General features: G+C 38.5%; 1 protein-coding gene across 2 annotated transcripts; it reads right to left on the reverse strand.

Annotated features, from left to right (window-relative positions):
• Nucleotides 1–3,278: 3,278 nt before the first annotated feature.
• Nucleotides 3,279–41,612, reverse strand: LOC127428099 (egl nine homolog 1-like). 2 transcript variants are annotated; one of them, XM_051676184.1, is made up of 5 exons: nt 40,452–41,606; nt 11,813–11,932; nt 6,710–6,846; nt 6,515–6,582; nt 3,279–4,010 (listed from the first exon to the last, which is right to left on the reverse strand). In XM_051676184.1, exons 1-5 carry the CDS (start codon nt 41,175–41,177, stop codon nt 3,955–3,957), a joined length of 1,107 nt encoding a protein of 368 aa, XP_051532144.1. In that variant the 5' UTR covers nt 41,178–41,606; the 3' UTR covers nt 3,279–3,954. The 2 variants fall into 2 exon arrangements, with proteins under 2 accessions (XP_051532144.1, XP_051532145.1); XM_051676185.1 differs by lacking the exon at nt 11,813–11,932 and having other exon boundaries at nt 40,452–41,612.
• Between the last annotated feature and the right edge of the window lie 30,477 nt (nt 41,613–72,089).

A 72,089-nucleotide genomic window follows, 5' to 3' on the forward strand; every position in this document is an offset into this window, starting at 1 on the left:
TTGGTCACCATTTACTTTCTGTGAATTAGATTTTTTTCTCTATATTTTGAAAGTGAGTGGTGACCGAGACTGTCAGTCCCTAACATTCTGTCTAACATCTTTTGTGTTCCACAGAATACAGAAGGTCACACGGGTTTGGAACAACATGACGGTAGGGAAATGATGACAGAATATAAAATTATTGCTGAGCTATCACATTAAAGGGACAGTTCACCCAAAAATGAAAATTCTCTCATCATTTGCTCACCCTCATGCCATCCCAGATGTGTATGACTTCCTTTCTTCTGCAGAACACAAATTATGATTTTTAGAAGAATATTTCAGCTCTGTAGGTCAGTACAATACATGTGAATGGGTGCCAACATTTTGAAGCTCAAAAAAGCACAAAAAGGCAGCATAAAAGTAATCCAGAAGACTCCAGTAGTTAAATCCGTATCTTCAGAAGTGATATGATAGGTGTGAGTGAGAAACAGATCAGTATTTAAAGAGCACCTATTATGGTTTTTCAAATATTACCTTTCATGTAGTGTGTTATATAGCTGTTTGTGAATGTAAAAAAGTCTGCAAAGTTTCAAAAATCAAAGTGCACGACAAATGGAGTTATTGACTCCCAAAAGAAAGAACCGATTCTGAACACCTGAAACAAGTCGTTAGTAATTCCAGACTTACTTCCTGTGCTAACCTACGTAATTTGGTTACAAAAAACCCGCCTCTGGTCTTCATTGGCTGCTCGCGAACAGCTTTGACCCGCCCTCAAACACTACACTAAGCAATAGACCAATCACAACAGACTGGGACATCTGACCAATCAGAGCAGAGTAAGCTCTCTGAAAGGAGGAGTTTAGAATGAATCCTTTAGAACGGATCATTGAACGAGTCATTTTTCCCACTACTTACTAGGTTCTCGTGGTGGCGCGGTTACTCACCTCAATCCGGGTGGCGGAGGACAAGTCTCAGTAGCGTCCACTTTTGAGACCATCAATCCACGCATCTTATCACGTGACTCGTTGTGCATGACACCGCGGAGACTCACAGCATGTGGAGGCTCATGCTACTCTCCACGATCCATGCATAACTTACCACACGCCCCATTGAGAGTGAGAACCCCTAATCACGACCACGAGGAGGTTACCCCATGTGACTCTACCCTCCCTAGCAACCGGGCCAATTTGGTTGCTAAGGAGACCTGGCTGGGTTCACTCAGCACAGCCTGGATTCAAACTCATGACTCCAGGGGTGGTAGTCAGCAAACAACAAAGACAATATTAATCTTTATTTAATGAACCAAATAGCTTTCAACTGTGTTTGATATAATGGCAAGTGATTTTCTAGTAACAAATTAGCAATTTAGCATGATTAAGATGTAGATTCAGATGTAAACACACTTCAAATCCCCAGCACACATACTGTACATCATCCACATGTCTAGGGTATTTGATGTGCATGTTTACATATTTTTTTTTAAACACGTTTTTAAGACGTTTTCTCTCAGATGTCAATAAGACATTCAGCAGATGTCTTTGAGACATTCAAATTTTAGAATGTTTCCAAATCTGATCTTTTTTAGATGTTCAACAGATGTTAATTAGACATTTTCCAGATGAAACACTCTTAAACAGACATCTTGGAGATGTACGTGTGCTATCAGAGGGTTATTTCAAAGGCCAGCAAATGAAAGGGCTTATGGTAATTGTTGTTAACACAATCCCTGCTCCCCCTCAGTCGAATTAAAGTCCTCAATCAACAGAGTTGCGTCAGAGTGTCTGGCTGACCTTTAGGCCTTTCTCTTTATGTTTGGATGTCTCTCAACAGAGTCTGGTGCAAAGCTGTCGTTTGTGGAGAAAATAATGCAAATCATATGTACGTTTTTACCCTTGCACTTCGCCCTAAAAAGATTGCACAAACAAGAAGAATCTCTTGTTTTCAAATTGTCATCCTCTAAAAAGCATCTTGAAAATTATCAAAAGGAAGTTATGCACTGACTGGGGTACAAAACTTTTTTTTATGATAACATTTGAAGTAACTGAAATCTCAGTATTATCTATAAATCTCAGACTGTCCACCCAGCATGTGTGAGGCAGAGTAATTAATGCCCTAATTTTCACTTTAGGTGCTTTTCATCAATTTCTATATATATATATATATATATATGTATCAGGAGAAATATTGATAACATGAACATTCCAGGTTCAATGCATTTGAGCTCAATCGACAGCATTTGTAGCATAATGCTGATTACCACAAAAATAAATTTGGACTTTTTCCTCTTTGTTACAAAAATTTGTGTTAAAGTGAGACACTTACAATGGACGTCAATGGGGCCAGTCCGTAAACGTTTCAACAGTATAGCCACAAGACGTAAATAATGCGTGTTAACATGATTTTAGTGTGATAAAATCACTTACTAACCGCATCTATGTAAAGTTATATCCAAGTTTACAACCATAATGATTTAACGCTATAAAAAACGACAATTTAAACAACTTTACAGCTCAAATAATACATGAGTTTTAACAGAATTAATGTAAGTGCTTTTATACAATTATAAGCTTCACATTTCTGCCTTTAAACCCTCCAAAAATTGGCCCCATTCACTTCCATTGTAAGTGCCTCACTGGAACACAGATTTGTGCTTCTTTTTTTCTTTTCTTTTTTTTTTTAAGAAAAGGAGATAAGAAGGGGCCTGGGTAGCTCAGTGAGTAAAGACGCTGACTACCAGACCTAGAGTCGCGAGTTCGAATCCACGGCGTGCTGAGTGACTCCAGCCAGGTCTCCTAAGCAACCAAATTGGCCCGGTTGCTAGGGAGGGTAGAGTCACATGGGGTAACCTCCTCATGGTCACTATAATGTGGTTCTCGCTCTCGGTGGGGCGTTTGTGCGTATATGCCACAGAGAATAGCGTGAAGCCACCACACGCACTATGTCTCCGTGTTAACGCGCTCAACAAGCCACGTGATAAGATGCGCGGACTGACGGTTTCAGACGCGGAGGCAACCAAGGTTCGTCCTCCGCCACCCGGATTGAGGCGAGTCACTACGCCACCACAAGGACTTAGTGTGCATTGGGAATTGGGTGTTCCAAATTGGGAAGAAAAGGGGAGAAAAATCCAAAAAAAAAAAGAAAAAGAGATAAGAGTTGAAATTATTTTTGTGGTAGGCCCAATCAACTTTATGCCACAAATACTGTTGACTGAGCTTAACTTGAATTGAACCCTGAATATTCCTGTAACAGCCATAAGATGGCGTTAATAACACACTGCTAAACAAGCTGCATTGGAGAAAAAAATTTTTTTATTTAAAACTCAGAGCTGTTAGACAGACATGAGACAACAGAGACATAACGTCTGCAACAACAGACATATTTGCTGATTACTGGCAAACACAATCCAGCAACACACCTGGTTACTAAGCAACAGGTGCAAGCCATGATAAAGACGCATGTTCCATGTAGCTCCAATTAGGAGAGCCTGGGAAACTGCATTACGAACCATACAAAAACACAAATCCAATATTTAACAGTGACTCTTTGGCAGAATAGTACATACAGTACATTCCAGAGTGTTTTTTGTATGTAGCTTGTGGCACTGCCAGTCAAAACTGTACCTTTACTATTAAATGTGCAAAGACGAAGCTGATGGGAACGTGGTGGAAAAACTGTAAGGTTTGGGGTCAATGCTTAAAATAACCACACACCCTTAATCTTAGTATTCTGTCCATCCTATGCTCATATAAGCCAGCATGTTCCATAAAGTAAACACAAAGCATGTTAAGGTATGTCTGTCTTCACAGCACATCTCTATAACATTCAGAGTCCCTTACAGATGATGGCCGGAGAGGTGAATAAGAAAGTCGATTAATGACTCTCTTTCCCCCTCTCCTCGTCCCTTTCTCAGCAGCTGGCAGCAGCCCTCTGGAGGTCCACCATGTCCACTTCTTTTCATTAATCCCTCGTTCACTAGCTGGGCTCAGACGGCTTGTTTAGCTCCACTTTCACGCCCCGTTCACCTGCACCTAAGAGAGAGAAATGTCAGAGATTTTAGGCCTCCTTTTTGCTCTTTCTGTTAATAATCATTACTACACAGCTCTCTGGAATACTCGATTTTGATTGGGCAATTGCACCATCCATCGGTCTGGTATTTCTAGATAATGGCCGCACAGGGACAGTGATAAAGAGATAAATAAGCAGTCCACAAAATCAAAGTCATGTGGTGTAACCAACATGTCGGTAGCCTTTTTGATGTCGACCCCTTCAGACCCTCAAAACTTGAGTCAATATTTTAACCTTTTTATGAAAAGGCACATTTTGTTCACGCCATGTGGTGTAACCATGAGAGAACTTATTTATATTCTAGATTAAAAAAAATCTAAATATTTGTAAAACTTTTTTCTTTCTCTGAAAACAACACTTAATATCTTAATAAAGTCATTTTGCTTTTCAAGAAATTTTTTGCAGTGTAGACATGCACAAAGCAGAAAAATGCTAAAGCACAGATTGGCCATCTATAAATAGAGATTAGTGATGCACCGATACGGTACCTGGATCAGTATCGGCTCCAATACTGCCATTTTTAGACGGAACGCGTATCGGTCCGACGAGCCCGATCCAAATCCGATACTGTTAGTCAGTGTCGTTACTGTCAAGCTCAAAAACGGACATATAAAAAAACAAAAAAAACATAAATGCACCATTTAAGTAGTCCATATGACTCATGCATTTTATTCAAAGCCACTTGAAGTAATTCGATAGCTTTGCGTATCATAAAAGGAAATATACATTATGCGCAGCGCGTTAGTGAATGACGCGGCTCTGTTGACACACATACATTGCACGCGCAGGCTTATGGTGCGCTCGAGCTTTCAGAGTGACGTGCAATATGTGAGCGCCACACATGAACAAAATCTTAGATGTAGAAGCTCAATAGTTCGGTTCGCTTATAACATGCAATTAGAATAGCATGGAAGGAGCATTTCACCAGATTTAGAATAAGATGCAAATTAAACTACTGTGAATTAGCACAACAACAGACACTTACAGGACATCCTGAGGTGCTCCGACCATCAAAATAAAAGCCAGAGGGTTTTAAAGTTAAAGGTGCTAAAGGTGCATGACTGAAATATACTGTATATATTGCTCTTGTATTATAAAATTCTAAAAGTCAATAATAATAATAATTGAAGCTGCAAGCAGCAGTGTGGAGTCCTCCTCAAAACTGCAAACTATGTAAAAATTGACATGGTAGATGTCACATGTACGCAACATTTCATTAATTTGTTAGTAAACATTTCAAGAGTCTTCATATGAACCGGTGATTGAATCAAAGTATCGCTTTTATGACTAGCGGATTTGTAAAGCATTATTTTAGCGTTAGCGATAAATAATAGTAAACTGTAATTCTGTCATCTTATGACATATCAAGGTGAAATTTTGCACAGTACTTCAGAGTGATGTCATCTTGAAGCCTGTTGGGTTGGATAAAACATTAGTCAAAATGGCGTTAGATTTTTTGGACATATGGATATTGAGACAATGTGGACATTTACATAAATGCGCACCTTTCAGCCATTTAGTACTGTATTCATTTTTGCTAAATATCAAATTGAAAGACATGTATCCTACACATACATACTGAGTTTCAAGTCAATTGGAGCTATGGTTCAGGAGGAGTAGATTTTTGTAGTTTTGGACAAATTTGTATTGTACAGGAAAATCCATCATGGTGGACTTTATGGGTTCTAGAGGCTTTTTTGTTCCTCATGAGAAATGAGGCATATATACCAGGTTTCTGAAATATTGGGATTATGGGGTGGAAATGGCATCACTTTGAAAATGGACAAATTGGGGTGTGGCCTGTAGCGCCACCTATAGGCTCACATGGGCCATTTTTGGTGTGGTAGTTACTCGTGGCCTGTAGTATCAATGTGCCACATTTCAAAACTTTTTACCAAGGAGATCTTGAGTTATTGGGCAATTTAGAGCTACAGGAATAATAATAATAATAAGAAGAAGAATACTAACAAAAACAATAGGTTTCCTCCTACCGGAGGAATCCTAATAAATGTATTATTATAATCATTGTTTACAAATTACAACAATATTTAAGTTAACTGAGTTCCAAAAAAACTGTGAATGAAAAGTGGGCTGATATCTTAATAGGCTGTACAATTATATCGAAATAATGTGAAGTTAGAGGTTTGTGTTTCTTTAAATATAAAAGAGTAATCCCAATAAGTTCCACACAATGAGGCAAAGATATTCTAAACTGATTATGAAAACAACACCACTGGTATCGGATCGGGATCGGTATCGGCCGATACTGAAATTTCAGGTATCGGAATCGAAACGGAAGAGAAAAAGTGATATTGGTGCATCCCTAATGGAGAACATAAATATATAGACGTTACACCAAAATGAATAGATAACGCACATTTACAGCTGCCAGTTAAGAAGAAACATCGGTTCAGGATCAGCATAAGAGCTGGTCGAGTTTAGCGGATCATTGACCGCTTCATCTCACCTGTTAGATATTTCTCCTTAGCTCGGGCTCGCTCATCAGCGTCAAAATACCACACTGTTATGGCATACCTGCAAACAAATCAGGTTTATTTAACTCATATGTTCTTTTGTATACAAACACAAGCAGCTTACAGAATCATGTACGATCTCCGAGTCAATAGACCTGTGTAATGACAGTATGATGACCATTACAGACCTGGTAGCATAAGCTGGTTGGACCTCATGTGGGTTCCTTCTATCTGACCAAAACAACAGAAGCCTGTCAAACTTGGGCTCAATGTCTGCAAACTGAGCTGTTCCCTCTGGAAAGATCCGCAAAAGCCCACCATGTTCCTATGGAATGAGCAAACGAGGGGTCAACACTTTCATAATCCTTCATTAGGGTTCCCACTCTTTTCAATGCACAATTTTCCAGGACACCTTATGTGCCCAACAAGTGTAAAATGTAAGCAAAAAAAAAAAAAAAGAAAAAAAAAGAAGTGCGTCCATTTAAATCGAGCGTTTATTTTGACGTGTCAAAATGTGTGTTTTTAGTTTCTCATTTCCAAATAAGCAGTACGCTACATGGCCCACTGTGATTATTAACCCCTGTGAAGCTGTGATTTAATTAAATAGATACTTTGTCATCTCACAAACACAAGAGCGCACATGATGATCATGATGAGGTGTTTTCAGTATACTGTATGAGTGGCCGGCTTCACACGCTCAATTGTAAGCACACATCACTTTTATCATACAGTGTATTTACTCAGTTAAATCACATTTGCAGTTTAGTTATCACACTAGGACATATCGCAATTTTTATTTGATTAATTGTGTATTTAAACATTCATTTCTTTGGGTCAATAATATAACCAGAGTGCACATACATAGACTGCACACAAGGGGGAGCACAACGCACATTTTTGGAGTGATGGAATAAGGTGGCAAAGTGAGGTGAAATGGAGAGGTTTTTCGGACACTTTGATAATTAGAAGTCCACCTTGGGAACCATGGTTCCATATGCTATAACAATGGATTGCCTTGTCAAATCAACACATTTTTTTTTCCTGGTATAGTTGACATGTTGGAGAACAACACCAAAGTAGGATGTTTTAAAAAGAGTATAATGTCAAACTGAATAATAACTTAAAAGTTCATTTTTTTAGCGCTTTAGCTTTGGGTGTTTTGTCCGCAGTGTTGTCACATAAGACTCTCGGAGCTTGAAAGGTTTTCTAAAAATGTATACCATGCAACTGAGGTTCCTTGCAGTTTATTTTAAGCGCTCTATGCTCTTACGTTTGGGTATGCGACTTTAGCCGAAATCTTCAAAATGCCTTTAGGGTGTAAGGGGTTAACAAAACAGCAACATTGGAACCAAAAAAATCGTATTTTGTGCTATATCAATACTTAAACGATTTCATTGGAGCAGAGAATGTTTGTGACGGATTTGTTTATGACAGATAACCGTTGACGTTGTTTCACAATGTGAAGCCACTGGCATTGACCAAACGATTTGAATGTGTGCATATGACTCATATGACGAGTGCTGATCATTGCCATGTTTTTGCACATGTAACAAAAACCTTGTTAGCAACACAGTCAAACAGTTCTTTTATACTATAATATTTTCCAGGACATTTAGGTATTTTTCTAATTTTCCATGGCTTTTCCATGACTGGAAAACTGCATTGCAAAATCCCATTTTTATTATTTTTCAGGTTTTCCAGGATGCATGGGAACCCTGATTACAAAACGTTTTTTGGTTTGTTGGTGGTTAAAATTAGGATTGAGTTTCAGCTTCTAAACAATTCATGCTGTGTGAAAACAGCTATGTCTGAGACTGCAGGCAGACTGTAAGAACCTGAGAACCTGAATTCCAGCCTTGCTGAAGCACCCTCAGATCATCACCGATCTTCCACCTGGTCATCTAATGGTTAGACGGAGACCTGGAGAAGCCTACAAGCCACAGTGTCTCGCACCCACTGTGAAATTTGGTGGAGGATCGGTGATGATCTGGGTCTTTGTGAAGGATGCATGAATCAAGCCACGTATAAGGTTATCCTGGAAGAAAACTTGCTTCCTTCTGCTCTGACAATGTTCCCCAATTCTGAGGATTGTTTTTGTTTCCAGCAGCACAATGCTCCATGCCACACAGCCAGGTCAATCAAGGTGTGGATAGAGGAGCACCGGATCAAGAAAACTTGCTTCCTTCTGCTTGGGATGGTATTGCACAGGTGATGAGCGGTGTCCGGTTTCCTCTAGACATGATGCTTGGAATCGAGGCCAAACAGTTCAATCTTCGTTTCATCAGACCAGAGAATCTTGTTTCTCACAGTCTGAGAGTCCTTTAGGTGCTTATACACACACACACACACACACACACACACATATACATATATATATATTTATATATATATATATATATATGATGAAATCATAAAGGAGGGAAACCAGGGCAACTTCTATATTTTAATATAATACAGTTTGATATAATGCAATGTTTAATTTTGGCCCACGACCCTCCCTTAGCCCTTCGTAGGAAAAAGTTTGGGTACCTCTGATCTATAGCCAAACAACATCTTTCTTTCTCTGCTGCTAACATTCCTATACTGTATCCTTCCTGTGCGTTTGGCCAACTTTTTTCCCCATTTACTTCATGTAAGAGAGATGGGTGAACATCTGATCATCACGCTGGCTAGTTTCCACAGCCGGTCGGAATGTTCTAGAGCAGGAGAGACACCGCTGTGAACCGTCTCTCTGACACAGAGCTGATCTTATATCTGGCAAGTGAGAGCAGCAGTGGTGGAAAGTGTCAGTCTCTTGGCACGTCAAACAAAAGAAAATACAAAACTATTTGGATACTTATGCCAGACTTAAAGTATTCATTACATTGCATTAGAAACAAAATATTAAGAGCCGTCTTTATTTTTTTCTGACCATTTGTCTGAGGTCACACAGGTGTTTCAACATCAACATATTCCACTAACAGTTGACAACCACATAGTGTCCAGATACTGTCTTCACTTCACAAATTACTTTTTAAGAAATACATTTTATGCTTGGAAAGTGTGCTTGTGCTATCTTTAAAATAAATGCAGCTTGGTTTGATATTGTGTTACATTTTTAAGTGTGGCACACTTTTGTTGCCACTGTACAACATTGTCGAATGTTCAACATCGTTCAACAACAGAGCCAATCCATTCCTTACTGCAAATACACACGTCAAAATAAAAGCTAGATGCATGAAATTAAAGAAATTGCAAGAGAAATATATTACAACTGTACAGTAAAATGTAATATTCACTGTAGTATTATTAATAATAATAATAATAAAAATTAAGCAACATATCACAAGCAAGAGTCCTGTTGTAATGAATAAAAGTTTGTTAAAAATGCAGTAGTATGTTGAAAAGTAATTGTTCTATTTTCACTTGTTGAAAGTTAAAAAAATATATATATATTTTTTTTTCACTTTTTAAAAGAATTCATTTGATTAGACACTATTTTGATAATGAATTTTTATTAAACTTTAAAACATGGAATTCTGAAAAAAAAAATAATAATTGGAAAACAGGGTTTGGGCAAAAATAAAAACAGATTTCAAAAACACTTTTGAGGATATTCCGGGTTCAATATAAACTCAATCGACAGCATCTGTGGCATAATGCTGATTACCACAAAAAAAAAATTTCTTCTTTTAAAAAAGCAAAAATCGAGGTTATAGTGAGACACTTACAATAGAAGTCAATGGGGCCAATTTTTGAACATTAAAATACTCACTGTTTCAAAAGTACAGCCATAAGACGTAAACAATTAACATGATTTTACTGTGATAAAATCACTTACTAACCACATCTGTGTAAAGTTATAGCCAATTTTACAACTTCGTTGCCATGACGATGTAATATCAGCAAACCCTAAAACCTTAAAATTACTATAAAACGACAAATTAAACAATTTTACAGCTCAAATAATACATGAGTTTTAACAGAAGAATTAATGTAAGTGCTTTTATACAATTATAAGCTTCACATTTCTGCTTTTAAACCCTCCAAATATTGGCCCCATTGACTTCCATTGTAAGTGCCTCACTGGAACCTCAATTCGTGCTTTTTATTCAAGAAAAGGAGGGGCGAGTCGAAATGAATTTTTATGGTAATCAACATTATGCCACGAATGCTGTCAAATGAGGTTAACTTGTACTGAACCCGGAATATTCCTTTAAAATTCCTTTGGAATTCCTTAAACTTAATTGAGAAACACTTGAAGGAAACATGCATTTCTTTTCATTTATTATTCACAGTGAAATGTAATTTTAAATCGGCTAAAGGAGCGTGTTCAATAGTACATTACCATATTAGTATATTTTTGCTGTTGTAATGAAATTGGTATTGAGAACCATGAAATTTCTCTGGGATCGGTACCGACTACTAATGAGTTACATTTTTCTGGAACGTTTCTATTGTATTCTAATGGTAGGGAGAGGCTGCACTACAAATAATAATGATATTATAATCATTACATTATCTTTATCCATCAATTAAAGATGTTTAAAATGAAAGTGATATGCTAGTTCTAGTTCATGCCTCTTAAATGCTTTTCTTTCATCACTATATGTGCCTTCATATTTCATGCACCTTTTTCACAAAGATATTAAACAAGTGAATTTATTTTACATTTAAACTACGCTGGCAACATCACGTGCGGTGCACTTTGTTTTGTTTGTGTGCATGTTTCTTGCACACCAATGTTTTCCGAAATAAACAGAACTTGGAATTCTTTAACCAGATTGTCTTGCTTTCTAGTAAAGAAAATGTTATTTGAATCATGTTGCAGTTACCTTTTCAGTTTCACATGAATCGTCCTTAAGCTTGAGAAAAAATAAATAAAAAATAGCTATATTTATTTAATGTCACCTAGCCCTAATGATAATTTAGCAAGTGTGCGTGCACAATGAGTTGCATTAAAAATAAAACATGAAATATTTATTTCCAAACTTGCATTTATTTTTTAATTATTTGCAAACCCAAATTTATGCATGAAAAACGGACCCTTTGGGCTCAAAAGGACCTCTGCAGACCTCTGATAGCAGCACACGAACCGTCTCCCGTGTGGTCTATTGATTAAACATCCCAACAGCAAACTGTGAGCACCAAGCTGATTTTGAATTTCTATTGTATTGAATGTAAGTTCAGATGCAAGTTTGAACGGTCTACATCAGATAAGAAAAGCAAACAAACAGTGAAGAGCTTAAACAAATCTCACACAGCTTTACACACTGCACAACTTATTTCCAACTATTGGAAAAGATTCCCACCTTGGCATCCCAGTCTTTATTCAGGTAATATATGCATGTGACACATCTCCCATCTCCATTAGGGTTATCCACATGCCGTACATATCCTGTCCCGTTGCCAGGGTAACATGCCACCATTGCCTGGAAGGAAAAGCAGTAGGGGTTGTGATGACAAGAAGAAACGGTCCTAAAATCTCCACTTTTACTTTTAATAACATTTTCATACTTATGCTTTTACATGCTGTCATAAAATTGTGTCATCTCACAAATTCTGTCAAGACAAAGTCCAGGTCATACTTCACAGCCTGTCTTTAGGCCTTTACAGTATGCTGATTTTAATAAATGAATAAAAAACTGTCTCCGGACAGCATGATTTTCAGAACTATGTTACAGTAATGTGAATCACCATTAATAGCAGTGAGAATTGTCAACAAACTCAAAAGTTAAACATCCAGATGCATTACAGTAATAAGCAATGAGAGGGAGAATTGTCATGTAATTGTCATTAAAATAATGTCACAATGCAATTACTCACAATAAAACAGCCTTAATTTTCTTCATGCAAAAATCTTTCTTATTTGTACTGCATTTGGTTATCCGACGTGATCTCATGAGAATTCATATGTATTGGTTTGGTTCGAGCAAATTAACATTTTCACGCATTTGCATAGACATCAAAACGTACAATTTTGATGAATTGGTAGCATCTATAAAGTAATCATTTTACGTTTTAACACCTTTAAGTAATGTACAAATGTTTATGTATAATAACTGAATCGATTAATATTGATTTCAATGAATTAATCAGCTAATTTCATTGCTTTTATCTCATTCATTATTAGTTAAATGTTAAATGCCATCACATTTATTTAACGCAGTTAATGCATGTACCTAATTTGACATTAGAATGGTTTCATTCGGTTCGGTGTGATTTCTGCTGCCCTGTTTAACGTTTTTAAGGCTTATATCACTTTAAGCAAGACTAAACTTTCTAGGGCTTTACTGGTTGTTTAGATCAGTGTTACTATCAGAAATAATTAATAATTATTTCTGTAGTTATTAATTAATATTTAAATTAATCAATTGAATCTAACTCATTAAAACCTCATATGGGACTCCAGTAAATGTAGTGTGCTACGTTTAGGAGCAAGTTTGATTATTAGCAATAATTAATAATTATCAAAGATAGTTATTAATTATTAAAATCAATAGAACATTGATGAGAATCAATGTTAGCTTTTTTTAATCCTTTAAAATCAACACTTATCAAAGATAATCGTTAATTGTTAACATCGATGAAACATTAAAATTAACACTAGCTTATTGATCATTCAAATTCAATCAAAGATAATTATCAATTATCAAAAATCAATAGAATGTTAATAAGGATTAACATTGACGGGGCACCACCCTGGAATCAGGGACTAATAACTGAATATTAAAACAGTCTCAATATTAGATTGTTTTCTTAGGAAAATCGACATCCGAAGAATATCCCATTTTCGGGAAAAAAAACAATGAATGAAGGTTTGAATCCGAGCACTGACATCCCATCAGCATGACACAGGCATATGCAAAACAAACCAAAACACTTCTCTTTGTAATATAAACAAAGTTTATTTATGCAGTAATATCAATTAATAATTAATACAATGCAGTCAATAAACTTCCGACTTACAACTATAAACTAAACAGTGATATGATTAGATATGGAAATAAAATAATCCTAGAACACATAAGGTGTGTGTGTGACAGTGTGTGTGTGTGTGTGTGTGTCAGTGTGGTTAGTGAGAGAGAGAGAGAGAGAGAGAGAGAGAGAGAGAGAGAGAGAGAGAGAGATGATTAAGTGACAGCTTGAAAGCTGATTTCGCGATAGCTGGAGATAAAGCAGCCGTGTTCATCACTCAGAGACGCGGTTTTACGAGCGGGGCTCGTAAAAGTCCCGCGTTATTTGACTCTTTAATGGATAACTCAGTTTGCCGGTCTCACCCGCGATGGCGAAAATGCACAACAGTCCAATTTGGTTGGACCACAATACAGCAAAACAAATTTGTGATAATTAATACCCTGAGTATTAATAATGAGCGGACATGGCGGTCCGTAAACTGTACAAGCAAAAACCTTGAAACACAAGAATAACACACTATAATATTCTATCTCTGCCCAGACGTAACCTCTTACTTGAATCGCATGAGGACACAGGTAGAATGTGTTTTCCTCCGTCCTTTAACTTTGACCCGGTTCCTTGAGGCTCGGGTGATGACGGGAGGCCGTTTCCTCGCGCTGTCGGCGGGCGGTACGGCTGTTGATTGTCGGCGGGCGGTACGGCTGTTGATTCTCGGTGGGCTGGCGGAGAACTCAGAAATGTCGACTTGATTGAAGATGGAAGAGAAATCTTTAATCTCTTCACTTCTGTAGGCCAACGGATGAAGATGCGAATTGCTCGGCAGTCTCCTTCGGATCCGTTAGAGTGTTTGGTTGAACACAGAGTAATCTCAGCTCGTCCAGCGAGATGGAGATTGTATAGCTACAGTTTCAAGTCGGACATTACTTCCTTATGCCATGAGGTTGCACCGGAGAGCAGCAAAAAGCTACGTCCATATTCGGTGAACAAAGTCGCTGGAAGCAACTTTGGAAGCATTTCAGAATTATTTGAAGTCCTGATGATGTCATGTTTGAGGGACGTTCTGTTGTGTGCCTCATCCAATAGGAGTTGAGCGCTCGATCCTTTAGTGAGCAAGGCTTCATGGATCTGTAGTCTGTTTTGGACTCCCTTTGTTTGATTTTGGCGTGATTTTTATCAGTACAACATCTGACTTAGAAGGAGGGGGCTTGAGGAATGTTTTTATGACTGTTAGGCCTGCCTTTGTCTTCTATCTGAATACATGAGGCCCAACAACTTTAAAATGTTAAATGTTTGTTTGAATTAAAAATGACAGCGCTATTACGGAGTGCATCAGGACATGATTATCAGCGATTAATAACTTCAAATCCACTTTTAGTGGGGCCTGGGTGTCTACGCGAGTATTGACGCTGACTACCACCCCTGGACTCACGAGTTCGAAACCAGGGTGACTCCAGCCAGGTCTCCTAAGCAAACAAATTGGCCGGATGCTAGGGAGGGTAGAGTCACATGGGGTAACCTCCTCATGGTCGCGATTAGGGGTTCTCGCTCTCAATGGGGCGCGTGGTGAGTTGTGCGTGGATCGCGGAGAGTAGCATGAGCCTCCACATGCTGTGAGTCTCCACCAGGGGCGGACTGGCCATCGGGAAAACCGGGACTTTTCCCGTTATGCAGAACGTGCCACAAAACGGCATCACGATATGCCGAAGGGGGCAGCGATATGCAGAAAAGGACAGCGACACCCCCCCCCCAAACAACTTTTGTGCAAGATTCCCCCCCAGCAACATTTGAGCCAGTTTCTGTTTTCGGGCTGATTTCTCTTCCCAGTCCGCCCCTGGTCTCCGCGGTGTCATGCACAGCAAGCCACGTGATAAGATGTGCGGATTGACGGTCTCAGAAGCGGAGGCAACTGAGACTTGTCCTCCGCCACCCGGATTGAGGTGCGTAACCGCACCACCACGAGGACCTACTAAGTAGTGAGAATTGGGCATTCCAAATTGGGAGAAAAGGGGACTACTTTGGACTACTTTTGTACTGAACTTTGCCATTTTTCTAAATAAATTGTTGATTTTAAATTCTTCCGCAGGTTACGTTTTTTATATGCATAAGAAACGGTTAGGGTTAGGTTTAGGGGTAGGGTGGGTTTAGCGGCAGTAAAACATACATAAATTAATATACTGAAAAATGATTTGTCACTGTACATTCATCTGCCTATTACATCTTTTTATATAGTTGAAAAGTGGTTATGTTTAGGCATAGTGTTAAGGGATCTAAAATATATCTAAAACAGTAAAAATGTACAAATATATTTATTTAGCAATATTATTTATACTAATATATTTATAATGGATTCATGTATTCAAGTATAAAAATGTTCATGTTTTAGATGCTTTCAAAATGTCCATATTGTACTTTTTAGCGTATTTCCAAATGTATAAAAATGTACGTTTAAATGTTACAAATATTAACGTATAAATAGATATGTCAGGCTGGGTTAACACAAGCAGGCCATTGAATTCCACTCAGATACTGTACCACACCACAGAACACAACAACATGCATCAAAGTGAAAAATAAGGTGATAACTGTGATATTCTCATGTAGCCCTGTGGTGATTATATCTTTTAGTCTTGTTGAATCTGTGTGAACAATGAAACCATTGCTGAGGTTTTTCCTTTGCAGATTTCTTCCCTTTCCTGCTCTTCCTCTGCCCGTCTTATTTTGGCCTCTGCGTTAACATGGAAAGTGTTAATTAATCAAAAAGGAAAAAATAGCAGTGTAATGTATTTTTACACATGGAGACATGCTTTCAAGCTATCAGGCGAGTGTTACAAAGGACAAAATGACTCAAAAGCTCATAAAAATAGCTAGGAGCAATGCAGCAGTCAGGACATGTGACCTGTGTATGACTTGGTTACACTACATTTTGAGCAAACAATATGTACTTCCTCTTAATTGGAAGTTTAAAAATAACCAAAAGAATGGAAATCATATTTCTCTAGGTCCGAACGCATGTCAAACTTGAAACAAGACCGCAGCCAAGCCAAGCTTCACCTTTAATCATTAACAAAGCATTTTAAATAAGCATCACTACCCAACAAAACACTTATATAAATAACAGAAACCTTTGTGCCAGTACTATGAGTTGTGTTTCTGTGAAATGAAAAGAGCACACAGTCAGAATGACCCTCTGATATCGATTCCCTCCGGGAACTTGCATTATACCATCTTTCCTCACTCACTTCTGCACGTAGGCTTCTAAATCTGATCACTTCAGTAACGGTACGTCCCAACACTATTTTTGTGCACTAGTAACACAGTAGGGGATTTTTAGGCTTTAATCCTCTAACCCTACAGCATAATGTCACAGGGACAGAGTCATCATCTACAGGGACACGACATTAGCATGTTTTCCATTTATTCTGTGTGTGTGTGTGTGTGTGTGTGTTTGACTTGTCTGGAGGAGGGAGGTATTTTTAAAGAAAGAAAAACAAGCTCTCAAGCTGAAGAACACCATCCCAACCGTGAAGCATGGGGGTGGCAGCATCATGTTGTAGGGGTGCTTTGCTGTAGGAGGGACTGGTGCACTTCACAAAATAGATGGCATCATGAGGAAGGAAAATTATGCGGATATATTGAAGCAACATCTCAAGACATCAGCCATGTATTTAAAGCTTGGTCGCAAATGGGTCTTCCAAATGGACAATGACCACAAGCACACCTGCAAATTTGTGGCAAAATGGCTTAAGGACAACAAAGTCAAGGTATTGGAGTGGCCATCACAAAGCCCTGACCTCAATCCCATAGAAAGACCAAATTTTGCTCTATGCGACTAAAAATGTTTGTGATGAGGCACTCATGGATTGTAGTACATTAGTGAAGAGCTTCAGCATTCTTTCATCACGTGTTGAGAGTAAAAGTTTGGTTTTACTAGTTCTGTGTAATGCGTGTTCAAAGATGAGATCCACACAATCCATTTGTCATTTATTCATCTCGTTTAATACCCTTTCTGGTCTTTACAGTCAGTTGTTGAGCAAAAACAACAAAAAAAAGAAACATTTAATTCTAATCACGAATGGCATGGATGAGGTAAAGCCGTTCGAGTCTCTCTCGTTAAAATGCGCTCATTTACAGACGCTCATTACAGAACTGTTTTCTTAAGATTTCATTACAAATTAATGTCAGTTAGAAATAAAAATAAAAATACATTTTTCGTAATTACAAGTTCCTTGTATAATTAACAGCATTAGATGGGAGATATTTTTTATCATATTTTTTGCAGAATGGACATTATAACGGAAATATACCGTACCCATATGAATCAACATCGAATAGTAATCAGATCGAGACCTTGTGAATTGGAATCAAATCTGTAAATGTGTATCAACAGCCAGCCCTAATATTCATCTTGCTCATCATCATCATTCAAATCGCTCCCATTTGAGGGACACAGTGCCATGTGCCAAAATAAGTTTTTCAAACTGCACCCTTAAAAACCACCCTTACTAACATGTATCAGCTTTGGCAGTTGTATTTTAAAAGTCAAGTTTTTAAATGTGTTTTGTCTATTATTATTTTTCAAATAAACATATAAACAGTTTATTTTTTACTATTTTAAGACTAAATATCAAACCATGGTAATGAGGAGCCTTCCATGGTCTTACCTGTGATTATGGCATTACAATGTAATTGCAAATAAAATTGGTTTTGTTTATCTGAGAAGTACACGACTTAGTGACTTTTCCTCCAATTGCCATCTGAACAAAAAACAATTTTTTTTGACTTGATTCAAAGTCTTTTTTCTATAAAAACAAAAAAACACTTCTTTGCTGTTCGCGGTCAAAATTGACCGACCATAGGAAATGAATCATAAAGATGAAAAAAATAGAGCAGTTTTTTTTTTAATTTGTCAAATACAATATATAAATCGACCACAATGCAGAAAAAACACACATAAATGAGGGCGTAAGGCCATAACACAACCACAATGCAGCACACACACACACACACACACACACACACAGAAGTAAATGGGTGAGACTAACACAGCCAGAAGACAGAACGCAGAACTCACACACGCACACACTTATACACTCTCAAACACTCATGCACGCACACTCACTCACTGTTTTATAAACTAATTGAATTTTTACAGTCCACTGATGTACATTTCTGTTTCTTTCTTGACACGATTATTAAATTACTTTAAAGGGATAATTCACCCAAAAATGAAAATTCTCTCATCATTTACTCACCCTCATGCTATCCCAGATGTGTAACACAAATGCTGAACACAAATGAAGATTTCTAGAGGAATTTCTCAGCTGTTTTGGTCCATTCAATGCAAGTGAATGGGTGCCATATTTTTTTGAAGCACCAAAAATCACATAAGTCAGCATACAAGTAATCCAGAAGACTCTAGTGGTTAAACCAATATCTTCTGAAGCGATGTGACAGGTGTGGGTGAGAAACAGATCAATATTTAAGTCTTTTTCTACAATAAATTCTCCTCCCTGCTCAGTCAATCTCCACTTTAACTTTCACTTCCACATTCTTCTTCTTGTGTTTTTGGTGATTTACATTCTTCATGCATATCGCCCCCTACTAGGCAGGGAGAAGAATTTCAAGCATAAAAGGACTTAAAAATGTGTCTGTTTCTCACCCACACCAATCATATCACTTCTTAAGATATCAATTAAAACACTGGCGTCGTATTGATTACTTTAATGCTGACTTTATGAGCTTTCTGGAGCGTCAAAATTTTGGAACCCATTCACTTGCATTTTATGGACCTACAGAGCTGAAATGTTTGAATGTTTGTTCTGCAGAAGAAAGTCATACACATCTGGGATGGCATGAGGGTGAGTAAATGACAGAATTTTCATTTTTGGGTGAACTATCCCTTTAAGTTATTAAATGTTGATTTTTGAAATGATTAATAACAAAATTATTATATTATGTCTTCTGTTTGTAACACCATGGTCAGGTATGACTGTAAGCACAATGTGACATTATTGCAAAAACTGACACTTCAAAACAGTAAAAACCCAAATATATATATATATATATATATATATATGCATCATTTGTGATTAAATGTAGAATTACTAAACATAGTATAGAACATTGCATAGAACACTGTAGCCATCTACTGGCTATTATTGTCATAACATGATTTTCAAGTCATGTTATTTCTCTCTTTTTTTTACCAGATGGCAGCAATCTGCCTCCAATACATAACACATTCTCATATTTTCTTCATGTTTCAAATTATATATTTACTGTATTTTACTGTAGTGATGTTACATACATTTTCTAATTTGTATATGCAAATTAACTTTCAAATTGAGAAATGTATGTGTGATTATAAAAAATCCCAAAAGAAGTGCATAATTTTGTTTTTACTTCAAGAAAGAAGAAATGTTATCATTTCTTTGAAAAAAGAAAAAGAAACTTACACTGTATACTGTATTGTGTCCGGTCAAAAATGGCCGTGAACAGCAAAGTAAGCAGCCCTCCTTATCAGAATAGGAGGGTTAAACAATGGAAGAACTATACTGGTGGCATAGTGGGCTAAAGCACAGAACTTGTAAGCAGAAGGTTGCTGGTTCAATCCCCACAGCCACCACCATTGTGTCCTTGAGAAAGGCACTTAACTCCAGGTTGCTCCAGGGGGATTGTCCCTGTAATAAGTGCACTGTAAGTCGCTTTGGATAAAAGCATCAGCCAAATGCATAAATGTAAAATGTAAATGTAAACGTAAGGGCAAGTACAATATAGAATAGAAGTCTGGACCTCCGAAAGTATAGATGCATTAATGTGAAATGTATATTTCCTATTCTAATGATGTTTTATATGAAGAAACACGCTGGCCTGGTTTGCCATTCCTAGAACCAAAATGATTCTTCATTAAGAGCCTGATGAAAGAAAAACAATATCTGTTATGGAACAGGAAACAAACATTTTTACTAGTAATCCCAATTCACGTAAGAAGTTTATTTGTAAGTACAGTCAGATAATAAGGTGTTAAGTTAGTTTCATTTCCCACAGCACCTTAAAGTACAAAGAAAATCTGTTTAATTCAGAAGTTTCCAGATGCTAAAAATAATTCCTATTTAATACAAATATAAAATGCAACTACAGCATTGTTTAATATTAATTATTTGCAATTATGTAAATTTGCATATGATGATGACCATGTTCGTGAGCCACTGCTAAAGACAATTTTTGTCCCTTTACAAACCCTGATTATATCAAAATATTCCAATAACATTTGACAAAAACAAAGTGTCACAAATCTTTTCTCGTAATTTTATCATTCGAAACCAAATTATTTGTGTGAAATGTTTTGCTTCAAAAGTGGGCTTTTGCTATCTTTCTGTAAGATTAACTGAAAACCACTTGGTTTAAAATGTTGCTATATAATGCAGAGTCATTTTAAAGAGCTGCATAGTTATCAAAATATGTTTTGGGGTCACTGTCCATACACACCAATCACTCACCAATGCATAAACACACACTCACATCTGTTAACTCCAGGATGTCCCCTAAGCATCTCTCCTCCTCTCCAGCTAATTTCCTGAAGCCTATCATTTGATATTAGATTTCCTGAGAAACGAAAAGACAACAGCTGAGAGTAACCTGTGCTGGGAACTAATCTAATAGTGACTGTACTTGAGAATTTTTCCACACAACATAAATGTAAGAGGGGCCGGGGTATGATCAAATGTAAATCAATCCGTTAAAGTGGAAGTCGAGGAAAGCGGGGATCACCGAAAGGCCAAGCCAGGGGGAGTTTTGGAGATGATGACTATTGTTATCTTTTTCTGTTTAGCTCATCAGGAATATGCTGTTTTCAAATGCCCCTCTGCACCTTGACTTATTTAAAAGGCCACTTTATGTTGCACATGTTTCCAGCCAGGTCCTGCAGTCTGCAATGGCACGCAATGCACGACGGCTCACAATACATGTGACGACATTTCAACTGAACTGTGTTTTCCTGGCAGCAGGTGCAAAAGCGACGGACAACGTAAACAAAGACCAAGGGAGAGAGAGTGTTTGCTTCAACCAGAGGGAGACATAGATATAGGGAGAGAGAAAGAGACACAAGCCAGAACAAAAAAAGGGAGCTATGGGCATTGACGCAATCTGTGAGCCCCCGACGTGAATGGGTGAGCACAGATAAGGGTGAAATCGCTCAACGGTGCTTCAATCATTCAGGTAGGGGTGAGCGTGAGAGCCAACTGCGTCACAGAGAAAGCAGAGTGCAGGGCATGCTAGGTTGAGAAAACAACCGGGCGAGAAGGGGTGGTGGTGACAACATGCAACGGGTTTTGCGTCAGGATGCCATGTAGCCACACTCTCATCATCGCTTTCAAAGATCCATGACCGGAGAGGAGGGAGAAGGAGATGGAAGGGATGCCACAGTCCCACAGAACAAAGAGCATTTCAATTAGAGCCTCAGTGTGTGTGTGTGTGTGTGTGTGTGTGTGTGTGTGTGTGTGTGTGTATACTCTGAATTCAATGTCTCGTATACACCTGGGCATGACGCTGTGTGCGCCAACAGCTGCACCAACTATCCACCTGTACTCCCAGACACTGAATTTTCCCGATATTAGTTAACTGACAGTAGTTGAAGTGTGTTGTTTTTGCAGAAAATTTGCACTAAAGGACTATTCCTGTCATGAAATGCAGAGGCTCAGAACCCAAACGCAGAGTGAAAAAAGGAATTTATTTATATAAAAAATAAATAAAAAAACAAACTAAAACTCCAACAAGGGGGAAAACAAACATAAACAACCCCGTAGGGGAAAACGAACAATCCAGGGCTGTGGCGGAGGGAAACGGGGAACCAGGACCAACCAGACCGGACAGGGATGGGATGAAAAACAAACAAGACCGACCGACTTGATCACAACAGACACACAAGACCGACTGGGAAACAAGACGAACTGGCACTGGACAGCATACACGAGGAGACTAAAATAGGGAGAGAAATCAACAGGATAACAAGAAAGGGCAGGTGTGACTAATAAACTAATAATGGGCAAACAAGGAGGCGGGGTATGATGTAAGACAGAGAGACACACGGTGATACAGAAACAAAACAATGCCACGTGCTCTAACAAGACAACAAAACACCCGAATGAGCACACATCGCCAAGACAATAAGGCAATATACGCCCATGCCAACCGACAAACAAGATGAGAGAATGCGTAGCAACGCCAAACAAAGCGATGCCACACATTCTCACACTAAACTAAACCTAAGCGTACATAATGAGGCAAACGGCACGCAATGCACTCAACAGGCGACAAAAACAAGACAGGACACCTGTGCAAGAGTTTGGCCACACACAAACCCGAAATCTCAGACTGAAGTGATTGAACCTCAGCACAACATGAAGACAGCTCGAGACCTGGGCATGCAACGTGAGCATGACGCGCACCCGTGTTCGCGAGAGACAGATATAAACTACTGACGCAAGAGCATGCTACCAAGATGCCATAAGCGCGATGCACCCATGTCAATAACAGACAGACCTGGAGCATGAGTGTCCGGACTCCGACACAGACCAAAACCGAACCAGACAGGGAAGTCAGGATCCAGACACCATACTCCAGACACGAAACAAGACCGACCAAAGAGTGCACGGCAGGGAATACAACTGAAACCGTGCACTCACACAAAGACAGACAACGAAACACAAGACAGACATGGGACGATCATGCCATGGCCCAGTCAGACAAAAACCCAGACTGACAGAGTGACAGGACCGTGACAATTCCAGGTTCAATACAAGTTCAGCTCAATCGACAGCATTTGTGGCATAATGTTGATTACCACAAAAAATAATTACGACTTGTCTGTCCTTTTCTTTAAAATTGAGGTTATAGTGAGGCACTTACAATGGAAGTGAATGGGACCAATTTTTGGAGGGTTTAAAGGCAGAAATGTGAAGCTTATAATTTAATAAAAGCACTTATATTAATTCTTCCGTTAAAACTCATGTATTATTTGAGCTGTAAAGTTGTTTAAATCGTTGTTTTTACGGTCATTTTACGGTTCACAACGGTTTACAGTTATGTCGTCATGGCAACAAAGCTGTACAACTGGATTTAACTTCATACAGATGCAGTTAGTAAGTGATTTTATCAAGCTAAAATCATGTTAACACACATATTGTTTACATCTTGTGTCTACACTTTTAAAACAGTGAGTACTTTAACGATTACAAATTGGCCCCATTCACTTCCATTGTAAATGCCTCACTGTAACTCAGATTATTGCTTTTTTAAAGAAAAGGAGGGACGAGTCAAATTGTATTTTTTTGGTAATCAACATTACACCACAAATGCTGTCAATTGAGCTTAACTTGTATTGAACCCGGAATATTCCTTTAATGCCTGAGTCGCAGATGCAGAACTTACATAAATACATAAAATTGAGCGTTAGCTACAGAGCATAACACATGGCTAAAAGACCTTTACAACAAACACTGATAGTAGTTCACCCAAAAATTAAAATTCTATCATTTATGCATCATGTTGTCAAACCCATATGACAAAACTAGATGTTTAGCAGAATTCTCCAATGCAAGATTTTTTCTTAAACATTATGTCGAGAAGACACAAGCAAAAAGCCTCAGAACTCAGAACTGAACTGTCTTTAAAAATGAGTTAAAATATTTTAAGTCCACATTTTAAAGCCTCCAAGGCCGAATGATAATTGCATATTACTCTACTAAAACAAAATAACGAAATGCAAAGTTTCTTTTACAAGCAACAGCACATGCTGAACCTGAGCTAATACTTTTTTACGATTGTTTCACCCAAATTGAAAAATGCTGTCATCATTTACTCACCCTTGTGTTGTTTAAAACCTGTATGACTTTCTTTCTTCTGTGTTACCGCTGCTCTTTTACCCATACAATGAAAGTGAATGGTGACTGAAGCTGTCAGCCACTAACATTCTGCCAAACCTCTCGTTTTGTGATCCACGGAAGACTGTTTGGAACAACATAAGGGTGAGTAAATTAAGACAACAATTTTTGGCAACAATCCCTTCAACTTTATTCAAACAGACCAAATGGTTCTGGTTTGCATTGTGCGAGTAACTACAATAATTATTAGAGAGACCAGAAGCACAAAAACGGCAGCAGCAGCCATTGGTTGTTCAAGAAACTTGTGAATAAGACAGAGCCTCAACGAAAGAAAAACACTCCTTTAATATTTTGTTACCACCTGGGCTCATCATTTCATCTAACATCTCCATATCAGTGGTTTGTTTTCATGAAAGTGGCTCTCTTGGGTTTTCAACATGTCCTTCTCCTTTTGTGTGAGCTGCATTAGGTCTGACATACTGCCATCCCTTCCACTGAGCAATGCTGATCTGATATAAAATTTAGCAGCTGGACTTTAGCCAGACAGACTGTGTTCTGATAGTGCAGCTACGTGCAGAGTGTGAAGCTGTATCGCTGCTCCAGCACTGACACCCTGCCAGCCTCATATCACACTGTACCATTAATAAACACACTCTGGAGAAAGCTGGCACCAGCATCCTGGTCCAAGAGATGAGGTGGGCATAAGCGCATTTCTTTAGAGTGAAGGGGTTTGATGTTGAAAAAGTAACATAAATGTGTCCCTTTTGCTTTAAAGGAATGTTCCAGGTTCAATACAAGTTCCAGGTTCATAATGCTCATTACCACAAAACATTATTTTGACTCGTCGTCCTTTGTTTATTAAAAAAAAAAAAAGCACAAATCTTGGGTTACAGTGAGGCACTTACAATGTAAATGAACAGCCTGGTCTAATGAACATTACATAACCGTGGCAACACGTTTGCAAAACAAAATGACATGCCTTATTACACGTTTAGCTGCAGCTCCACAGTGAAATGACCAGCGGGGGGCGCCAAAAGCGAGTGAAATGGTGTCGTAATCAGACGAGGTTATGAAGGTGAATATTAGATGAAAGTTTTAATGAGTAAAATGTACCTCCCTAACCTCAAACTTTAACCTAAACCTAACCAATAGTGTCCTAAAAGCAAAAGAGGTAAACAAAACAGACATCCTTGCCCTAAACCAACTCCTAAACTTAAGCGATAGCAGAGAAAATTTAGCGGAGACGGGCCACTTCTATTACAGTGAATGGGAGAAATTAGAACGGCCAACGCATGTAGAAAAGAAAGTCCTGGCTTTCAGGTAAAAGAGCCAATCACGTTTTAGATACTGACATAGCCTGTCAATCAACTTGAAAACGTGCATGCGCATTAGCTATAGAAGCCAGGAATATTTGTTTTTTTAGCGTAATATGAGGTAAAGAAGCACAATATTTGATGCCAGCATTGTCAGATTGCACTGCTGATTTGAAACATGTTTTGGATATTTTCCCCATTTTCAAGTAGATAGGACCTGCACTTGTGTGCCGCTTGATTATAAAGAAAAATATCTGCCCAGGCTGCCCAAGAACGTTCCAAAGAAGGCTGCTGAGTGGACTGACTTGCTAAAAAGACTTTGCTGATAGTGTAAAAAAAAAGAGAAAGAAATGAAGCAACCACGTCATCTCATGTCGCTTCTATGACACTATTATCTCACGTGTCAGCTTGCCTGTTTGTCTGGGCTTGAACTACGGTCTTCCTAGTCCAAACACTCTATCAGGTGACCGCTGAAGCTAATCACATTGGAATAAGTGTGTAAATGTAGGCAAGTCTGTTAAAATATATCATTTTTTTCAAATGATGTGTTAGAGTAAAAGTGTTACGGTTCATAACATAGCAGTGTGTCAGTGAGCGAAATAAGTGTATATAAAGTCAAAATCAGCTGTTGTACTCGTAATTTGTGTAAAAGTGAATAAAACGTACCAGTTGTTGTAGCACATCTAGTGTTCATTTCTCCAGGAAACTCCGGAAACATAGACCACAGCATGAATAAGTCAGTTTGCAAAGATGTTTTATAGTAACGTTTCAATCTAAGAGACTAAGGTGGAAATGAATGGGTCCAGTAAAATAACAGTATAATACACACGGTTTAGCCAGCAGACTAAATATTGTATGTGTTAAGATGATTTTAGTGTGATTAAATTGCTTACTAAACTTATTAGGGTGTGATGATGTAACACCAGTAAACCCTATAAGCAATTTTATCGCACTAAAATAATGTAGAACAGAGATTTTATTAGGGATGTGCTGAACGACTAATTCCACTGACGTTTAAATGGAAATTTTGGAGTTGACTAGTCTAAAAAGATAAAAATTGTGTTTATGCGACACTTAATCTATTCCAGATCCGAAGTTAATTCTGCTAAAAACGCCTTGAATTATGATCATTGTACATTAAATATAGAACATGACACGAGGGCTGCAACTAACGATTATTTGATAATCGATTAATCTTCGATTATTTCTACGATTAATCGATTAATCGGATAAAAACTGACATTTTATTTCCTGTATTTTATTACAATATGATTTTTCAAAAAACTGATATGATAAAGGGTGTAAGGATTTGGTTCGATTTACAGTACTGAATTCATGATTCTATACTTTCACAAAACTTTGAACAAAGCCTGAATCATGAAAAGTTACATTTGGGTTTATTATTATTATTATTATTATTAGACACAGTTCCTTTACTTGTAAAACTTAACAAAATGTGCTCATCATTAAAGAGTAAAATGATCCATAGGGCGTGGGGTGGGACAAAAAAATCAGGCCAGCAGAGGGCAATGGGGACACGAGAACAGAAATATTAATAATTTGTAATATTAACAGAACTATGTTAGATACATATCCTTGTACAGTGTCACTGATTACATACATTTAAGTATTTTAATATTATAGTTTTTAAAATAGTATTTTCACTGATTACATGTTTCTAAACCAGGGGTCGGCAATCTTTCTGACATGGAGTGACATTTTTTATTTTCCTAGTTAACGGCTGTGCCGACGTCCACCTCAACCCCCCGCCAAAACAATATGGGTGAATTCAAATAGAAAGTGATCATCCCTATGCCCTACTCACTACAAAGGACAGAGCTCTTGATGTGGGCTCTCTAAAGAAAGCATGGCATTACAATTTGATTGCAGCCATCACAAAACATTTTTGTAAAAGGGCCTTTTGTGAAAAAAGAAACTTTCTTACTTTTGTTTGTGACGACTCTTCGAGTGACGTCCCTTTCCCGAAGTGCCCTTCAAGGGCGCATAAATGTCATTTGGAAAACGCTCCATATATACAGCTCTGGAAAAAATTAAGAGACCACTCCAAATGTTCAGTTTCTCTGGATTTACTATTTATAGGTATGTGTTTGATTAAAATGAACATTTTTGTTTTTTTCTATAAAGTACTGACAACATTTCTCCCAAATTCCAAATAAAAATATTTTCATTGAGAGCATTTATTTGCAGAAAATGACAGCTGGTCAAAATAACAAAAAAGATGCAGTGTTTTCAGACCTCGAATAATGCAAACAAGTTCATATTCATTTATAAACAACACAATATTAATGTTTTAACTTAGGAAGAGTTCAGAAATCAGTATTTGGTGGAATAACCCTGATTTTCAATCACAGCTTTCATGCGTCTTGGCATGCTCTCTACCAGTCTTTCACATTGCTGTTGGGCGACTTTATGCCACTCCTGGTGCAAAAATTCAAGCAGGAATTCAACAGACACTGGAATGGATTATCGCGTGCCGTTTTGCGGCCCTCTTCAGCCTGTCATGACCTGTTCAGCTTATCACGGCCTGTTCGCCCCGTTTCTCGGCCGGCCCACCGGGAAAAGTTCCAGTTCTCCCTATGAACAGTCCGCCCCTGTGTAGAGATACTGATTTAAGAAGCATTTGGAGTGGTCTCTTAATTTTTTCCAGAGCTGTGTATATATATATATATATGTGCATGTATGTGATTTTCAAAAGTTTGAGTCCACTTGTCAAAATGTTTCCATTTTGCATTTTTCTAAATTAATTGTCTATTTTACTTTTTTATGTAATCCTCCCTCATGATCACGGAGCGTGTTTTCATCAGCTGAATGGGAGGCTAAACACTATTAAAGTGTGACGAGACTCACGCTGCATGCAAGCCATTTGCACATCACAAGCAGATCAAACTATTTAGCCCTTTTCGGTGAATCACACCTACAAAATCCTAAAAATGTATTTCCAGGTTTCATTAATATTTTGATTCGACTCAGATTTTTATGTTTTCTCTTTTAATCGTTTAATGTAATCTTGAGTGTGATAATGGTTTAAGGAGGGTGTACCTGTATGCTGGGTTGGAAATCTCAAGGATTAATAGTGCCGTTTTCCTTATTACATCACGTGTTGTTCTGAAAGCATTAAGAAACAAAAGAAACACGGAATGTAGGCTGTCATCCGCGCAGACTCACTGGAGCAAATCGGGCGCTTTTACTCACGTGAATAACCGAACGTGAAGCACTGCCGGCTCATGATGCGCGAATGGCTTGCACGCGCTGCACGAGTCTGTTGGGTATACGTGCCAATGCTGGCAGGCGTGCCACAGGTTGCTGACCACTGTTCTAAACTACTCTTTAAAAAAAAAAAATTGTATGACTTATCCAGTAAAATCATGTTTGCCATTGTATAAATTTACTAGTGAAATCAGACATTGTCACGTTGCATTATCAGGAGGACTTTCAAATATCAGGACCCTTAGCATTATTATACATTATAATCAGCATTACATACAGTTTAATACAGTACAATCATCTGTAAACGCAGTGCAGATTCACTCTCGCGCTGAAAAGACTCATCCCGGTGCTCACTGTATTACATGCGTTTACATGAGCAGGAGAAAACACTTTAAAAACCAGCACACCTTGACCTCTGAGACTTCAGTGTGATATCCATGAAAGCTGCACGATTGATTACATTGAAACTGAACTCGAGGTATGATGTTGCACGAGTTTAATCAAAATGATTGCGCTCCCTTTCTCCATTGTGATCGGTTTGATTGACGCAGATGCACGCGCTTGCTTGCTCATTAAAGTTTAACGGAGACTCGCTTGTGGTAAGAACAAACAGTTTTGCAAAATACGTGGCTGATTTTGAATTCATAACATGTATACACTATAAAACATAGAAAATAGCAGTAAAATGTAAGTGAAGCGCTGGAAAGAAACATCTCTCGTGCATTAAACAGCACAAGCACTCTTTCAACGCATCTGATGCTGTAACCGCTCCACATGAAACTGTATTCTTATTATGATCTTCTTTAAGGTGTTTATAAAGTGCTTTCGTGCGCTGGACAACTTGGGTCATGTTTTTTCCGCTTCAACTTGTCTCCGCTGTTTTTCAAACGAGTTTTATCATGTAACACATTTTTCACTGGGCTGTGAAGTGACGCCACTGACGGACCTTCTCCGTGCTCGCGGCATATATCCAACTAATCGATAATTACATTCGTTGTCGATGATTTCCATTATCGATTAGTTGTTGCAGCCCTACATGACATGCATTCACTGAATCAACGTTAGCGAATATTTAACAAGCATATTTAATGTGGCCTGGGTAGCTCAGCGAGTATTGACGCTGAATACCACCCCTGGAGGCGCGAGTTTGAATCCAGGGCGTGCTGAGTGACTCTTGACAGGTCTCCTAAGCAACCAAATTGGCCCAGTTGCTAGGGAGGGTCACATGGGGTAATCTCTTCGTGGTCGCTATAATGTGGTTCTCACTCTCGGTGGGGCACGTGGTGAGTCGTGCATGGATGCTGCGGAGAATAGCGTGAAGCCTCCACGCATGCTACGTCTCCGCGGTAATGCCCTCAACAAGCCACGTGATAAGATGCACGGGTTGACGGTCTCATTGATTCGTCCTCCGCCACCCGGATTGAGGTGAGTCACTACACCACCACGAGGACTTAGAGCGCATTGGGAATTGGGCATTCCAAATTGGGGAGAAAAAAAAACAGCATATTTATTGAAAACAATTGAATGAATGGGGCAGGACCAATACGTGACCCACAAGACCTCTGTTGGTAGCACGCAAGGCTTCCTGACATAAGGGGAAAAAATAAAACTATACGTCAATGTAGACGCAAAGAAATATTATGGAGAAAGCCCCATGTGGTGGAGCTTTCCAAAAACAGCTCGTAGAGTCGATTCTGATCCAGTGTATCTCCGGTCGCATAATACTGCAGCACATTCTTCAACCTGATACCCAAACGGTAGTCATATGGGAGGCTGTGGACCCTCTGGACCAATTATAGACAATAGTAAACTTCACACAAAAACAACTAAAGAAAAATGCATCATAAGAATATAAGAAAACTGTTTCGTCCCTCTGTTCTCATCTCTTTCAACTCGTCCTTCCTTCATTCTCCCAGTCCACATTGATGTCCAGCCTACTGATACAGGACTTAAAACACCCTTCCAACATTTAACAACCACAAAGGACATTTATAGTTCTAGATCAATACAAAACATAAACATATTATCCGTTCATTGTGTCTTATATAACAGACTCTTCCCTCCAGCTGATTCTATGTTACACACCTGCTGAGTTGTTCTGGTGTACTTCTGTGACCATGACAATAACATTAAAAAGACTGTACAGGAAGTGCTATCACCTCCCATCAAGCAGTCTGTTATTCACACTAAAACATCCTGTGCACAGCATATGAGCATTCAAAAGCATTGCTTTGAGCACTGATGTATAAACTATATCTATTTATATGTCATTCATAAAGTATTCTTACAGTTAGAGGAAGTGCTATCACCTTCCATCAAGCATTCTGGTTTTCACACCTAACTGTTAAGTGCCTATGATGAGCATTTGCTTTGATTGGAGCACAACAACATAAACTATATTTCTGTGTCATTCTACTTGATATTCAACATCCTGATTTAAAGGAGAGAAATGTCATTTCTGTGCCAATAGGGTCAACAAATGTAATTGCAAGAGCAAATAGTCCCACCCCGAAATCATACCATTGCTTGAGACAATCTAGCTGCGTCGGGCTAGTTTTGAAAGCACCACAGACCATTTTTCACACTTTTCGAAGAAATGAATCTGCAAACAAGTTATAGTTGTGAAGCATGCTGAAATAGGAGCAAGGGTTTTAAACTACATGTTCCGGGTTCAAACAGATTAAGCTCAATCAACAGTATATGTACCATAATGTTGATTTTATTACCACTGAAAATAATTTCAACTGGTCCACTGTTTATTTAAAAAAAAAAAAGCTAAACTTTGGGTAACAGTGAGGCACTTACAATTGGAGGGTGACTGATAGTGGATTTTGCCAATATCGATGACTAAGTTGGTGGAAAAGGCAGATAATCGATTAATCGGCCGATAGTTTTTCTAAATGGATTCCTAGAAAAACTGCTGTTTATTGTGCAACCAAAATCCCAATAATAACCAGAGAAATTAAGATTTGGTGCATAGCGCAGGACTTCTTTTTTTCCTACAAACAAGCCGGAAACAGACCAGGGACTCTCATTTTGAAACGATAGAGACTTGGCTCTGTTACAATGCTCAATACGCAAGTATTTACCGAATGCAGTTTTTTATAGCCTACATTTACACCAGACGAAGAGTTTTGTTTGTATACATTTCACCAGATCACATTTATTGATAAGGAATAAAAAATGAGGGAAAAAAATAAAAACAAAATATCTGCAACTATCGGCATGGATATTTTGCATATTACCGATAGATCCAAAAAGCAACTATCGGCACAGATTAATCAGTAAAACCGATATATCGGTCCACCTCTACTTACAAAGGAAGTGAATGGGACCAATCCGTAAACATTAAAATACTCACTGTTTCAAAAGTATAGCCTCGAGATGTAAACATAAATGTTAGCATGATATTAGCGTGATAACATTTACAGGGTTTACAGCGTGGTGTTGCCACGGCTACAAAGTTATAACATTGGATATAACTTTACACATGATTTTTTTTCTTGTGGATATACTTTTAAACAAAGTGTGTATTTTAATGTTCATGAATTGGCCTTATTCACTTCCATTGTAAGCGCCTTACTGAAACAATGATTTTTTTTTATTTTTTATAAATAAATAAATAATGAGGGACGAGTCGAAATAATTTTTTGTGGTAATCTTTTTTATTTTTTATCCCCTTTTCTTCCAATTTGGAATGCCCAATTCTCACTACTTAGTAGGTCCCATTCTCAAGTTGCCTCCACTTCTGAGACCGTCAATCCGCGCATCTTATCACGTGGTTCACTGTGCATGACATCGCGGAGACTCACAGCATGTGGAGGCTCATGCTACTCTCCGCAATCCACGCACAACTTACCACACGCCCCATTGAGAGCGTGAACCCCTAATCATGACCACGAGGAGGTTACCTCATGTGACTCTACCCTCCCTAGCAACCGGGCCAATTTGGTTGCTTAAGAGCCCTGGCTGGAGTCACTCAGCACACGCTGTATTCGAACTCGCGACTACAGGGGTGGTAGTCAGCGTCAATACTCGCTGAGCTACCCAGGCCCTTTTGTGGTAATCTTAAACATTATGCCAAGGCAGTGCAACAGTGAAGTATTAGGAGCGCTCTGATTAAGAGACTCATCAAAGAGTTCTTCCATTCAAATAAGATACATTTTCAACACGTTCACACATTCCTGCAGCCCTATTAATGTCCTACAGAGAGACCAATCTATTAAAATTTTTGTGAGGAAATCCACAGGATTCATGCAAGTTAGCAAACAAGGAACGTATTCTTAATCTTCGAAAAAGTACTCAAGATCTTGCATAATGTATCGCAAATGTCTCAAAGGGTGTAAGTTTGTGAGTTTACAGCAAGAAGGAAAAAAATGATGGTTTCCCTGAAGTGTGCAAGGTTATGGTTTGTTCAAACATGATGTTTGTGTCTGGTACACCTGATAGCAGCTGTTGGTCACAGTTCCCTTGACCTGGGAAAACTTGAGAGCCTTGCTGCTCGTGGATAACTCAAAAACGCACTATCAGTACCGAAGGCTTTGGCTGCACAGGAAGCTCCTGTTTGAAATTAAAAACAGGTCAACCTGACATTATTTGTGCATGTAGAAAGTTAAAGAACAATGGAAAAAGGTTTGGGGGAGAAACTGAACCTGCATACATTTCACGGTCGTTATCAGGAATACAGGAAGTCTTGTTTAGCACATAGACTCCTGAACTAGTATAGTAGGTGATTGGCAAGGTCGGCTGATATCTGGCCATTTTGAGAGCATGTCAACCGAAAATGCTTGGCGAAATTCTTCAAAGTGATAGTTCGCCCTTGTGTGAGTTTCAAGTTTAGAACCTTATTAATGCATAAAAAACTTTTTTATTTTTGATACTTACTCAATATTGCTGACTGAATACTGAGTGAATATAGTGTAAAATAGGGAGATGAAATACATTTTTGTCTATCAACATTATGCCACAAATGCTGTCGATTGAGTTTAACTCAATCTGCACCCGTAAGCAGGTCATGAATGAAAATGGTGATTTAAGATGCGCTCATCTTGAACACAATTCAAAAGCAGGTGACATATGTTTAGGAAATGTACTTCAGAGGCTTTTCAGAAACGTTCTCAATGATAAATACATCGTGACATATTCATGCCACCTCTATCGGAAAGAGTGCACTTACTAAAAGTAGCATGCCTTCATATTTTTCATAATTTCTCAATAATACTGCCTCAGGTTTACTTGCAATGGAAAAGTTGGTATCTGGGTATCATGTGGATGTGTGATGATCCAAACTATTTGCATAAGCACTTCGACAGGTGCGAACACATCTCTGCATCACCTGAGGATCAGAGATGAGACTTCTATACATCCAAAGCTGCATGGTTCTTATTTTAAACCTAATCCGTTCAAGGAGAATGTGTTAACGGGCCTTTCTCCTGATCCCCCAGCCATATGTCAAACCCTCTGAGGGGGACTGTATGCATGTGCATGAATGCAAAATAATATACAGATCAGACTGTCTAGTATGTCCTTCCTGCTAGTATGTCCTTCCTGCTCAGATATTGCTAGTTATCCATGACCTAGGCTAATAAACAGAGAGCCCCATGAATTTGCAATAACATTTGACCTTAAAAAGCATTATTCTTTCTATACCAAACAGACAAGCTTCTTCTTCAATGACTCGCTCCATCATTTTGAGTTACTTTCTCCCAGAGACACATTCTGAGTTGCACTTAAGTACAAAGGAAAGCATTCCCCGAAGGAATATTCGAGGTTTGATACAAGTTAAGCTCAATCGACAGCATTTGTGGCTAGTGTTGATTACCACAAAAAACAATTCTGACTCGTCCCTCCTTTTCTTAAAAAAAATAAAATACATTTTATGTTACAGTGAGGCACTTATTATGGAAGTGAATGGGGCCAAATGTTGGAGGGTTTAATGGCAGAAATGTGAAGCTTACATTAATTCTGTTAAAACGTGTATTATTTGTATAGGTAGACCAATATATTGGTTTTACCAATTAATCTTTTTGGAACTATCGTCATCGGCTAAAAATCTACGATAGTTTCTTCATCATTTTGTAATTTAAAACTAACACTAGTCCCCGGTGTATTTCAGGCTTGCTTATACATAAAAGTCCCACGTTATGCACCAAATCTTAAATTTTTCTAGTTATTATTGGGATCTTGGTTGAACAATAAACTGTATCTGAGTTTTATTCATTTTGGACTCTTTGTCTGTGCCCGTCATAGTAAGGAAAGTATACACATTTTTATTTTTTGACATTCTACAGGCTAAATCAATTTTAAAAACTATCGGCCAGTTCATCTGCTATCGGCCTTTACCATCATGGTAGTTATCGCTATCAGCAAAATCCACTATCGGTCGACCTCTAATTATTTGAGCTGTAAAGTTGTTTCAATCGTCGTTTTCAGAGGTGGAAAGTAACTAATTAAAACTACTCTCGTTACAGTACTTGAGTACATTTTTAAAATGTGTCTTCTTTTTTTAAGTATAAATAAATAATAGTACTTTTACTTGAGTTGACTAAACGTGAAGTATTCAACTTAGCTACAGTTATTTTTCAACACAATTTCAAAGTACAAAAAAATACATAATATTTCGGAAGTTTTGGGAAGTTTTTTGGAAAGAAGAAATTGGCAAGTTACAAGCGCTAAATCTGTTTATAAACTAAAATGCGCTGTGCGCGGCACGATGGAAGCCCGCAGGGCACAGCATCATGTGCACAGCCAACCCAATCTCATGAAAAGTCATACATAATTTACGAGTTGGTTATTTCGTATGGTCTCGCACGATGTTGTTTGCATAAATTCGTACGACTTCGTCACGTGCAAATTCCCGGATATTTAATGCGGAAGTGTGAGTTTCGCACACGAGGCGTTAAGGACATACTTATTAATATTATGCCATTACCCAAACCCCTTATCTAAACTTAATCAATCAGTAGATTGTGTAAACATGATAGGAAGCTATTGTGTGTGACACAAGCAAGTAACTGTCACGTATTAGATGGAAACGATGTCCAGCGATGTCATTGGCTGTAGTGAAAGTCGTAGGAATTCAAACGAGTGCAGTCGCACGATATCATACGAATTAGCCAAATTCAGAAAAGTCGTATGAATCCTGACGATTTCGCCGTGAGAGTGTGTTGGCACAGCAGCTTGCATAAACTGCCGCCGGTGTCCTCTCTTCTCTAGCTGCTCCAAGACTTTCTGCCCTGTCACTACACAAGAACTGTAATAATGTGATTTTCTGCATATTTCATTTTATTCTGGACAGGAGCCGTTCATTCAGGTATGAGGGTTCAACCGTCTGAACACGTTTAACCACTGATCAAACTTCACTTGTTTTTAAGGTAGGCAATGTTTTAACTGTGTCAAACATTAACACAATGTAGTTTGACATATATGTGGGGATATCTTGTTTACTTGCTACTATATGTCTAAAACAAACTTTTTAAATACCTTAGAAAGATACAATTCCAGTGTTGGAAATTAATGTGGACTCGGGGCAAAAATGCCACCGAAATTGACAAAAATATCCCCAAAATTCAAAATATGGTGGCAAAAAATGCCCACACAACGAGTTCCCGTGTTTTATTAATAATATAGTTACAATACTATAGTTATAGTTACATTGCGATCTTCTTTTGACTTTTCACTGAACATTTTTTCTATCTTCTATCAATCCACATCAGTTCGGTGTTGTACTCCCGAAATAAATTCCGCAACCGTTCGCCCTTCGTTCAAAATAAACTGTCTTAGCGGGTAACACTCTCGCTAACGGTGCTGTACTGTACTTCCCTGCACTGTCTCACCTGCTAGAGGCCAAAAGTGCACAAGGGATGGATGTTATATAAAGAAGGTATGAGAAATCACAAAACATAATGTAACCAAAAAGCTACAATTTAATTAATAATAATAATATCTCAATACGTTAAATAACCATAATGTTAATTTTTTTTTTGGGGGGGGGGGGGGATTTTTCCCCTTTTTCTCCCAATTTGGAATGCCCAATTCCCAATGCGCTCTAAGTCCTCGTGGTCGCATAGTAATTCGCCTCAGTCCGGGTGGCGGAGGACGAATCCCAGTTGCCTCCGCGTCTGAGACAGTCAATTTGCGTATCTTATCACGTGGCTTGTTAAGCGCATTGCCACGGAGACATCATTGACTGTAGCCTGAATTGATAGAGGAGTGTTACATGAATACAATGGAACCATGGTGAATTAAACAGTGTATTAATTATTATAACCACGCTCCCACCATGCTCAATTCACCATGCGCCCCACCGAGAACAAACCACATTATAGCGACCATGAGGAGGTTACCCCATGTGACTCTACCCTCCCTAGCAACCGGGCCAATTTGGTTGCTTAGGAGACCTGGCTGGAGTCACTCAGCACGTCCTGGGATTCGAACTAGCGAACTCCAGGGGTGGTAGCCAGCGTATTTTACCACTGCGCTACCCAGGCCCCCAACCATAATGTTAATTAAGACATTATTATACCATTATTATAACCACTTTTAGTGTTTGAATCAATCATACTGTATCTCTCCCTACACACTGTGTGATATGTTTATTTTTGCTTGATTTTATTCAGTTAGCATGTAGGAGTTGATAACAGTTTGCTTAATAATCTCATTCCATATCTGGATAATTGCTGCAATATCATAGAGGATACATTTCCTCTTCTATAATATTGCATTATATTAGCTTTGAACAGTATGTTAACTTAATAGCCAAAATACCTGGACATACATGATTGAGAATAAACTTGAAATAGGAATGTGTTTCAGTCACAATTCACATTATGCAGTTTATAGGTGATTTAGAGACATTTAAAATGTTACAAATGACTATTTCTATTTAAATGTTGTGTTCTTAAAATGTCCTGTTTGTCCAAGAAACCTCTTGCAGCAATGCAGGTCTTTGGTATTTTGAAGTTGCTAGTTTAACACCTGTGAGGAGTCTGTTTCTCAAACTAGAGACTGTGATTTACTTGTCTTTTTGTTTGTGCATCTGGGCCGTCCAATTCCCTCTCTATCCTGGTTAGAGATTCTTTTTTCAAAACAGTAATGCATGGAATAGTCTTCATCTCTCTAAAACAAAAAACTTTAGGAGAAAATAGAATTTCAGGAGAAATGTGTTACTTTTTCCCCTATTTTTAAAACCAAAATTTGATATTGCGCATGGTAACGCACTATTTTCAATTGTTCTATTAATAAGAACATATTCTTGAGTACCAAATTAACACTATAGAATGCTTTTGTAAGTAGGGCTGCACGATATTGGGAAAAATATACATTGCGATATTTTGTTTTTCTGCTATATATATTGCGATATGAAAAAAAATACAGGATGACTTCACCAGATGACCTGAATAGCTCTATTTGAAAATAATTAATTATTCTAGAATGATAGGGGTGATTTTGTAGGGAACTGCATCTTCATGGAAAATTTAAATTAAAAAAAAGAAACTGAAAATGACTTTTTACTGTTTGACTTATTTTGGGTAGTTTATTTTATTATAATAATTAATACACTGTTTAATTCACCATGGTTCCATTGTATTCATGTAACACTCCTCTATCAATTCAGGCTACAGTCAATGATCTAACATGTTATGATATTAATAATGCATGTTGCTTACCCTAAAATAAAGGGGCTCATTTGTGAATGAAGAAGTGTGGTGTCTAGAAGGGATCCAGGAGATTACAGGAGGCTTTATCTCTGTACTCCAACCAGGTTAAAACAGAGCATTACACTGAGGAAGTTTCATTATCACAATAGGGAATTAATGTGAATGACAGAATAAGTCATTTAACATTTTATTGCATTACAAATTAAATTACAAACCTCTTTTTTTGAAAATAGAAAAGTAAACAATGAACATCTTTTAATTTAAACCATTTGAAAAATAAAAAAAGAGCAGCTATACACCAACCCTGAGTGGTTTACAAAAATACAACATAAAATAAAATAACTTAAACTTAAAAAATAGGTGCGTGATGGTATTACATACCGCTTGTCAAGCGACCGGATCATGTTTTTAAAACCCTCTTTGGTAACCGTGTTAATTGGTAGTCTACCGTGTCTTTCGCGAGGTGAAATGTTATTGAATCTGTGATTTCTCTCTGCCGTTTGGAACCTTTCTCGTATGGTGTAACACTGGCAAAGGCATCCGAAATAGCTTTTTGCTTTGGACGGCATTCAGATCTGGCTTTGCACTCGTCATACAAAGATTTGTGGTGCTGACTTAAATGATCAAACAAACTGGTCATGTTGCCTCGTGTTGTGGCAACAACTGCAGGCACTCTCGACAAAGTACCTGTTTTTGGTCAACATCATCTTGTCCGTAGCCGAAATATTTCCATATAACGGACTTTTTTGCCTGTTCCTCGCTCATCATTTCATCATGCGCAAGCAGAGCCTGCACGTCAACAACGTGCAGCAACGAACTCGAAGTAAATTACGTCATATCAGACAGATATAATGCTAGTTTTCCTTTTGAAAAAAAAAAATATATTGTTGACTGATATATGTTTACCTTACTACATCGCACGTTCTGCGATGTGACTATTGCGGATGCACATATTGCGATGTCGATGCTGAAACGATATATCATGCAGCCCTATTTGTAAGGAATAGGTGACATAGTATATGTTTCTCGTCACGAGTAAAGAATAAATGGAATACCACTTAAAACAGTTATTTCAAACCATAATAATAATAATTAGCAATTAATGATTTTGGCAGTATTTTTGATCATTTTAATGCATCCTTGGTGAAAGGAATCATCAATCTCTTTCAAGAACAAAAATGTCTTTGTGTTCTAAAAATGGAAGCGTATATACTATATATATAACATAATTAGTTGAGTAGTTACTACTTATTTACTCTTACTTGAGTCATAATATTTCTCAGTACGTCTACTTATACTCATGTGAATTATTTCTTCAGTAGCAGTACTTTTACTTAAGTACAAAATCTGTACTCTTTCCACCACTGGTCGTTTTACAGCAAACTACTAAATTACCAGGATTACAGCCACATGTTGTCATGGCAACAAGGTTGCAAATTGGATAGAACTTTACACAGAAAAGGTTAATAAGTGATTTTATCACACTAAAATCATGTTAACACGCATAATGTTTCTTGAGGTGAGTGTTTTAACGTTTACGGATCAGCCCCATTCACTTCCACTGTAACATATATTTCCAGATGTAATTTTGTGGTAATCAACATTATGCCACAAATGCTGTCGATTGATAATACTTGTACTGAACGCAGAATATTCCCTTAAATTATTATATCAGCCAACATTTAACATTTCATATATTGGTTGAAGGTTTGGAGTAAAAACATAATAACTACATCATTAGAAAGCTGAGATTTTCCTTCTTACAATTGTGCATAAAACCCCAAATATGTTTAAAAGGTGGTCAGAGTCACTCAAATGATGAAGTAGGTCAAATATGTTACATATAGGCCAATTATTAGGTATAATATGCATGCATGTGCGTTTCTTTCAAAGTTTGAGCTTGAAAGTGGTGCCGTATCCTCTGATGACAGCTCCACCTGTCTTGCTACTTACTTTTGTCCTTCCATTGATCCTGTAGTCGCCCAGATTGCCGTTACAGTGTCGGATCAGATCGTCCATGCGGCTCATGAGAAACGCTATCCGCTCACAGCCCGGCTCTTTGCCCTCCACCCAGGTGATCTTATCCCCCCGTATGTCCTTGGACGAGTCGCTCCTCTGACTGACCAGCTGTCCGTCCGTGAAGCCGCCGGTCAGGTAGAGGGCTCGGACGTCCTCCAGAATGCCGCGTCCGGTCTCGTCCCCGAGGAAGTTGTCCAGCACGCAGATGCCGTGCTTGTTCATGCAGGGCACGATATAGTCCGTGGCCAGTTTCTGCGGCGGGTACCGCGTCTGTCCGTTGGGTTTGGAACTGTTGGACACGCCGTCACCGGGCGGTTTGGTGTCAGACACCGTATCCGAGCCAGTGGCGGACTTGATAAAATCTCGCATGCCTTCGCCGGCTGACGTCACAAGGGAAGAGTCGCTCTGAGAAGTGTTACATTGTTTCGGCTTCTCAGAAGTGTTACATTGTGTCGCGCTGCACTGTCCAGCGGTCTGCGGCTTGTCGGCTTCCCTGCACACGCGCTTGTGCTTCTTCCAGTCCTGTCTCTGGTGCTCTTTGCTGCAGTAGAACGAGCTGCGACACCGTCCGCACTTCATCAGGTTCTCCATTTTCCCGCACAGCTCGCAATACTGCCGTTCTCGCTCCAGGTTTTCGCTTTCCTTTGACTCCCCTTCCATGTTTCACGCTGTTGTATAGCGCTGTACTAATGCCACCTCTGTGCCCTGCTCACAGTATCACCCTGCAACTTTACCACAACTATCCACAACCGAAACTGAAATAAACGCCACCCTGTAGTTTCATTCCAGTCGCTTTTTCCCTTGGCTCTCTCGCCGGCTTGGACCGAAGGAAATGTGACGCTCTCACATTCCCAGGACATCTATATTTTGACACTTGAGAGTTCTCTGCTCAGCGAGTCTGATGGAAGCGCATGGCGCCGGCTGTTCTTTTTCTTCAGCGCCCAGCGCACGTCAACCATCTGCGCATGCGCACTGGAGACAGGATAGACAGCACTGTGGGCATTCACATGTCAACTTTGCATGGGCAGAACTGTTGTATCTGCATAGCAGAATGAAGCAAGTGAATAAAGACAAATACATTCCCATTACTGAAAGTTTTGCACTGGAAGAATTAGGCTAAATAAACAATCTATGAACAGAACTATTGTATTGTATTTGTATTTGAGAGACAAGCTAAAGAATAAAGACAGTAAATTCCCAAGATTCCAAAGAACTCTGCATGGGCAGAATTGCTGTATGTTCAGAGTAAAAAGAGAAATAAATGAATAAAAAGTTCCTAAGACTGAAAAAAGTTTTGTATAGGTTGATTCTCCAAAGCAGATACATAAATAAATAACCTCTTAAGACTTTAAAAACAACTTTGTGTGGGCAGAACTGTACCTGCATAGAGAGACAAGGAAGTTAATAAAGACAAATAAACAAATAATTAAATTCCCTTGTATAAACAGGATATAGGTACCTATAGCAGAGATGCAAATGAATAAAGACAAATAACTAAATGAGACTTTAAAAGGTTTTGTAAAGGCAGAATCTGCAGAGTAAATAAAGAAATAATGTCCCAAGATAAAAAAAAAATTAAAAAACCAAGCAGTATCATTGTACATATAGAGTAGAAAATAAATACACTTTCAAATAAATAAATAGCCTACGCTGTAAAAAAACAAAACAAAAAAAAAAACTGGCACCTGTGGTTGCCAGAATAATTAGGTAAAAAATACAGTAAAAAATGTAAACAACTTTACAGAACAACCTGTAAATTTCTGTTGTAATTTACCCAAAAAATCTTTACATTTTAAACCAGTAAATCCAAAAGACATTTTCTGCTAAATTAGCATGACCACACTGGCAATGTAAAAAAAAAAAAAAAAAAAAAAAATCAGTTAAATTTACGGTAAAAAAAAAAAAGAAAAAGATACACTGTAAAAAAAAAAAAATCCTGTTAAATTTAGGTAAAAAACTGGCAGCTGTGGTTGCCAGAAATACACTGTAAAAAAAATATGGTGACCACGTTACAGGCTTTACGGGATGTAATTTTGATGCCTGTATATTTTACGGTGCAGTACTGTCATTTATATTATTATATTATAAACTTACTGTAATACATTAACCTTCTGTAGCTGTAAAAATGTGCTTTTCACTTTATAATATATTATTAATCACTGTAGAAATTACAGAAGAGCACATGATGACAAGTTCATCAGTAGTGGCCCATCCAGGAGCAATGACCAATAAACATGAGAAAGTGCTCAGTGTCACTCACACAAACACAAAACACCATCAGGGTAACACATGTGAAATTAAATGATCGTTTTCTGCTAAATTAGCCGTAAAACTACATGTATTGTCTTTTTAAATATATTCAAATTTGTATTGTATATTGTAAGGTAACTAATCATTAACAGACATTTTTTACAGTGTACATAATAAATTAATTCTCCCAAAACTTAAATAACATTTCAGTAGTTCGCAAATTAATGTAATCCTGCTTAGAGGGTAGTGTAAATGTTTGTGACAGATTGGTTTGATTAAATGACCTTGCTCCTCCCGAACCTTGTTTATAAAACTCCATTAGAAAAAAAATCTTGAAACTGTCTGCTATACTGTAGAAAATCGTCTTCCACCACTCGGATTGAGGCGAGTCACTACGCCACCACGGCGACTTAGAGCGCATTGGGAATTGGGCATTTCAAATTGGGGAGAAAAGGGGAGGAAAAAAACCATTGGCATGTTGCTATCATAAAGCAAAGTCCACATTAAATCTTGTTTTGCATCCTAATCAAGTAGTAAAAGTAATCAGAGGTATTTCCACCACCTAATTAATTTTATTCTCATGGGAGCCATAAAGATGATCATTGCAATGTATGAGATAAGGCTGAAATTATATATGCTTTCCCCACTGCTGTCTGACTGTAATGTCTGCCAAGTTCCTGAAGAAATATTACGATTATCTTTTATCAGGCTGGAAAGTGGAGCTCATAAGAAGTAGCCATTAAATTTCAACTTGAGCTCGACCACTTGACTATTCCTGTTTGATCGGATCACAGTAAGAATGTACACTGACACTCTAATTTGTGGATTAAGTAATTCAAGCAAAATTAGTTTGGCTTGTTTTTCTTTAAATAATTCACAGATTTTCAGTTGTTTACTTGTATAATATGCATTACTTGCCTACTGATTTTATGTGGCACATGCACAGTTATATAGTTACCGTACATAATGCATTTGCCAGAGCATGCTTCCTATGTAATGGGAAACTTGTGAATACGATGGTGACAGTACCCTCACATCAATTACAGTGGAAAATGCCATCACAATTTTATGAGGAGTGTTTGAATAATGCTCAATATTCTCTTGTCTTCACTTTGGGTTCAAGGGTGAAGTGATAGGCAGGCTTCGACTATCTGTTGTTGGCATGGCTGCTGTTTGGAGTACAATGTATCACAGAGAGCTTTGTTGGGCTAACCGCCCGTCCAGGCTCTGATACGCCCACAGGATATGTTTATTTACAGTCTCAATGTGAGTGTTTGTGTGTTTATCTTTCTCTGTGTCTGTGTAGACACACTTCATCTCAGACCACGAATACTGTAGTAATGCATCAGGGTGGGCCCTCATTCAGGACTGGTCCTGATTCCTGTCCCTATGGAGGGCAATCCCAAGCCTGACGCCATCGCCCCCTTCTCCTTCGCCCCCATCTCTTTAACACTACTTTTGTTAGGTCTATGTGTATGTGACCTGCTTAAAGACAAAAGCAGTATTTTTAGAGTAATTGTGCATATTACAGCGAATACAAATAAATTAATGCGATTTTGCAGCTAACTGCTCCTTCTGTGTGGACCAAGAAAGGGTTTGCTCAAGTAACAATAAGGTAAAATGGGGCTTAAGGCACCCATTAAAGGGATAATTCACCCAAAAATGAAAATTCTCTCATCATTTACTCACCCACATACCATCCCAGATGTGTTTGCAGTAGCGGATTTAGGCATGGGTGACGTGCCGTTGGACTGCAAGGACGGCTGCACCGAACTGTAATGGGCAACATAGCTCCTCTGATGAGAAGAACCAAGTATGCTTGAGGTCAGTATTAGGCAAATTACTTCCTGTTTTTGGTCCATTTAGACGTCTTTGGTCCATGTTGCGTTCATATATCAATTGAACTGCACCAGAGTTCGTTTGGAAGCAGACCGAGACCCACTATTAAGGGGGCTCTCGGTCCACTTGTTTGGTGCGCACCAAGGTTCGGATGGCAGCGTTCACACTTGTTCAAATGAACCGCACTAACAGAGCAATCGCACCAGAGTTCGTTTGCTGACAAACAGGTGTATTGGAAAGTGCTGTGGTAGTTTTTGTCGCTATTTAGTGTTTTGGGAGAAAGTCAAATCAAATGTGCCTTTTACCCCAGGGGGCCTTTAGCGCCATTGTACCATTAACCAGGGGGTTTCAAATGTTTTAACACTGACGACCCCCAAATATGATGTCCATATCCTTCCAAGGGACCCTCTTTGTGAGAAAAATAGTAAATATGATATTATAAAGACATGTTTGCAAAATGAAATAAGTGGCTTTTATATTGTCAAAAAAAAAGAGAGAGAGAGAGAGAGAGACAGAGACAGAGAGAGAGAGAAAAAATAAATAATTAAAATATTATCTGGAAAATATTTACTTTGTATTAAGTTAGGTTAGAGGTATAAAGCCAAAGAGAAACATTTTCACAATTATTTTCTTATTTGCATATACCGAAAATACAGAAATATGCAACTCTTATTTCTTATAATCTTTTTCATACTGTATCAAATTAAGTGCATATCCTTCTGTTTGCCTGTCAATAGAACTATAATGAATAGATTAAAATCAATCTGAATTATCTCATGATTTTTTTTAATGAAACGGTTGTCAAATAATATTACACATTTTCACACTTTTTTCCTGACATTTTTGTGGACCTCTTAGAACTTCTTTGTGCTACACCCCAGTTGGAAAACCCCTGCCCTATATTACAACTGATGCCTGTGTCACTCAAATCCATATCTATCAGTTTGTTTTTCTTGCAACTGAATCTTCTACATAGAACTTATAACCATGTCCAGTAAAGTCTCACCTATCATATGCAGTTTTCACTCCCAAACCTCTAACTGAGGTGGAGTACTTCTGCCAGTTAGCCTTCAGTAAACAGGTTAGCTGCCGCACACCTTGACCCATATAAACTCCACACCACCAGTCAACATCCCGTCTTGATCTATTGTCCTGAAAGACATAGTCATGTTGACCTGACTCTGATAAACACACACACAGGTTCTTTCTTTCCTCCTCAAGCTGCATTCCACACACATTCCTGCCCCTATATTCACATTGTCTCTTTTACCAGTTTTGACTCTGCAGTGTGGGATGTTTTTGAGCTTTTGCGATACTCATTATTTGATGTTTGGAGCACCTTTCCAGCTCCATCAACCAAGGTTCAACAGCTGGTGAGAAACAGAACCAAAGTCTTTCTTCCCCAGACAAAGTTTGATATTCTTGGCCACCTCACAGAACAGCTCATCTATGGAAGGAGAAATCAGGTGGGCTGTTTAACTCTCTCTCTCTCTCTCTCTCTCTCTCTCTCTCTCTCTCTCTCTCTCTCTCTCTCTCTCTCTCTCTCTTATATCTCTGTCTATGTGTCATCCCAAGTAAACCAAGGTTATTCCAGATCACAGCTGCAGCCCTTTGAACTGAACTCAGTGGTTTGGCTTCAGTTTTATTTTGTTTTCTCTCAATGAGTGATCTGGATTGCACCCTTCACTGACTTCCCAGTTTAGTGTTATCTGTTAATCCTGTGACTGATTCATTATGATTATTCCATGTCCAACCTCAATACAATAAAATGTATACACATGATTCTCACGGTCATGATAACTTGGAAATACTGGGGAATTGTGATTTCAAGACCTGAGAAAAGTAACTGAAATTAACACAGTCCTGAAAAAAGTGGATTTGGAAAAATATGGTATCTTTGATAATTAAGAGATGCATGATTACTAAATGACTCAATACAATACAAGCATTAACAAACTGCTATTGAAACTCTATAACAAACTCTAATTTGAAATTATATAAATTTCATTATTATTATTATTATTGTTATTAATAATCACATATTGTTATTAGTAATGCCAAAGTCATGGAAAAGTAATGTATAGGATTGTGTCTGATATAATGCATTGCTGCCAATGTACTAGGCCAAAAGGTGAGACCAGTGCCAGTCATGGCTTAAGCAGGCAGTGCTGGCTCTTAGAGAACTTTATGAACGGGCACATGGCATGCTCTGCCCCTCTAGGTTGAGAAAGAACAACAAACAAGGAAACATGTAACCAGACAAAACCAAAGAGCAGGCACACAAGCTCAAGTCTGACATAATTCACAGCCTCAGTGACAGTATTTGTGTTCATCTGCCTCTGTGATCTCAATGCACACACACTCATGGATACTGTAAGGAATACAGAGCGTGCTCGGTCCCAGCTCATCCAGGGCTGACCCACACTGATGTCCCTGTGGAGGGCATTCCCAAGCCTGAGGCTATTACCCCCTGGTGCTTCGCCCTAAAGCACTAATATGGTCTTTATTCTCACAACACTGTCTAGAAAGAGTACGTGTGCATGCAGAAATGGAACAGAGCTCATGCATAAGAAAACGTACAGTTAATCTCCTATTCAGCTGTTCCGCGATTGTGGATAAAAGTGTTTATTTGTGCCTCAAAATCCCTCTTGCCTCTTACATTTGTACAATATTGAGTCAAGTGCTACAAAGTTCAATAACATAAAGCAAGCACTCAGTGCTGTGATATTAATTGCCCATAACAATCTGAATGATCTGTGTGGCTATATAGTTGTATCATTTATTTAAGACTTACTTGAGATAATATGACTCGTATATAAATCATATAAGATATAAATCTAGGACAAGAACGTTTTAATTATATTTGGTTATAAACAGCATGCATGCTGCATCTGAGCTTTTAATTGAACTTCCCTCTTCCTCCACTGGAGCTCACTGCACACTCAACTATCGCACAGCCTTTACAACAATCAGCCTCCTAGACGCATCCTCTGTAGGGGTGCACTCATGTTTTTTCTTTCCTCATTATTAACATTTTTCTGATAAGGAAATGAATAGTTCTTTTCACAAATATGATACAAATGTTGCACACTCACATGATAGAGACTCCAGTCATATCAGTGGGCTAGATCAGGGGTTTTCACACTTTTCAGACCCCCAATGAATTGATACCCTTGAGGACCCCCCCCCCTAAAATATAGACCCAATTTTACTGTGAGAAAGTAAATATGATATTGCAAAGATAACATGTTAGCGAAATTAAATAACTGGCTTTCATTGTCATTGTTCTGAAGCAAAATAATAATAATAATAATAATAATATATATATATATATAATTTTTCTTTCATCTGCTGAACACAAACAACGTTTAGAAGATTATATCAGCTCTGTAGGTCCATACAATGCAAGTTAATGTTGGCCAGAAATTTGAAGCTCCAAAAAGCACATAAAGGCAGCTTAAAAGTTATCCATATGACTCTAGTATTTAAATCCATGTCTTCAGAAGTATTATGATAGGTGTGGGTGAGAAACAGATCAATATTTAAGTCCTTTTTTCCTATAAACTCTCATCCCAGCCCAGTAGATGGCAACATGCACGAAGAATACGAATAGCAAAAAACAAAAGAATAATGTGAAAGTGAAAGTGGAGATTTATTGCAAAAAAAAAGACTAAAATATTTAGCTTATTTTTTTCTTTTATTACCATTTAATTTAGAAACAGTAAATTACAAAGTATATGCATGAGGAAATGTGCAGTTCATTCACACCAGTTGATTCAAATGTTACTACACGGACCACTGCACTTTACAAGTACAGACCTGCAATTGAGGATGTCATTAACACTCTGGGTACTAATTGGAAAGGGGCTTCATTTCTACAGTTTGAGGTTACAGTCATTGGTAGGAGTTACAGAGTTGGGCTAGCAATACAAATGTTGCAGTTTCCCCCTGTTATTCTCCCCGTTTCTGAGTGCAACCTGAAGCAAAGAAGATAATTTTTTCTGAGTCATCAGCAGCATTGTCATACATGTGTTTAATTAACCTTTAGCTTGAAGGTGAAGCGTATAATTATTAGCAAAAATAGTGTTTGCTTCCCAAACACTCCTACTTCTTCTTTCTCTCCCCATCTTCCATTGTTTGTACAGACATAATCCCGCTCCAAACTGATGCCATTAGTTGAGTCAGAAGGTGGCATACTATTAAGGAAATCAACAGAGTTGGGAAGAGTAACAAAAAGCTTTACTCAAGTAAAAGTACAATTATAAAAAAATAGTAGAAGTAAAAGTGCTAACATAAATAATTACTTAAGTAAGAGTAAGAAAGTATCCAATTAAAAGAGTACTCAAGTAGTGAGCAACTCGTTACTTTCACAAATATATTCCATTACATATACACATTTAACATGTATTACAGAATTATTATTATTATTAATGGAAATTCTGTCATCATTCATCATCATGTTGTTCCAAACCCGTATGACATTCTTTCTTCCATGCAACGCAATAAGGATATTTTAGACAGAATGTTAGCCTTGGTCACCATTTACTTTCAGTGAATGTGTTTTTTTCTCTATATTTTGAAAGTGAATGGTGACCGAGACTGTCAGTCCCTAACTGCCCAGCAGGGGGTGATATGCAGAGAAGAATGTGAATCACCAAAAACACAAGAAGAACAATGTGAACGATCTGTTTCTGATCCACACCAATCACATCACTTCTGAATATATTGATTTAACCACTGGAGTCTTATGGATTACTTTTATGCTGCCTTTATGTGATTTTCAGCTTTAAAATGTTGGCACCCATTCACTTGCATTGTATGGATCAAAGGAGTTGAGAAATTCTTCTAAAAATATTCATTTGAGTTCAGCAGATGAAAGAAAGTCACTCACACCTGGGATGGCATGAGGGTGAGTAAATGATGAGAGAATTTTCATTTTTGGGTGATCCCTTTAAGGGCTCTTGTCAGATCTGAATTAATTTGTCAATAAGAAGAGAGGTTTGGAAAACTTTCTAGTAATTATTATGGTGAAAAACGTGAACAATGTCCCACAGGGACATTATATATAATGCTGAAATATAAACCAAATCAAGATCATGTTTTATTAATGACTACTTTCATTATTTCATAGCTTTTAATTCTTATTTCAGTATAGTTACAGTTTAGATCATTAGTTCTGTATAGCAGTACCGCCGCTCCCTAAACGCAGAGTACGCAGCCTGTGTAGGGCACCACGCCCAGAAATGCTGTTTGTTCGTGCTCCAGTTGTCAATTACACGTTCGGCAGAGCAAAAGGCATTTACACTTAATGTGGATGTTTACATGGATTTAAACAGTTAATCAGCACGAAGTAGCTGTGATAGTTTCCAGTACACCCGCGAGGGCGCAGGGTAAATACTGCTCATGACATGCGAGACTCGGGACAAAGTGCGCTGATACATTGCTGCAGATTTAAAAATGTACACTTAAAAACTGATGTCACAAGAGCCCATATTTACAGAATCACACTAAAAATGACCATCACCATGTCACAGAAAAGCCTGCGTCAATATTAGAGCCACAACGTACCTCGATGTGCTGCCTTAAGTTGGAGCTTCAATTTTAATCTTGAAATATTTGCTTGTCTTGGTGTAAAATGAAGGCATTGTATGACGAAACTATTCTTTAATCACTGTGCGGAGCGAAGAAAGTGTTTCACTTAGTTTGAAGAGCTTGATGCTGCAGCAGTGATGGACTCGGCTTGAAGTCTGTGACAGCACGCGCAGCTGTGTGAACATCCGCTGTCGCAAAAGTCCCATTCAATAATCTCTCAATAAATTACGCATTAATTAAAATTAAACCCAGTAATGTAACGATAGGAACGCCGCCCATTGTAACGAAGTAAAAGTAAAACATTTTCATTCGAAATCCTACTCTAAAAGTACATTTGGGGGGCCTGGGTAGCTCAGCGAGTAAAGATGCTGGGGTAACCTCCCTGTGGTCGCTATAATGTGGTTCTCACTCTCGGTGGGGCACGTGGTGAGTTGTGCGTGGATGCCGCGGAGAACAGCGTGAGCCTCCACACGCGCTAGGTCTCCGCGGTAACGTGCTCAACAAGCCACGTGATAAGATGCGTGAATTGACGGTCTCAGATGCGGAGGCAACTGAGATTCGTCCTCCGCCACCCGGATTGAGGCGAGTCACTATGCCACCACGAGGACTTAGAGCACATTGGGAATTGGGCATTCCAAATTGGGGAGAAAAAGGGAGAAAAAAAAAAGTAAATGTAATGGAGTAAATGTAGCGCATTACTACCCACCTCTGGAAATCAACTTACAAATTACTTACTTAACGTTGTCTCTGGACGTTAAACTGAGATAGAAGAAAGTATTTTAACATTTTATCAATTTTAAAATGACCTTTAATGGGTTGCTCACCCAAAAATGGAAATTCTGTCACTTTCTTCTATGGTACACAAATGTTGTTACAACTTACTATTAAAATTATGGTTAGGTTTAAGTTTGGGTTATGCTAAAAGCTATTGTAATAACATCTATTGTTATTTATTTTGAACTAAAACACAGATTGTTCATCTGTTTTTCTCTATGGGAGTTAAACTCGTATTTGTACTATTATCACGATGTATCAGGAGACCGGGTTGGGTGCAACCAAAGTTGATTTCAAGGCAAGTCAGTTCTCTCAGCGGGCATCTTTTGGCTGTCTTTCCCAGGCAGGCTAGGCAGCTATTTTTCTATGTAAACAAGTGGCATAAAAGTGTATCTCCTATCTACGTGGTGTAGTGGACCAAAGCACTGAACTGGTAAGCAGAAGGTTGTTGATTCAATCCCCACAGCCACCACCATTGTGTCCTTGAGCAAGGCACTTAACTCCAGGTTGCTCCAGGGGGATTGTCCCTGTAATAAGGGCACTGTAAGTTGCTTTGGATAAAAGCATCAGTCAAATGCATGAATGTACTTCAGTAGGGAACAACTGAAGTCAAGATTATGATCAAAGAACATATTTAAAATTAGCAGGTAAATTTAACAACACTGGTATCATAAATAGTGCTTCTTTAGCTCAGATCACGCTAAAACAAACTCTATATTTGAGGCTAATTTGCTTGTAAAATGCTTGTTTTGAAGTACAGGCAATGTCTGTATCTGAAAGTAGATTGGCTCTTTTACCTGTAAGTAAGGTCTTCCCTTTTCTACATCCGTTCCAATTTTTCCCATTCATTTTTAATACCAGTGGTCCATCTTGGACTAAATAGTCTCCGGTGAAACATTTCGGTGCCAGGTTTGAATATACGCAAATATGAATACGATTTCAGAGCTACACCGGAGGGGAATATTTTTAGTGAATAATGGCTGTCTGTTCCCCACACAAATCTATCATATGACTTCAGAAAACTTTTATGGTGCTGTTTTGTCCTGTGAAACATTGTTCATTTCAGTTCAGCTTGGACATTCTGCAAAATATGTGTTCCACAGAAGAAAGAGAATCGTGCAGGTTTGTAACGACATGAGAGTTAGTGAATGATGACAGAATTTTCAGCTTTACTAAATCACTAAGCCATCTGCCTGTACTGCCTCCTGCTGGATTAGTGGATACTGACATTGGCATGAACTCTCAACCTCTTGTTTTGTGACTGTGCCAGTACTCTTCCTGAGGCACAGCAGCATAGCCCACATCTGTCACTCCTCAGTACACAAACAGCATGTCGTTATCAAAAGTCATCCAGCATCTCAAACTTGTTGTCCCTCCCCAGGCCACACAGCCCCTGTAAGTCCCTCCTCAAAAACAGCTTGAGGATTTTTTTCCTTTAATATTTTTGCAGATTATCACCCATCACCTGATTCATGATGTGTCACTTTTTGCCTGGTCGCACTTGCTCTCTTGGCCTCGGCATTTTGTTTTTATGCTAGATGAATTCTTTTCACGTCATCAGGTATTTAAAGTGTCCTCTTGACCAACAGCACTGACCAATAAAATGCCAGGGTTTTATTTTAATTTCTGTCTCTTTGACCCCCATCCCAAAGCCAATGACCTGACTGCAAGGGTTTCTGGGGAAAACTGTTTATATTTACCCACCAATACACATTGCTTCTCAAATGTTCAGGACTTTTTTCGCCACGTTCATTTGCAAGAATGTTTTCTTTTGTTCTAGTTAAGGTTAACATTCTGTTCAAACACGGTTTACTGCAATAAAAAAGAAAGCAAAGCCTCAAGGATCTATGCAAAAAAAATGCAAAAGGCATTAGTAAAACATGATTTTTCCTGAGCGTCTAGAAATGGCAGTGAATATTCTAGCCTGTTTCTGCCTGCACCACACCGCTCTCAGGCTCTTATGTTGCTTTTACTCATTTGTGAGAAAAAATATTTAAGGGAATACAGTTGAAGTCAGAAGTTTACATACTTCATTGAAGTCATTAAAACTCATTTTTTAACCACTCCACAGATTTAATATTAGCAAACTATAGTTTTGGCAAGTCATTTAGGACATCTACTTTCTGCACGACACAGAGTAATCTTTCCAACAATTGTTTACAGACAGATTGTTTCACTTTTAATTGAATATATCACAATTCCAGTGGGTCAGAAGTTTACATACACTAAGTTAACTGTGCCTTTAAGCAGCTTGAAAAATTCCAGAAAATGATGTCAAGCCTTTAGGCAATTAGCCAATTAGCTTCTGATAGGAGGTGTACTGAATTGGAGGTGTACCTGTGGATGTATTTTAAGGTCTACCTTCAAACTCAGTGCCTCTTTCCTTGACATCATGAGAAAATCAAAAGAAATCAGCCAAGACCTCAGAAAAAATATTGTGGACCTCCACAAGCCTGGTTCATTCTTGGGAGCAATTTCCAAATTCCTGAAGGTACCACGTTCATCTGTACAAACAATAGTACACAAGTATAAACACCATGGGACCATGCAGCCATCATACTGCTCAGGAAGGAGATGCATTCTGTCTCCTAGAGATGAACGTAGTTTGGTGTGAAAAGTGCAAATCAATCCCAGAACAACAGCAAAGGACCTTATGAAGATGCTGGAGAAAACAGGTAAACAAGTATCTATATCCACAGTAAAACGAGTCCTATATCAAAATAACCTGAAAGGCTGCTCAGCAAGGAAGAAGCCACTGCTCCAAAACTGCCATAAAAAAGCCAGATTACAGTTTGCAATTGCACATGGGGACAAAGATCTTACTTTTTTGAAGAACTGTCTTCTGGTCTGATGAAACAAAAATGTAACTGTTTGGCCATAATGACCATGGCTTGCAAGCTGAAGAACACCATCCCAACCATGAAGCATGGGAGTGGCAGCATCATGTTGTGGGGGTGCTTTGCTGCAGGAGGGACTGGTGCACTTCACAATATAGATGGCATCATGAGGAAGGAAAATTATGTGGATATATTGAAGCAACATCTCAAGACATCAGCCAGGAAGTTAAAGCTCGGTCACAAGTTGGGTCTTCCAAATGGACAATGACCACAAGCATACCTACAGAGTTGTGGCAAAATGGCTTAAGGACAACAAAGTCAAGGTATTGGAGTGGCCATCACAAAGCCCTGACCTCAATCCGATAGAAAATTTGTGGGTAGAACTGAAAAGGCGAGGAGGCCTACAAACCTGACTCAGTTACACCAGTTCTGTTTGGAGGAATGGGCCAAAATTCCAGCAACTTATTGTGAGAAGCCTGTGGAAGGCTACCCAAAAAGTTTGACCCAAGTTAAACAATTTAAAGGCAATGCTACCAAATACTAACAAAGTGTGCGTAAACTTCTGACCCACTGGGAATGTGATGAAAGAAATAAAAGCTGAAATAAATCATTCTCTCCACTATTACTATGACATTTCACATTCTTAAAATAAAATAGTGATCCTAACTGACCTAAGACAGGGAATGTATTCTACGATTAAACGTCAGGAATTGTAAAAAACCGAATTTAAATGTATTTGGGTAAGTATCTGTATGTCAGTTTTATGCCTTGCAAGATTAAGTAAAATGTCAATCATTGTGTCAGCACATTCCAAGCCTGACTGTAATAAGAGAGTCTCATAAAAATCTAACAAATGAATCTAACAAAACCTTTCAAGAACATGTTCAGGTCACATTTCACCCCAAAATCAGAAGAAATAAAACAAACAAAAAATTACATTTTGCATAAAGAAAATGAGGCATGTTTTGGGGGACGTTATGCTTTTTTTGCATCGTAAAATATGACAACTTTCTTTATTCAGCAGAACACATATGAAGATTTTTAGAAGAACATCTCAGCTCTGTAGGACCATGGGTTCAAGTGAATGGGTGCCAAATTTTTGAAGCTCCAAAATCCACATAAGGGCAACATAAAAGTACTCCAGACGACTCTGGTAGTTAAATCCATGTCTTCTGAAGCGATATGATGTGGGTGAATAACAGATCAATATTTAAGTCCTTTTTTACTATAAATTCTCCTCCCTGCTCAGTCAATCTCCACTTTCACTTTCACATTCTCCTTCTTCTGTGTTTGGTGTGTCATATACTTGTTCTAATGCATATCGCCCCCTACTGGGCAGGGGGGAGAATTATGATAAAAAATGACTTAAATATTGATTTATTTTACAAATGTATTTGTAGAATGTGTTTCACAAATGAATTTTTACAATGTATAAAATTAAATGCAGAGTTGTTTTTTAAAAACAAGAGTTGTCTTTATTTCTTATGGTTGCAATAGAACGATGCCAGTCAATAGAATAAAATCATTCTGAATAATCTCATGATTTTAGAACGAGACGGTAATAATGTCAAACAATATTAACATTTTTCACACTTTTCCCTGATTTTTTTTTTTTTTTTTTTTTGTGGACCCCCTTGCACTGTCCCAGGACCCCAGTTTGAAAACCTTTGCCCTAGAGTACAGAGAGAGAATTTATTTTCTGAAATACTTTTGCATTCCCTCACAATTATTTTAGCTTCCCTCTCAATAGCTTTATCTATCCCTTATGAAAATTACCCATGGTTTTACTAGAGTAACTATAGTTCAGCCACACAATTGTACATGTTTTTACTACAGTAACCATATTTTAACCATGATATTCACTGTAAAACCATAGTAATAATACAAGAAAACCCAAACTGTGGTAATACAAATAATTATAATTCTGAACAAAACAACAACAACAAGGTTTTACAATAGTATTACTCCACTACAATTTTAGTAGTAACACCATGCTTAATTTGTGGTACAATGTAGTTTTTTAAAACAATGCTTTCCATGGGAAAACTAGTGGTACGAACTAGTTATAAAAACCGTGGTAGATGTGCCACAAAGTAACCATGATGTTACTATAGTAAAACAAGCCATTTTTATTTATTTTGGAAGAACAATTGCTTTTTATGTGCATAGTTTTGGTTTTCCTGTATTATTACTGCAGTTTTACCACAAATATCATGGTTAAAATATGCTGTAGTAAAAACGTTCTTAATTCTGAGGTTATGGTTTTACTACAAATGCAGAAACTATTGCGAGGGAACGCAAAACTATTTCAGAAAACCAATTCCCTCCATGTCCTCTGAAGGGCTGTATAAAAATGTGACCTGGACATGTTTTGTGAGATTCTTCCACAAAGATTCTTTCCTTTTATCAATTTGTATTGTACAGAACACATGGTCACAGTCCAAAGCTCCTTTTCAGCCTCTGACATTTGCACCAGCTTTGACACATCCATAACCTTTGGATGCGCTCAAGAGAGGGTAATCACACATATTTTGCAGCTGTGATCGCAGATTTCGAGCAAGACCTTTTGCACTGAACATGCGTGGCCTTCGCAGGACTTCTAACTTTCCACATGACATTTATGATGCTAATGTGACAGCAGAGCCTGGTGACTTTGCAGAAAAGTGACAGCACTTTATAGGTCGGAAGAAACTTGGTGCTATTCTCTCTCTGCCAACAAAGAGCAAAGCATACACACAGGTGTGAGCAGTATTATGCTCCGCCAGGGGTCTGGAGAGCACTGTGTGAATGTGCACATCCACGTCTGTGTGTCAACACTTGTCAGAATTTTTGGTAAACTTCCATGTGTGAATTACTTGTCAGTGTGGTGTTTTTTTTATTCATCAGGTTGTTGTTTGTCATGTTGTATGTGTGTGTATGTTTGGGAATCATGCATGGCTAATGCAGCCTTGCAGCTGCCTTCATTGAGTTGCAATTCATCAGAGAACAGCTCAGATGCATATAACATGTCCCCTTCTCACGCGAGGTCCGGTTACTGTGGGTACACATGATGAAGGAAATGTATATTGGCAGAGACAGTGGAATTCTTTATGTGAGTACAGAGATCTTACAGAATGACCTAGAATGTTATAAAAGAGTGAATCTGTGTCTGAATCTGCCGTTTTTTGCACTGGTGAATGTTAGTGCACGCATTCACTCAAAGACACATCGTGATACTGCACAGCATTACCCAAAGGGCCAATTCAGCCCCTACGGCCACCCTTTAAAGCTATATTGACTCCTGTAGCAGAAATAGACAGCATGCTCAGATACTGTAATGCTGCGTCTCCCTTCTTTACCCAGTAAAGCAAGACTAAACAGCAAAATGAACTAAAAAACAAGCGGTTAAATGTCTCGCATGACTTTCTCCAGCTTGTCTTTTGACCCTAAAAAGAAAGTTCTGTAAACTTCAACAGCAGCTCTTACAGAGTAAACCCTCATTCCCCAGACTGACACCTTTAGAGCTTTTTTTCACATTTCCTTGTGCTTCTCATCACTTTGTTCACCCAGATGGAATAAACACAGCCATTGTCTATTAAATGAGCCAGAAGGAAAAGTCTAAGGCATGTTTACCTCGTCTTGTAGGCGTTAATTGTTGCCACATACGGACAGTGACACATTTTGACTGACAGCTCTCCCCACCACGCGGCAGGCTTTGTTCTCAGTTCAGGCTAATATTTAGCTCTCATCTTGAACTGCAGTTTGTGCTTTCTGAGTTAGAAAAGACTTAAGAAGGTGTGTGAGCGAGAGAGGGAGACATCTTTGAGTTTCATGATTAATACGTAATCAATAATGAATTAGCTACAGTCAATTACAGCCATGCTAACGTTCACTCCAACAGTTATTTGGTCTGTTATAGCTCTGCTAAAGAGAATAGCTCCGAATGAATGCAAAGCAGGATCAAGAATGGGGAAGAATTGGAAATCTAAGTTAGAGGACTGGAACTAGCTGTTAAAAACATAAAACTCAATGATGGACACACCATATTGAGGTCACGATGCAACATGGTACATGTGAACTCCGTGCATAATGGAAAACTAGTGCAATATCTCTGTAGGACAGTGTTAGACTTGGAAATGCAATAGTAAATGGATAGTTAGACAGAAAAGACAAGTGGAGCAGAGGCGTAGCCACGGGTGTGCCAGGGTGTTCAACTGCCATCCGAAATGTAAGCTTGCACACCTGAATGAAATCGCAGTTTTTTGGTAGCTTTACTGTTTGCGTCATGTCAGACATGGTATTATCCTTTATTTATATTGACTTAATAATTAACGTAACAACAGTATTATGTTTTTTAGTAACAATTATTATGAACCAAACCTCCCTGTACTACATATATACAAATAATGTTCAAAAACGTTTTTGAATCTTCTTACAGTTGTGCATTTTTCTGTTCAGCACAATGCATTACTGATTCATTTCTTATTCACAGTTAAGCTTTTAAACCATTTAATGTCACTAAAACCTGGTGTACATTTTTCTGTATTGTGCAAACTGTACCAACATTTATATGTGTGCCTTTAACACATTTCGGAAAATAATGGTGATTCATTTCCAAACTTTTTTAAATTAATCAGCCTAATATTTTTGTATACTAAGAGGGCAACTTACTCCACTGATTTTATAGTATTTTTTTCAGTCATTTAAACTGCACAGAGATTTAAAAAATTGTAGCTAAAAATAAATTGATGCAATGGTTGTTAATGGTCATTTTATTATATTTCACTTAATTGTGCTTTAGTTCTTGCTCACCCAAAGTCTTGTCTCTCGCTACACCACCGAAGTGGAGGATGACTGCATGAAATACGCAGTGATTGGTCTCTTTATTGGATAAACAAAACGAAATAAGACAAGTTTATTGATTATACCTTCAGATCCACAGTGTACAGGTACATCCTTCCAAACAATAGTTTTCACTTCATTTGAGCGAAACGCACCTGGCAATCAGTAGGAAAGAAGCTCTCATTACCTGCTTTCAGGAGAACAAAGACAACTCTCATATTTTACTGTAATAATGGGTTTTGAATTAATCCTAAATCCCTGCTGTTTTGTGTTTATGACTATCACGTATACAGGTTGCATTATTTTAATTAAGTAGCTGTGTTGGGACATTACTTTAGACAGTTAAATAAAAGAGAAAATTGGAAGACAAAACAAAATGGAGAAACTTAGAACAAAGAAAAGAACTAACAAAGCACAAATCACAAAGAAGAAAGTGTAATTAGAAAAGTCATTTCCACTTACTTTTTTCATTTGTTTCTGTACAGCTGGTACGACAATGCTGTGCAATTATCTGAATTAGTTTTTTGCCGTGCCGATCCGTTATCATAGCATCAAGTCCTTTAGATCAGCCTGCGCCTAAATGGCACATGAAAACAAAACAAACTACAATGAAAAAATGATGCATTGAAATCCTCCTGGGAAGTCCTAAATGTGATGTGATGTGCGTTCAAGTGATTTTAGTTGGAAAGAATGGACCCGTTTTGCAATTTCATATTTATTTATCTTTTTTTTCCCACTTACTGACAAAGACAGGAAGCTTTTTATAGCACCAATGCAACAGACTGAAGGACAAAGCCAAAAAACATAGAGGTTTCTTACCGAAGGCACTTTTGTTGCCACTGCGCCCGTAGGAGCGCTTCACAGAAATCTACATCATGCTGTTGTGTCATGTGACGCGGTGCACCAGAAGATTAACCCTTAAATGACAGTGTAGAGTCTTGTGAACAATATTCAGTCGGTTTAAATTAAAGTTATGCATTGCATATAGCGAAGCCAAAATACAATGTCCACACATGTGGACGTGGGGTCGCATGACGTTAAATTGAAAAACCCTATTATAAAAACCCATTGGCACACACGCATTAGGTGTGTAACAGAGCTGTTCAGCTGCGACAGTTCGTGCGACCCCGCGTCCACATGTGTGGACGCTGTATTTTGGCTTCGCTATACGCAATGCATAACTTAAATTAATTTAAACCGACTGAATATTGTTCACAAGACTCTACACTGTCATTTAAGGGTTAATCTTCTGGTGCACCGCGTCACATGACACAACAGCATGATGTCGATTTCTGTGAAGCGCTCCTACGGGCGCAGTGGCAACAAAAGTGCCTTCAGTAAGAAACCTCTACGTTTTTTTATTGAAACCTGTTTGGTTGTAAAGAGTAACATCTCTAGTTTCATTTAATATGCTGCTTTAAAAAATGTATACATTTTTCACGTGTCAACGCACTGATAAACATGAAGTCCACATATGTGGAAAAAGGGACTTTATTCCCATGATATTATTTTTTTTTTATTTTAACATGGTTGGCAGTGATTGGATGATGCTGGCCATTACTTTGAATCACAATTATTTATTCAGCTTTACATAAAATCAACTGTAATATCTGTAGCATCATGATTAACCAACACTCCTGGACACATAATAAACAATTTGATGACTTTCTATAGCTTGGTATTATTTAAAATTTCACAAGTTAGTCCTGCTGTCCACATATGAGGACATCAATGTTTAGGAAAACTATTTGCTCAAGAAATAATGTTCAAGTATCTTCAAGTAGTGTTTACCACAGACCTTATTTTACACATAAATCCTAAACTGCCATTATTAAAACCTATAGGAAAATCCAGAGGAAACCCATCGCTCGGAAATGCGAATTCTCTTCCAGGTTTTTGGACTACAACCAGAACAGCTGTATTGACCTGTTTCAGTGAGTCACTTTTTCCCGCAGCCACCATATTTGTGACCATCAGCGGGAGGAAACAATGGCGGCAAATGGAAACCTGAAAAACGATATCAAGAAAAACATCAAAACTGCCTTTTGGTCCACGTCAAGTCCCAGAAAAAGTTCATACAGGTCTGAAGACAGCACAGATATGCCAAACTGAACTTTCGCGGACAAGATATTTTATCCACGATTCATCCACGGATGTTGGCGAGTCTGCACATCACCATAAACATCTCTCATTCAGATGTTACAAATGTTTTTGTGTTCTTTTCTGGTCTGATTTAGTCACAGTATTGAAAAACGCCTGTGATGATCCCATCAAAATGAATGTAAGAGCTGCTTTTAACTCCTGAAGAAGGTTCTTGTTGCATCTCACAGCGCAGCACAATGAAGGTGTATGGAATATTGGTCACAAACCTGGCGACGCGGTCATACAGTGATGTCATATGAAACATGTCAATAGGTGCTTTATCTATCTATTTTATCGTTCTTGTGCAGCCACATTTAATAATGGGAAATGTAGTTTTGTTGCATAAGCCTTTCGCCTCGTAAACCAGCTAAATGAGTTTTATTTTCTGACAAGCTTTATCTTTGTTTTTCCTTAATAGTACAAAGATGCATTCAAACTGAACTGCACAGTCAAAATACCAATTTGATTTCGCCATGATTCTTATATCGACACACAACTCGAAAAGTCGGGGGAGTTTCCTGCTTGTAATTACGACTTTGAATACGATCATTCTGACATGACCGCACAAAAACATGGTCTATTAATACAGACAAACAGCGTATGACCAACAGGTAAAAACATTGAGCTGAAACCAAACTGGAACTCTGGGGAGGGTGACATCTGGTGTTGTGGAGGTGGAGCTACAGTCATTATACCCTTTTAACGGATTGGGTTGGATTCATAATGCATATAGAATAATAATGCAAAAAAACAACAACAGCCAGAATAAATCTTATTACAATACATTCATCATAACAGACTGGTTTAGCTGGGGTTAGAGGTGTCCTAAAAGGTGCCGAGAGTAAAGTTTCAGTGCATACAGTACATGAAATGTCATGTCTTATGTGTTTAACAGAGGATTAAAATGCTGACATGGGATGCTTCACAACTCCATGGTCTGCTGCACTGCAGATCATCTTGACTGTATCATCACATGGCCAAACATTGGGCTGGATACTTCACATAAACTCCAGTGATGTTCTCTCTCTTTCTCTGAAGTAGATTTTGCTCAGGGTCTTTGTTTACTCCACAGAGGAGATTTTTTTCCATTCCCCATGAGTGGCCAAGCTTGAAGCAGATCATTGGCTCCAACCACAACCACAGATGACCAAACCCAATTCTGCTCTCCACCATAAGGCTTTGAATGTTTAATTTTTCATTTTCTCATTAGAAAGATCCATCACAGGAATCACACTGCAGTCATGGTCATATTCCTTGACGTGTTCTGGCTTGGGAACATGCGTGAGAAATTTCTAAAGGAGAGTTTTATTGCTCAGAGGTGCTTTTCCTTTACTCGGGAGACTTGGAGGAGTCTTAGTTTTGTCTCCTTTAAGTATCAACTTTGTCACAGATGTTTCTCCTAAAATTCCATATGAGAAAAAGAAATGGCATAAAAAAATGGCGTAGCCCAAATAATTTGGTCTAGGAAGATTGTTGTTTGAGAAATATTTGAGTTCATTTTGAAATCTCTGACTTTTGGTGGCAGACTTTGGTACAGAACATTAGCAAATATGAGCACAGTTTGAGACAGATGTGAGGATGCATTTTCTTAAGAGAAAACTCTATATATACTGTCACCTAATCCTTAAAAATCATTCTGATGTGCTTATTTGGTACTTCATTTAAAACAGTTGTGCTAAACTTGCAATTGTGAAACAGCTGTGAAATCGCAGTGCAGTGTCTTTGTCCAATTGCATACACTTGCATTTCTTACAAGTCATTTTATGCTTGCAAGTCAAATTTTGGTTTTAGTAAAATGGGCAAAAAGTAACACATTTTTCCTGAAATTAATCGGTCTATTGTTCTTTTGAGGGATGAAGGTTGTTCCATGCACTACTCTCTTGAACGGGCAATGGCCCACATGCACAACAACAAGATGACAATGTGACGAGGAGGAGGGCGGGGCCGGGACGTGACTATGCACGCCCGGCCCCCAATTGGGCAAATCAACCAAGGAGAGGGATAAATGCGGCTGAACGCGGCAGTTTAGGGGAGAGAGAGCCACATGCAGCTGCCATGTGTGTGTTTTGTGTCTTTTTGTTTAAGTTTTCATTAAACTATTATTTTGACTGTTCAGCCGGTTCCCGCCTCCTCCTTTCCCATCCTTAACCATGTTACAGACAAGTACCTCCGAGTCTCTGGACAGGTCCCAAACTAGAAATTTCAATGGTCAGTACATGACAAACACTTGCACTGCTGCAAGTGGAGGATTCTTGGATGAACAGAAAGTTTGACGAAAACAGTGTTTATTAAAATAGAAATAGTCATTTGTATAGTAATTTATGCATCCTTGATGAACAGAAGCATCAGTTTCTTTCAAGAACAAAAATGTCATAGTGATTCCAAACTTTTTATTTTTATTAATTTTTTTATCCCCTTTTCTTCCAATTTGGAATGCCCAATTCCCACTACTTAGTAGGTCCTCGTGGTGGTGCGGTTACTCACCTCAATCCGGGTGGTGGAGGACAAGTCCCAGTTGCCTCTGCTTCTGAGACAGTCAATTCGTGCATCTTATCACGTGGCTCGCTGTGCATGACACCGCGGAGACTCACAGCATGTGGAGGCTCACACTACTCTCCATGATCCACGCACAACTCACCACACGCCCCATTGAGAGCAAGAACCCCTAATCACGACCACGAGGAGGTTACCCCATGTGACTCTACCCTCCCTAGCAATCGGGCCAATTTGGTTGCTTAGGAGACCTGGCTGGAGTCACTCAGCACGCCCTGGATTCGAGCACGCGACTCCAGAGGTGGTGGTCAACGTCAGTACTTGCTGAGCTACCCAGGCCCCCCTGATTCCAAACTTTTGAACGGTAGCGTAAATGGCAGTCTTTCCTTTTATGCTTACAAAGCTAAGCATTTGAGCCCAAAGGAGTTATGATTTACTTGTATCTATGTTCACTTCTATAGTGAATGTATTATATAATGCTTGCATTTAAATTACTTAATGGTAATACAACATTTATAAAAATGACTTTTGAAGATTTGGATGTGGATCTATTTATTATAGTCTTTTAGGCCAAGTTCAGTAGTGTAAAAGCTAATGGATATTGTTGTTGAGCTGAATTAATTTGAGCAGGGACATATACTGTATGTTGTCAGCTTCCAAGTCACCCATAATGTAGATATCATGCTTTAGTATTTTCCATGAAGCTTGATGAGTTGGTATGTTGACCCAATTGTCCATCCATGCCACATATACCAAGCATCACATACACACATACACAATCTACTCATGTCATGTCCATTCTTCCACTTTTGTCTTGGATGACTGGTGCAGTTTCTCTTCTCATCTCTCATCTTTCATCTGAATAATTGAAATGCACTTTGAGTGTATGAGGGGTGGCAGGACTCAACAAACACAACGGCACAAGAAATGTCCCAGGCCAGCATACATGCACAGGATCAGCTACATATGAGTCCCAGTTTAAGTGCCCAGGCAAAGAACACACAATAGTGGCAATGCCACCCCCCCCCCCCCCCCCCCACACACACACACACTTCTGTCATCATTTACTCACCATCAAGTTGTTGCAAACCCACATGACTTTGTCTTATGTGGAACACAAAGGGTGATGTTAGGCAGAATGTTAGCCTTCATCCCCATTCACTTTTATGGCATGGAAAAAAAGAGGCTAAAATTCTGTCTATATGAAATGCAATATAGGGCACACAGGGCTGTATTGATACAGTATATTGCAAATATAGTCATTGCTGAAGGGGTTACAGACTCTCTGCTGTACCTTAATATTTAATTGTTGGCCCTTTGGCCATGACCATATTCACAAGTCAAAAATATAAGTCATAAGTCAAATTAGGAGTCTGGTTTCATCATAGAGAGCTATATATTTAAAAAAAAAAAAAAAAATATATATATATATATATATATATATATATATATATATATAAGCTACATTGTGCATAAATTGGGGGAGTTCACATGGATGGTTTTGCCATTTGTCCATGCAGTTTTTCAATCGTTTTCTATGTAAACATGCGCTAAACGGACATCTTTGACCAATGTGGTGCATCTCGCGGTCTTTCGCAGGAGTGCTACCTTTTTAGATGACGTGCCAAGATAAAAAGAACTTTAACTGTTAAAAACGCGTCTCAAGACACCTTCGTTCTTGTAACGTAGTTGGCAGGCAGGGCAGGCAGGAGACGAAGACGACGATGATGATGACGTGAACCCAAGTGCAGTATTTATTTACAAACCAAAGTGAATCAAAACAAACATAAGAAATAAACAAAATACTCAACTATGATTAAAGAAATGAACAGACTAAGAGAACAACATTACACATAAACAATACTAAACAAATGACAAAGGCAAACATGAGGGCTTTAATTCAAAAGGACTGACAAGGTAACAAAGCACAGCTGGGATCCAATCAGGAAAGGAACCAAGAACAGAACGATGACAAGAGACCAAAACTACATATCAAAATAAGAGTCCAAAGACACAGACACTACTGAACATGTTACAGTTCTGTTCTATTCGTCGCGCCGCATCTAGCTTTTTTGGTGCAAGGACGCATTCGGCTTGAACGGCCCCTTTCTCTTTCTTTACTCTAAAGCTGGGTGCATGAAACATTCAGCAATTAAGTATTATGGCGGCTTTTTTACTTTCAAAATTACATATATTGTTCAATAATAATATGAGATTTTAAATGGGATTTATTTGCATAATTGACTATTTTAAATGTATTTTTATATCTTAATGTGCATCAGCCTGCTGTGGAGTGGTGGTGGCATAGTGGACTAAAGCATGTAATCAGAAGGCTGCCGGTTCGATCCCCAGAGCAGCCACCATTGTGTCCTTGAGTAAGGCACTTAATTCCAGGTTGCTCCGTTGGGATTGTCCCTGTAATAAGTGCACTTTAAGTTGCACTGGATAAAAGCGTCTGACAAATGCATAAATTTAAATGTAGCTGCCCATTGGGAACAGTGCTGCCAATCCAACCCAGACTGATCTAACAGTGAATTTTGGAAAGAGTAGATAGAATTTTCTTTAGCAATCTCAGTCTGTGCTTACCAAAATTCAAAGCACTGCCCCCAGTGGCCAAAGTGGATAGTTTGTTTGAACGTTTATGCACATCATGTGAGCTCCAGTTCCCAGGTGAAATGTCCATAGAGGGGCACCCAAAGCGAGTTGTAAAGCGAGTTGTTTTTAGCTGTACTTTATGTAATACAACTCTACCCCCAAACCCCAACCCTAAACCATCAGTGGAGTGTAATCTTACAGTAATCTCGTACATGCTTAAATAAAGCATTGTGCCAATAGTGACAGACCTGCATTAATTCACTGTATCTGTCTCTTGTTACTGCAAACTAAGAAAGAAAGGAGAAATCTAGATTCCTAAGTTACACCTGTTTTGCTCTCTCCGGAGAACTGGAGGAAGTGACAGAGTGCTAATTTGATCACACTCACACCTATCCGTCTATCCCCACAAGAATACTTTCTGTCTGTCTGTTACACTCACATACTCTCATCTCACTCTTTTGCTGTATTGACACCCCACCAGTAGCTGCCATGGAAACCAAATCAGATATAACATTTAACTTTTCAATAATGAAAGAGAGAGAGAAAGACAGAGAAAGGGATGTCTAGAGATGGAAAGACAACAGTAGGGAATGAGAGAGATACTAATTATCTCCTCTTCCACTCCTGGGGAAAAAATTATACTTTATATGGTATTAAATGGATAAGATTCATATATCCATGAGCACGTATGTATTCAGATATGAAATTACAGACTTTGAAGTGTATCCACGGTGAAATATGACATTATGGGTGTGATATTGGCAGCACTGCGCAAATCTTGCACTTCATTAACACAGTTTGCTTAAAAAAGAAGCCGAACAGAGAGATAGAAAGGCAGAGAGAAAGTGTGAAAGAGTGTGTTTTGCATTAAATTAAAGCACATGCTGCGCCTTTATGCCTTCTGAACACTCTTTCTGACTGCATAATACTGAGATTTCCGCCTGTGATCTTGGAAGACACACTGATGTCTCCTGAATAAATTACATTTTTACTCTGTTGGTGGTGAACATGTTAACCTCACTTCACATTTACTGCTAAAGAAGCACTTATCCAATCTCCGCAGTGGCACTAAAGTCAATTTGTGGCTTTACATTGAAGAGAGTCATTTTTAATTTAGCCAATTTGAGATAGTTAAATGCAAACCCATTAGATCACAAGCTTACTTGAGACCACTATATGTTTAATGATGGTTTCACCAATGTGATATATATTGTACATTATAAAGGCTAACAGGCCTATATTTTGTAATACAAGTATGCATGAAATCATATCAAATCACATTCATCAGATTTGCTGTGATTTGATCTTATTTTAGTGTCAACTTTCTAGGCAACGGGAGCTTCTGCGAACAACAAGGCCAATGTTTCAGCGTGGCTGAGCTTTTTACATTTGAACTTTTAAACGAACAGCCTCAATAATACGTGTTACTCTATCTCACATCTGAAATTATTTGTTTTCCAGCCAACTCAAAAAGAACCTTTTTTTTTTTCATTTTTAATGACTTGATTAATCATTTGAAATGTGGGGTTTTAATTAGCCTGTCAATGATGAATCACATATTTATTATAGTTCATCATGTGATGTAATCAGAAAATGTAATGCCATGTGGATGGCTCTCAGGCATACGATTCATTGCAGAATGTCAGGCAGAAGTCCAGATGCTCTTCACATAAAACAGGGAATTTTGATTCTCAAAGCAGATAACTCAGATCATTGTGCCAAATGCTTTAAAAAAAAAAAAAAAAAGCAAAGCTATTCCAAAAAACGTACAGTTGCTCTATCTATTCACTTCCATTTTAAGTGCCTCGCTGTAACCTCGGTTTTTGCCTTTTTTTTAAGATGTTTTTGTTTTTTTGGTAGCCACCATCAGTGGTGTAGCCAAGGGTGGGCCGAGGTGGGCCTGGGCCCACCCAAAATCAAATATACAATATATTTATAAAATAGTACAAAAAAAATGCATAAATTCTGCATTCTGAAAGTGCGAAAGAACCATTTGAATGTGCCGCCTTTCAGTTGTTAAGGAAAATTTGGAGAGAAAAAAAGGTGAAACTTTGGCCCATCCATTTTTATTGAGGCCCACCCAAAAGTAATTTCCTGGCTACACCCTTGGTGCATGCTTAGTGACTTGGATCTGTTAGTTGGGAATCATTTCTTTGCAAAGATCATATGCAAGCCGCAGACACCACAGCACTGCTCCTGTAGCATGTGAGAGCTTTTGGGCCCTATTTTAACAGCACTAGCGCTAAGAGCAGTGCTATGCTTTAAGTCATTGGGCATGGCCATGGCCATGAAGTTTTGGTACTTTTGCACAAGCATGCGCTAAGTCTAGGCGCAAGTGGGTTTAGCGAAATTGCACTTTCAAAGCGCTTATGGGCTGGGTCAAGAGCAATTTAATTCGGAGGTTCTTCTCTGGTTATTGCACCACCTACGTTCTATTGTATAGTCCATTTCCTGTCAAACACCAGCGATATAAATAAAGACAGCACATTCATTAGAAGTCTGTAGTGTAAATGGACTGTATGCAATGAATTAGAAGAATAGAAAAATGGACTTACATCCTTTTGCGGATTAACTGTTGAATTGTTGAATGTCAGGCATATTTCTATGACAGGACAGCTCCTTTTATATGCAGAGAAAATGTGGTTCTCATCAGGATTTGGATGTTGGCTCCATTAAAGAGAATGTAAGTATTATTAATCACGCTGATCAAGTAACACACAAATCATGGCTAGATTAACAGTGCTTGTATCTGACTTTCAGGTTGGGCTGTGGATTTTTGCACACACTTTACTTCTAACGGTCGATTTTGCTTTAAAAATGAAAACTGATTTATTGAAACTAAACAAAAATGAAACCAAAAATATTTCTAAATTCAAATTATACTTCAAACAAATACTTTATCCACTGGCCCCTTTTGCAGTGACAAAAAATCCACCTAACGACAACAGGTGGAAAAATACTAATTCAAATTAGATCATAAATACAGCTGTAAATTTAAACATAATAATAATAATAATAATTGAAAAGTAAACCATGACCTATAGATAGTTCATAAAACGGCTACAACTGTGATTGTCCGTGACATAATTTGATGTTCCACTATATTTTTAGAGTTTGGACATGAGCATTATTACCACCTGCTGGTGGAATCTCCAAACTCAAATGCAGGAACTGAATTTAGACGTTGCGCTGAAAACAGACGTGCTGCTGAAACGTCTTAGCGCAAAGACCTGTTTCTCAGGAAAATAGCAAATTGCGCTTTGCACCACTTCATTTACATACAACACATCCACAGTTTGCGTGTACAGAATTTTTAATTTTTGGGTAAACTATCCTTTAAGCATTGACCTGTGTGTGGTCAGTTCAGGTTCTGTGCTGGAGACGAAAGATCTAATTCTGTCAAATCTAGAATGAGCTGCATGGGAACGGGGTGTGGAGCGCATTATTTTAGGGCTGACTTTAGTCTGGCCTCTCGAGCCCTCCAGGAATGCCTGGGCAAACAGCTAAGGTTAGTGAAGCTCCCACTGGGAATTGTGTCCTTCCCTGCGTGAGAATTGGGCTGCATGAATCATATTTGCTTGAATATAAATTTTTTATTTTTTTTTACTTAGTTTAACAGTGTATGATGTCTATAGTGTGTGACTGGACAAGGGTCAGTCATGTTTAGGGTCAAGTAAGGGATTTTTGTGAACTGTCGTGTTTTTGTAAGCTGCTACATAGCAAATTTATATTCCGAAGGCATAACAATTGACATTACAGTGGCTTTGTTACACACATAACACCTTAATATAATAAACTGCAATGACAAGAACTAGATTTTTGCATTTTCTGAAGAAAAAGTGAGTGGTGCTTACCTGTGCAAAATTCCACCTAGATGTTAGGACATTCTATTTTAGGGGTGTTTAACTCATTTTAGGTTATGGGCCAGACTGGACTAAGTGCAATCTTATTGTGGACCGAATTTTATAATAAAATATAAATAAAAAAGCGTGCAGGATGAGTTATGCGCTTAAGTAATGGTTGTTTAATTCCACTTAGGATGTACCACTAATATTGTGTAATATTTACATTTTTTACTTGAACTAAGAGCTAATGTTTACAAGCTATAAACCCACTGTCTGCATCATTTATGACGTCCAATGGAGAGCCATTTACAAAGTACACTTTAGCATTTCTGATAAAAAGTCCAGTTATTTTTAGCAGGTTGGAGTTTTGAGGTAGTGAGATGGTAGTTAATTGGTCACTGTTCCACAACACTGAACACTGTAGTAACCTGGAAGGCTATCAGTCAACCCTGGTAGACTGAGAGAGAAAAGAAAAAGTCATAAGAAAGAATACAAGTCATATGGGTTTGGAACGATATGTGAGTAAATGATGCAAAATTAGCATTTTTTGGAGAACTAAAAGCTGTCATATTGAGCATAATGATTTCTACATTTACACATTTATTCCAATGTGATTAGCTTAAGCAGTAGCTCACCTGATAGTGTTGGACATTGGACTCGGAAGTACACGCTTCGAGCTCAGCCAAACATGCAAGCTGACATGTGAGACGAAAGGGTCATAGAAGTTGAACAAAATAACGTGGTTGCTTCAGAAAATGTGCTTTTGTAACGGGAGCCAGCTGGTACATGCTGTGCAGTGTGTACACCTCACTTCCTTGGCCTGAAGAGGCGCACTAGCGACTGACGCTAGAGGCTGTAGCCTTTAGCCTCCTCGTTAGCATGCCCGCCTCCCATTCTGGCTGATGCTGGTTCGAATCCCGCTTGGAGCGGGTCGAGCAGGACCGGTTATAGTGGTGCCATGACTCGGATTGGAGTGAGGTTTAGGGGGGTGAGTGTAAAGGGTGCCAGCTGATACGTGATAGCTGTGCAGTATGTGTAAAACTCACTCTCCTGGCCTCAAGAGGTGCACTGGCGACTGATGCTAGAGGCTAGCCTTTAGCCTTCTTGTTAACACGCCCGCCTCCCATGCTGGCTGACGCCGGTTCAAATCCCGCTTGGAGCAGGTCGAGCAGGACCATTTATAGTGGTGCCATGACCCTGATGGGAGGGAGGTTTAGGGAGGTGAGAGTAATGGGTGCCAGCTGGTACATGATAGCTGTACAGTATGTGAGGAGCCTCAAGAGGTGCACTAGCAACTGACGCTAGAGGCTAGCCTTTAGCCTCCTTGTTAGCGCGCCCGCCTCCCATGACGTCTGAAGCCGGTTCCAATCCCGCTTGGAGCGGGTTGAGCAGGATTGGTTACACTTTTCATGTCGCATTTGTTTTTAGCACATTATCTGTTAGGTTTAGGTGTTGGTTTAGGATAAGGATGTCTGTTTTGTTTACTTCTCATCTGCTTTTAGGACACTATTGGTTAGGTTTAGGTTAAAGTTTTAGGTTAGGGAGATACGTTTTACATATTAAAATCTTGTCTGATTACGACACAATTTCACTCACTTTTGGCGCCCCCCGCTGGACATTTCACCAGGTTACTGCAGCGAAACGTGTACTGTAATAAAGCATGTAATTTTGTTTTGCAAAAAATGTTCCACTGTCAAATAATGTTCATGAGATTAGACTGGAAGTAACTAAGCTGTTTCGTTTTCTCTGCTTCATTCAGGCACTGCACATGAAGCTGCAGAGGCCTCCAGCTCCTGTTTCGCTCACGGTGCAAAATCTATGATTGTTCAGCACGTCGTAAATCAAATGCATGACCTTGAATTCAGCGCATCCACAAATTACTGTGGCCCTTTACCCCGGCACATCCATCCTGCGAGGCGTTGGACTGCAATACACAGAAAACTGCTCAATAATAAACACTGATGAGTGAAGCAGAGATTCCTTCGAGTCTGAATTGCCTGTTACTCACAGCAGGAGAGGAAGACGACGATGATATAGTCCGCCGCCTGTGCGTTTTGTCATCAACCGTAATAAATGTCAATTTCCAACAAATAAAAATATGAGCTGGCCCTCACACCGGTAATCACACTGAGATGAATAGATGTGGGTGTGTGAGGTCTATTTTCTCCCTGACGTTAATGTTTTCATAGGAGAGAAATCAATAGTGACATGTTCATCGAAAGTTGTTGTTGATGTACTTTGTGTATGTGTGTGTGTGTGTGTGTGTGTGTGTGCGTGCATGTTTATACAAGACTCCATGACATCCAAATTATGAGAGCATACAAAGTAATAACCAATTTCTTTTTCATGTTGATGTTGATACCCCAGGGTTTTTTTTTTTTTTT

Source organism: Myxocyprinus asiaticus, chromosome 37 (assembly GCF_019703515.2).
Source record: "Myxocyprinus asiaticus isolate MX2 ecotype Aquarium Trade chromosome 37, UBuf_Myxa_2, whole genome shotgun sequence".
Lineage (NCBI taxonomy): Eukaryota > Metazoa > Chordata > Actinopteri > Cypriniformes > Catostomidae > Myxocyprinus > Myxocyprinus asiaticus.

Coding starts and splice junctions, on each gene's coding strand:
- LOC127428099 (XM_051676184.1), bottom strand. CDS start 41,177: ATGGAAGGGGAGTCAAAGGAAAGCGAAAACCTGGAGCGAGAACGGCAG. Junction 11,933..40,451: donor GGATCAATGGAAGGACAAAA/GTAAGTAGCAAG, acceptor TTTTCCTTCCAG/GCAATGGTGGCATGTTACCC. Junction 4,011..6,514: donor TAAGGAGAAATATCTAACAG/GTGAGATGAAGC, acceptor TCTCTCTCTTAG/GTGCAGGTGAACGGGGCGTG.